The following is a 72,089-nucleotide window of genomic DNA, read 5'->3' on the forward strand; positions in this document are numbered from 1 at the left end:
TATATGATAGTGTCGCTAGTATCCATATGACAGAGAACCCGGGCCGACATGGCTAGTCGTGAACCCAAAGCGGCACAGACCTATGGAGACAGGCATACATGAATCACATCGAACATGTCGGTCATCAGCGGGTGATTCCGGGCTGTAGCACTAGGCTAACAGGACTCCGGGGAACCCGGGCTGTAGCAGGCTAGTCAGGACTCCGGAAGTCACCGCGTGACATTTCCCCGAAGGGACAGACATAGGAACGAAGTGAAACACATGCCGGCAAGTCAAGTGTCCTGAACAGTAGTGCTGGGCTAGCAGGACTCCGGTGAACCGGGCTGTAGCGGACTACTATGGCTCGAGGAACACTAGACTACATTTCCCCATAAGAAAGGCTGCCAAGGATAAACAACTAGATTGTTGGATCCCACTCATACCAAGCATTTCAATCATACACACAATATGCCCGATATGAGTACATACAACATGGCATCACAACAAAACTCTACAACTCAAGTACTTTATTTAAAGGCTCCAGAGAGCCATACATAACATGTTCATACAGATAGGGGTCACATGACCCGACACTCAAGTCATACAAACATACAAGCACATGCGGAAGCAACTAGTCTGAGTACAGACTCTAGAAAGAAGGAAGGCTTCTCGAAGCCTGTCTATCTACATAAGGCCCTCCATGGCCAGGATCACCACCTGGGTGGCTAGTCACTCGTCGACGTCAAGGTCTATGTAGAACCCATCGGAGTGGGCGGTGTCGTCTGAAAACAGTAATTAAGCAAACATGAGTACAAAGGTACTCAACAAGTCTTACATCAGATCCTACTATACATGCTTATCCTCAAGAAGGTGGTGGGGTTAATGCAGCAAGCCAGCTTTGACTCTTGGCTAAGCTATCCTACGGAACTCCACCAGTAAAATAGTTTTCGCACATGAGTCAACTACTCACCATCACAATACTCCACCGGGGATCCTCTCTCGTCATCCTACGAGAGGGCCATCCTCGGTACTCACGCTTACCTTGAGTCTTTTATTAGTATCCATTGACTTGTCTATGAACTGTATAGGCAACCAAGTAGTCCTTTACCGCGGACGCGACTATTCGAATAGTTTTATACCCTGCAGGGGTGTACTTCGTCATACACGCTTTCATCACTTACCGCCGTTTACACGACATGTACTCGGCAACCTTCAAGCGGAAGCCCACCGAGGGTGTCGGCCATGGCCTACCTAAACACTTAAGTCTCTAGTCCAGGTTTATCGCCTATCCAGGTTCCATCCGCAGGGAGCCCGGCCGAGGTTTCCACAAAAGGCCCCGAACGATGTGAACAGGGTTCCCGAGACACCAAACGGGTGACTCGGTACACCGTGCCACGGTGTATCTACCGCAACATAGCTCACCCCTAGGGTCAGCGCTACGCACGGCCGCCAACACATAACTTACAAACACCAGAAACTATTTGCAACTCCTGGACAGAGTACTAGGGTGATTAAGAAGCCGAGAGGGTCAATTAAGGATCCCAATGCATGGTAGTAGCTGAATCTTAAAATCACACATACAGATCTCAGTTCTTAGGGACGGCCTCAATGAAACAACCCACCATGTACTCCTACATGGCCTCTCATCGATACCTTTACCAAAACATGTTCGACACATCCCTCACATTACCGGCATAAGCATTTCACTCTAGCCCATCACCCAGATGAACCAGACCTGACACAACACTAGGCATAGCAGGCATAGCAAGGTAGGAATCACATACATGGCTCAATCAACTCCTACACATGCTAGTGGGTTTCATCTAGTTACTGTGACAATTACAGGTCATGCAGAGGATAAGGGTCAACTACCGTAGCACACAACAGTTTGAATCGCGTTGTCTTAATGCAGTAAACAAGAGCAGAAGCGAGAACATGGGTTTGTATCGGAATGATCAATGGTTGCTTGCCTGATGGAGTGGTAGTGGGATACTGCCCTTCAGTTGGATACTCGTGAATATCCTCGGAGGCAGAACCTACCGCGAAAAACACATCGGAACACAATCAACATATGACGATATGCAACAATATGATGCATGCTATGACATGGCAATATGAATGTGTCTTGGCCTAATGCAAGTTATAATAGAAAGGAATGAACTCATTTGAATCTAAGATTCAAATATTAGCTCATTAAACATGGCCTTAATAGTGCATTTCCTTATTCTGCTTAAACAGCAAGGTAAACTTGTTTTGTCATGCATGAAACCATTACAGATGGATAGATTGAATTTTTCTGATCGTTTTTCATATATAAATCTTTGCATTTGGATCTATGGTTGATTTTCTATGATTTTTAGAAGTTTTAAACATTTTCTGGAATTTCCTGAATAAAAATAAATCTAGTAAATCAATTACTGCGTCAGCAATGCGTCAGGGTGACGTCAGTGGTCAACGGGGACGTCCAGGTCAAACCTGACTGGTGGGTCCCGCGTGTCAGTAGTTAATTAAGCTAATTTTCTTTAATTAAAACTAATCTGATTTAGTTAACAGAGGGGGCCCACTTGTCATTGACTCAGGGAAGTCAACTGGGCCCACCCAGTCCATGTTAGTGGTCAAACCCACCGGTCAACAGGGCTAATCCCGCAGGCGTTGAGTCGCCGGCGAGGCCGAGACGGCGGAGGGCTTCGGAAAACGCCCTCAGGCGACCAAAACGACGGCGGAGAAGTGCTACGCGTAGCTGGGGAGCTGCCGCATCCAGTGGTGCAAGTTGTTGGACACGGGGACGCTGGAAACGACGCCGGCGAGCTCGATAGCGGCGGCCGGAGTTTGGCCAATGGCGGTTTAGGCGATGCAGGGCGCTAGGGGAGGCGCTGGTGTGTGCTACGTGCTCCTGGTGAGGTGTGGAGCACGGTGGTGTGCCCGGCTTCAAGCCACTGTGGCTCTGGCCACGACGGCGACGAGGCACGGCACCAGCGAGCTTCGGCCATGGTGGAAGATGGAGCTAGGGGACGGAAACGGAGGGGGCGAGCACGGGGAAAGAAGCAGGAGCTCACAGGGAGTCGTGTGGCGGTCTCAGCGGGCTCGGGGACGGGCTAGAGAAGAGGTGCGGTCGCCGGCGATCTCGGATGCCCGAGGTAGAAGACGACGGCGATGGCGGTGCTGCAGGGCCTCCGGCGAAGCGTGACTCGGTGGGAGGGCGAGGGAGTCGAGGCGGAGCTGATGGGCTCGTCGGATGGGCGAGGGGATGTCTCTGGCGGCGACTACGGCGATCGGCGGCGAGGGACGCGCTCGGCCGTCGCGGGAGAGAGTGAGGGAGACGAGGGAGGGAGTGCGAGAGGATGAGAGGGGACGTGGGGGTCGCGTGGCACCTCTAGGCATCTCCCGGGCGTCGGCAGAAGCAGGAGGTGGCCGGCGCGTGGCCGGCGCGTGGCCGGCGCGTGGCGAGCACGCGCCCCTGCCTCCTGGCGCGAGGTAGGGGGTGACTGGCGCTGGCCAGTCGGCTGGGCCGAGCCAGGTAAGGCCCAGGTGGCTTCCTTCTCTTTTTTTTATTTTGTTTCTGTTTTCTATTTAACTACAACTGTTTAGCTTTATTAAAAATACTAAAACATTTCCAAAAATCCTAAAAATAAATGTAAGCTCTGTTTAGAATATTTCCAACAGGAAACATTTATTCCCAGAATTATTTGAGCATTTAAATTATTTTATAGCATTTAAATGCCCAAATTCAAATACTTATGATTTAATTCAATGACCTTCTGTTGACCTAGAAAATTGTGCACCAATTTTGCCAGAGGTTCTAACCTAAGACAAAGAGGGTGAACTTTTTAGAAGGGCATTTCAGGTTCATTGAAAATAATTTTAGTAAACCCTAGTTGTTTCCAGGGGGGTGTTGGGGGTTTCTGCCTTCCCCATTTCAACTTAAAAGAAATTTAAACATGATGCACACTCTAATGCTTGAACTAGCTAGGGTGTGACAGATTTAAACATTTTTTGAAATTACAAATTTTATTTTAATTCAAAAACAAAAGGGTATTTGTTATGGGTACGCAAAAGTGTACCCAGAGAGTTTTCTACTATGACTGACCATGGGCCCTGTTTACTGAGTCATCTGACCAGTAAGCACAGGCTGACTGGTGAGCCCCTGCTGACTTAGTAGGGTGACTGGGCCTGCCCAATCCACTGGAAGCGGCTCGGTCGAGGGAACAAGGGTGAGGAGGTCCGGGGGAGTGTGGGGGCTAGGCTAGCTTGTTGGGCTAGGACCCAGTGGGGGCAGGGGGTTTTCTATTTTTAATTTTAGTTTTTTAACACTATTCTGTTTTCTATTTCTTTTAAAACAAAACAGTTTTATAAAATATAAAACTCGCAACTAATTTAGCATAACAAAATAGGCCACTGCCACATTTAGTTTAGCACTTCAGTAAAATACTTTGCAACTTTTATTAATTAAAAAGCATTTAAATAATTGTTTTCACCACTGTTTTAAATAGTTTAGGCCATTAAAACATTTTACAAAAATGTTGGTTCACCTCCATAATTAGTTATTGATTATTTGCAACGTTATGAGCATTTTAGTTTTCATGTTTGAAGAAATAATTTATTTGACTTGCATTTTAAATTTGAGTTTGGTTTGAAACAAGTAAGGATTAGCAACTTAATTATGATGGCATAGCATCATTAGGCATGAGGTTACTGTAGCATGATTCTCGGGGTGTTACACCTTTCATAATAATGGAGCTAAAGGAAACGATCTCTATACACTTAATTGTAGTAAGCATAACACACTCAGTCTTCCCTGGATAAAGTATAACTCATGAGCACCTTGGTGTCAAACCAGGCAATTGGATTGTACTTCTAACGCGCTTCAGCATTTTCAACTTCACTCAATACATGAGCGTGAGCCATGGATATAGCACTATGGGTGGAATAGAATGCGGTGGTAGGGTTCAATAGGAGAAGGAAAAAAGTCTCACATCAACTAAGCGGATCAATGGGCTATGGAGATGTTCATCAATTGATATCAATGCGAGGAGTAGGGATTGCCATGCAAGGGATGCACTAGAGCTATAAGTGTCAGAAAGCTCACAAATGAAACTAAGTAGGTGTGCATCCAACTTGCTTGCTCATGAAGACCTCAGGCATTTGAGGAAGCCCATCACCGGAATATACAAGCCAAGTTCTATAATGAAAAACTCCCACTAGTATATGAAAGTAATAACTCAAGAGACTCTCTATATGAAGAACATGGTGCTACTCTGAAGCACAAGTGTGGTAAAAGTATAGAAACATTGCCCCTTCTCTCTTTTTCTCTCATTTCTCTTTTTTTATTTTTTTATTTTTTTATTTTTTTGTTGGGATCTTTTTGTCCTCTTATTATTATTATTATTTTCGTCCGGAGTCTCATCCCGACTTGTGGGGGAATCACAGTCTCCATTGTCCTTTCCTCACCGGGGCGATGCTCTAACAATGATGATCATCACACTCTTATTTACTTACAACTCGATACAACTAATACTTGATGACTCTATATGAATGCCTATGGCAGTGTACCTAGATGTGCAATGATCTAGCATAGCAAAGATATCAAAAAACAGACAAGCCATTAAAATATCATGCTAGCTATATTACGATCATGCAAAGCAATACGACAATGAACACTCAAGTCATGTATATGATGATGATGATGGAAATTGCATGGCAATATATCTCGGAATGGCTATGGAAATGCCTTGATAGGTAGGTGGTGATTTTGAGGAAGATATACGGAGGGTTTATGCACCGTTGATAGTTGCGTGGTACGAGAGAGGCTAGCAATGGTGGAAGGGTGAGAATGCGTATAATCCATGGACTCAACATTAGTCATAAAGAATGCATATACTTATCATGAAATTTTTATTAGCCTTCGAAGCAAAGTACTACTCGCATGCCCCTAGGGGGTAGGTTGGTATGAGTTAACCATCGCGCACCCCCGATTCAAACATAACAGAAGGATTTCAATCAAGGAAAAGTTATGCTCCGACCTCACCGGTAATGTCAGCGGCCACCACTTTACATGTGAGGATTAACACCATTATTAATACTTAACTTTAATTCTTTTACTAGCATGCCCCATATTACCACCTCAATATCGCAAAACTATTGCAAGGAATCAAACATATCATACTTAGTGATCTGCAAGTTTTATGTAGGATTTTGTGACTAACCATGTGAATGACCAATTCCTGTTAACTCTCTAAATAGATATAAGTGAAGCAAGAGAGTTTAATTCTTTTCTACAAAAGACTTTCCCAAGCTCTAACAAATACTCCCTTCGTCCGGTGAAGAGTGTATGTTTGGCTTTAAAATTTGTCCATAAAAGAGTGTACATCTATCTTCCTAATTCACATTTAATTAGAAAAAAAATGCTTCTCTCTCATCACACGGTAATCAAGACCAATGGCATTCTACACATGGTCTTCTTAATTTTTACATGCACTTAGGTCATTGGGGGTTGGATAATTAAAGAGGAGAGAGATGGTGGTTGCACCTTTCCAATGCATTTTTTACTCCACTCCATAATTTGTCCTAAAATTTCTATATGTACACTTTTCACTGGACGGAGGGAGTATAAGTGAAGCAAACGAGCATTCTACAAATAACAATTTTCTATGTGTAGAGAAAAAGGCATCCAAACTTCAAATGATATAAGTGAAGCACATGAAGCATTCTACAAAGCCATACTCAAAAGATATAGGTGAAGTGCAAAGAGCATTCTATAAATCAACCAAGGACTATCTCATACCAGCATGATGCATAAAATAAAAGGGAAAAATAAACAAAAAATACACTCCAAGAATTTACGCATATCATGTGAACAGAACAAAAACCAAAACATACTGGTAGTTGTTGAAGAAAGATAAATGCTAGAGTATCCTTGAATATTTAATTGGGTTTCCCTGGGCATCCCCAAGATTGAACTCTTGCCTCTTCTTATTCTCCTCGTATCGATACCTCCTCGATCTTCCAACACTTCATCTACACAAAACTTAACCGGACTTTTTTATTAGCGGGGTTAATACACATAACATCATATCCCATCATATACTGTTGCAACATTATTGTATAATTATAATAAATCATTACCCACTGTATGCTATCACAAGGGATCAACAATATTTAAAACATACGCAAATAGTGAAACTAAAACATCACTCAATGAAAACAAGACAATCTATAAAGATGCAGATGGTAAATATACTTCTGTAACTCAAAGAATTATGAAACATTACGAAAAAATAAACAATTTGCATAGTAGTACTATGTAAAAATTTCAGAATTTTTGCACATTCCAGTAAAAAAATGTAAATTCACGCACTACAGCAAAAGTTTCTATTTTTGCACCGCACATACCAAACAAGCAATCTAATCATCCTAAAGGAAAATCTTGGCACATTATTTTTATAATACAATGAATTTGTACAAGGGGATAATTAGTTTTATTGAAAAGTTTCTGTAATTAAAGATTTACAAAGTTTACATGGGCATGATCAAAGTTCAAGGAGCCCCCACTTCAACGGTGCTCGTCTTTCTTACTTTCACTTTCCTTTTTGAATTTTTTTTGGTTCCTGTCGTGGAATTGTCACGGCAGATGTCCTTGCGAAAGGACTTAGTCGTAGGGCCATCCCAACTAGGAAGTTTAAAGGGGTTAATCGGGACAAAGGACACGAGAGGTTTTATACTAGTTCGGCCCCTTACAATGAAGGTAAAAGCATACGTCTAGTTGTGTTGGTATTGCTGGGGTTTCGATCACCAAGAGGCTTAACTCGCCGGCTTGGTTATCGATCTCTTCTTTCTTGCCCTAAGCCGCCACCGACTCGTCCCCTTATATACACGGGTTGACACCTGGTGGCCTACAGAGTCCCGGCCGGCTCATAATCGTGTCCGGCTCGGTGACTTCCTTTACATGCCTTTCTTTACAAGTCTTTCCTTACATACGGCGGTTTGTAATATTGGGCCTTAAGCCGCCTCTAGGCCCTTGGGCCTTCTATAAGATTTAATAAACTATCATCTTAAATTCTTAATGTTTACTAGGCTTCTTGTGTAACCCGCCATTGGGGCTGACCTGGCCCCTCCTGGGCGGGTCATAATGATAGCTATATCCCCAACATTAGGCCTCAGGTTGACTTTCAACTTCATTCTTTGTCAATCTTCAGCACTTAGACAAAATCCATCTTCTTATCCACGCAGAAGTTTTTGTAACCCGCCATGATGTCATCTCTTGAAAACACAAAAAACTTTTATGACGTCATCTCCCAACGGATCTTCATCTTTAATGTCTTCCGAGAATCGAGGCGTCTGTGTAGTTGGATAACCATTATTTTGCTCCTCCTCGATTTTCGCGCCCGTCTGTTCACATTTTTCCTTATAAATAGGCACGCCTCGGCCTTCCTCATTCTTCTCTCTCTCTCTCTCTGTCTTCTTCCTCTCGCAACCCTCCCGCTGCTCGAGCCTCACCGCCGTCGCGCTTCTCCTCCATCTCCGTCGACCTTGGCCGCTGCATCAACCCGACTCGGTCCAGAGAACGGCGGCGACCTCCACAGAAGATCCGTGGTTGTATGTGTTCTCCTTTTCACTTCTCAGATCCGCATTAGGGTTTCCAGACTTCTTCGTGTTCTTCATAGTTCATCGCAGTTCTTCATAGTTCTTCCACCGCAGGCCTCTTCTTGATCCAAAAAGATATATATGATTGTGCGGTAGTGTTTTTGTGCCTACTCTTGATGCCCGCAGGCCTCACTAGAACTCGCAGACTTATCTGCGCTAAACTTTTTAGGTCTAGAATTTTTCCCATTTTTGAATAGCCATTTGATCTGGAATAATACCAAGCAGTTTAGGAAATTTGTTTGTCTCAACACTTAGCTGAATTTGCTTTTCTCAAATATCTGTAGTCATGGTGGCTTACTATGCCGGCTTACTTTTCCTTGTATGGCATTAGCCCTTAACTAAGCCGCCATTACTTCCCTATATTATCATCATTGAACTATTAATTTTACCATTGAATTGAACCGGCATGTTGCCTTTCTTTTCAGTTCATTTTTGAACATCATGCCATCCAAAGCACTAACCATCTGTAACTGGGTTCCCTCAACCGTAATTGAGGAACGTTTGAAGGAGTTCTTCACCATAGGATATTTGCCAGGAAAAGACGTCATGTCTTACCATGCCCCTAACCCGGATGAAGAACGACCCAATCCAAGGGTTGGCGAACTGATTGTTTTTACTGACCATATGAACCGTAGCTTCTCACCTCCCAGCTCAAAGTTCTTCAGAGAGGTCCTCCACTTTTTCAAACTCCACCCTCAAGATATCGGGCCCAATTCCATTTCTAACATCTGTAACTTCCAAGTGCTCTGTGAAGTGTATCTTCAAGAAGAGCAGACCGTGGAGCTATTTAGAGAATATTTTTATCTGAACCGGCAGAACGAGTGCACCAACGGCCTTAGCTTGGAGCTTGGAGGCATCTCAATTCAGCGTCGGTAGGGCGCTGTCTTCCCCCTCATAGTCTTGCCGAGTCATCCAAAAGACTGGAATCAGACTTCTTCTACTGTTGAGACATTTCACCGGCAAACGAGAAGCCACTGCCGGGTTATCGCCCCGAACGTCTTGACTCCAAGTTCGCGCTCCCTGATAAGCTCACTATTGCTGAACGCAAGAAGCTGATACCATCCATCAAAAGGATTAATGCTTTGTTAGGGAACGGGTTAACTGGAGTTGATCTGACCCGCTGCTGGATCTCATGGCTGGTCATCCCTCTAAGTCGTCGGTCAAAACTGATGTACGAGTATGGTGGAGGCCTGGATGACTCTCTTCGTCACAGCTCCGTTCAATAAACGGAAGAAGATATTGTTTCAATGTCAACCCTTCTGGTGAACGGAAAATACGAAGATTGTAGTATCGTCGGGTTAAACCCCTTCTGCAAGCTTAACCCGGTATTTTTCCCAGCCATATTGTTTAATACTTGTCTGACCTTTCATCTTGTTTTTACCAGTCTGCAGGCCAGATCTGATTTCTGGAAAGTTAAATATGACCATGAAGCTGCCAAGAAAGCAAGAGCCGCTGCCATAAACGCCAAGAAAATGACTGGGAGGTCGAAAAAGAAGAAGAAGAGCACTGCTGAAGATTGGATGAAGCTTGGCGATTCTTGTGAGTCGGAGGTAGCCCTTGACTCCCTTGGCCAATTTTTTAACAATCTTATTAACACTGATCATTACCAGGATGACACTGGGGCCAGTCAAGTCGTGGAAGAAGAGGTAACTATTTCCTCCGACTCAGCCCATTTGCCAAGACAGAAACTTCGAGTCGTAACCCGGAAAGTAAGGTTTTCACACCCTTTGGCTTATCTGGACCCTCACTTTCTTTTTGAAAAACAGCAACATGAGAGCCACCGTCAAGCCCGGACCGAAGATGAACCGGTTGTTGTTCTTTAACAAACTCCTCAAAACGCCAGAATGAGATTTATTTCTTTGTCTTCAACTTTCTGTTAATGGATGCCCTTCCTTGTATTACTTACTTTGCATGCTTTATCTTTGCAGGAGGTATCTCGCTCTTCTGGCAATTCGTCTCAAACCCAGTTTCTGGCCTTCAAGACTGCCCCTGGGTAAGGAAAAAAATCCTTTGTCTTTCGTGTTTTTCAAATGGTCTCTTTATACTGACAGTCCTATAATCTTTCACTTAGTGGCCAAGCTAAGTCTAAGAAGGCCAAGGTGACTAAACCGGCGGAAGACCCGCCAGTCCTTGCTCCTGAACCGGCAAGGCCACCTTCTCCTCCATCAATTGAAACTCCAGAAGACCCGCCTGTCAATGCAGAAGCAAATCCTCCTGAACCATCATTTGATGACACCACCGTGAACCCTTCCGCAACTGGACCATCAAGCTCAGCCAACCCGCCATCACCGTCTGCACAAGACGTTTTGATCACCGGGAGCCGTTTTGTTGAACCAGGGAATCCAACTGTGCTGGCTCGCCACACGGTGAAACAAGAGGCATTGGAGAGGCAGAAAGTGCGCTTTGACGTTGCACATTATGACCATCTAAATGCCAACGATATTTTATCCGACTATCTCAGTCATGTGCACTCCAGTCGCGACTCAGAGATCGAAATGGTCAAACAGTTACAGCTGAAATACAAGGTATGTTCTTCCGGCTTATCTATATTCCGCCAGCCCCCAAGTCTTCAGATTATGAGAAAATCGGAATGAGCTGCAGACTTTATAATATAGGCTAAATCTTTTACCTTTGAAACTTTTCTTGAGTTCAATAGAACAAAGCTTCACCTGTAGTCTCCAAGGGCCAGTTCCTTTTGATCATAAATGAGCCGGTACTTTCAATTATCTTGTACCGTATTCAAAGAACTTCATAATCCGGCTTAACCTTGAGAAAATTGCTAAATAGCATACATTAGCCCCCAAGTGCCAAGTGATGTTACTTTGTAAAGTACTTGGGACTTAAAGTATGTCTTTAGAGTCATAAGAAATTGTTTTGGCATACATTAGCCCCCAAGTGTCAAGTGGTTTTTGTAAAGTACTTGAGACTTGAATCTTGTTTTTTGAACCATAAGTGAAATCTTGACTCATCTAGGTACGCTTTTTGCAGAATGCCTTATCTGAACTGAGCTCGCAATTGACTGATGCGAAGACCCGGCTAGCGGGTCAGGAGGCAGAAATCAAGTCTGCTAACTCCAAATTGCAAATAAGTCTCTCTGAGATGGAAAATTTAAAGACTAGCTTCACCGCCAAGAAGAAAACCTGGGCAGAGGAAAAAACGCTTCTGACACAACGCGCCGAGAAGGCCGAAGCAGCCCTTGAAAAGGTTTCAACAGAGCTGAACTGTTTAAAGGGCCGGGTGTCTCAAATGGTGGCCTCCATCTTTGGTAAGCCGTCTGTCTTTAATCTTGTGTACTTTTTGCTGATCCGGAATATAAGCCGCCAGCTGACTTTGTTTATAAAATATGTGCAGGCCCACGAAGCAAGAATCTGAGCCAAGATCATGTGATTAAGCTGAAGGCAGTGTATACCTTAGTGGAGCAACTGTATATTGGCGCACAACGGGCACTTGCTGCCATCTCTCCGGCCAATCGAGGACCTAATCGGCTCAGTGACATCTTGAAGAAACTGTCAATCCCACCCGCCAGGTTTCAAGAAGTGAAGCGCTCATGTGCGAGAGCCGGAGCTTTGACTGCCCTGAGCCGCTCCAAGGCTTGGGTGCCAGACCTAGACCTGGCGGACGTGGTCAGAGGATATCCCACCGTGAAGGAAGACGGATCTCCCTTTGAGTAGGATGACTTCATGGCTTGCGTGCGCGGAGTCCGACCTCAGGCGACTATTCTTGGAGATGAAACCAACATCGATAAGTATCAGCTGGGTTTTGTTGTTGAAAATAAGAAGATGGCAACTCCCTCGTACAAGGTGACAGATTTAATCCCACCTGTTCGTGAAAATACATTTGCCCCGGAAGTTGACCCGGCCGGCCAGATTGATGGAGAAGTAGAATTTGTCGCCGTGAATGGTTTTGACTGGTTAAAACCCAGCTTCCAGTCAACAGAGGGCGGTGAACCGGTGAGGGAGGAGAAATAACCATCTTCATGGGCTTATAAAAGCCTTGTAATAGTTTAGCTATGAAAACACTGAATGCCTTGCCTACGCCATCGTGCATAAAACACTGTGTGTGATTCTATATTTCCTGATGGCAATATATGCATCATATTTTATGATTGCTTCTGCAATACTTCAGCTCTGTTCCTGTAGACACAAAAGGAAAAAACTAGCTTGGCAGCTTAGTATCGAACGGGTTAGACCACCCGGCTTATAGCCAATATGTTTACCATAGTAGACAACAAAAACAGACATAAAAAGAGAACAAGGTCATAGTTCTTTGTAAACAATAGAAACAGACAGAAACAGACTATAACCCTTTGATTAATACAACAGGTAATTGCTTGTAAACAATAGTCATAGTTGTACCTTTGATCTTTAGACCACCGGTTTAAATAACCCGGGTAATGAAGTTGATAACTCCAGCTTTTTGAGAAGTCAATACTTCTGAATACTTAATGATCATCATACCTTGGTGGCTTTGTTGTCAAATAGTCCAGCCGGCGAAGAAGACCATGCTAATTATTTGTGAAATTGAGACAACAAAGAACTAAAAAGCAAATAACATGTAATAAGTACAATTTAACCTTGTATTTAAAGATTGGGGGTTTCTGATTCGAATACGAGAAGTAAACCGTACCAAAGGGGTTAAGCTAAGGTTTGAATACGACCATATAGCCCCAAGTGGCTTTGGCGTTGCGCCGATCAAGAGGTTACCGACAGCTATGTTCTCTTTGGTTTGAATATGACCTATGTTTGAACAGGAGGCCCCCAAATGACCTTGATAGGTTTTTAACGACCCTAATTCGAATACGATCCAAGTCGGACCCAAAAAGGGGTCAAGCTATGATTCAGATACAATCAAGAAGCCCCCTAGTGAGTTTGGCTTTGAGCCAATCAAGAGGGTTACGACAGCTATGTTCTCTTTGGTTCGAATACGACCTATGTTTGAACAGGAAGCCCCCAAGTGACCATGATAGTTGCAGCTAGATTCGAATACGATCATAAGCCGGACCAAAAAAGGTTAGACTTGATCCAAATATGATCAGCTCCTTAATAGTCACTTGAAAATAAGAAATAACAAAGATGTGTCATCTTTGTAAAGAAAAGAGACCGATGGTCCTGCTTTATTACTTATCATGGTATATACAATGTTAAAGTATGTACATGATGAGAGCCGGTGGCTCAGGTGTAGTATGGCCGAAGTTGAGCAATGTTCCACGGCCGGCGGGTCTCCTCCTTCGACTTACGTGAGTCTTTCTGCTCTCGAACGTCAATGAGGTAATATGACCCGTTGTTTAAGTTCTTGCTGACCACAAAGGGTCCTTCCCAAGGTGGGGATAACTTGTGTGCATCTGACAGATCCTGGATGAGCCGGAGCACCAGGTCGCCTTCCTGAAAAGTCATGTACTTAACCCGGCGACTGTGATAACGGAGCAGGTCCTGTTGATAATTGCTGATCGAGCCGCTGCTAAGTCTCTTTCTTCATCTAACAAGTCGAGTGCATCCTGTCTGCCTTGCTCATTATTGGCTTCAACATAAGCTGCCACACGGGGCGAGTCATGACGGATGTCACTAGGCAACATTGCTTCTGCTCCATACACCATGAAGAAAGGTGTGTAACCCGTAGACCTGTTAGGTGTGGTGTTGATACTCCACAGCACCGAGGGTAATTCCTCTACCCAACAACCCGGCATTTGCTGTAAAGGAACCATAAGCCGTGGTTTGAGACCTTTTAAAATTTCCTGATTTGCTCTCTCAGCATGACCATTGGATTGAGGATGAGCTACAGAAGAAACATCAAGCCGAATATGCTCACGTTGACAAAACTCCTCCATAGCCCCTTGGGACAGATTAGTGCCATTGTCGGTGATAATGCTGTGTGGAAAACCAAAATGGAAGATCACCTTTTTCATGAACTGAACCGCCGTGGCCGCATCACACTTACTCACCAGCTCTGCCTCAACCCACTTTGTGAATTTATCAACTGCCACTAGAAGATGTATCTTTTTATCCTTAGACCTTTTGAAAGGTCCCACCATGTCAAGCCCCCAGACCGCAAATGGCCAAGTGATTGGAATCATCCGAAGTTCTTGAGCCGGCACATGTGCTCGTCGTGTGAACTTTTGACATCCATCACATCTGCTGACCAGATCCTCTGCATCAGCATGAGCCGTCAACCAGTAATAACCGTGACGAAAAGCCTTGGCCACCAGACATTTTGACCCGACGTGATGACCACAATCACCTTGATGGATCTCACAAAGTATTTCTTGGCCTTCTTCAGGGGAAACACACCGCTGAAACGCTCCAGAGATGCTGTGGTGGTATAGTTCTCCATCAAAAATCGTCATTGACTTAGACCGCCGGGTTATCTGTCGAGCCAGGGTCTCATCCGCTGGCAACTCTCCCCGGGTCATGTAAGCCAAGAACAGCACTGTCCAATCTGGGATGACATGAAGAGCCACCACCAACTGCGCCTCCGGGTCAGGAACGGCTAGATCTTCTTCTGTGGGTAACTTGACAGACGGGTTATGCAAAACATCCAAAAAGGTGTTAGGTGGCACCGGATTACACTGAGATCCCAACCGGCTTAGAGCATCAGCCGCTTTGTTCTTCCTACGGTCGATGTGCTCCACCTGATATCCTTTAAAATGTCCTGCAACAACATCAACTTCGTGGCAATAAGCCACCATGAGAGGGTCTTTGGACTCCCACTTGCCTGATACCTGTTGAGCCACTAAATCTGAGTCGCCAAGACATCTGACCCGGCTCAGACTCATCTCTTTGGCCACTCGAAGACCATGGAGCAAGGCTTCGTACTCTGCTGCGTTGTTAGTGCAAGGAAACATCAGCCGTGACACATAACAAAATTTGTCACCTCAAGGGGAGGTTAAAACAACTCCAGCCCACGAGCCTTCCAACTGTCTGGACCCATCAAAATGAATAGTCCAATATGTGTTGTCTGGTTTCTCTTCTGGCATCTGCATCTCTGTCCAGTCATTAATAAAGTCAACCAGTGCTTGAGATTTGATTGCAGTACGTGGTACATACTTTAACCCATGAGACCCAAGCTCAATGGCCCACTTGGCGACTCATCCAGTGGCTTCTCTGTTTTTAATGATGTCTCCCAAAGGAGCAGAGCTAACCACAGTGATTGGTGACCCTGAAAATAATTTTTCAGCTTCCGGATCGCCATGAACACCCCATATACGAGCTTCTGCCAATGTGGGTATTGTTGTTTGGATTCAATTAACACCTCACTGACATAGTAAATTGGTCGTTGAACCGGATGCTCCTTGCCAACCTCCTTGCGCTCCACCATAATTGCCACACTAACAGCTCGTGAGTTGGCGGCTACGTATAACAACAACATCTCTTTCTCAATTGGAGCAGCAAGGACCGGCGGCTCAGCAAGCTGTGTCTTCAGATCTTCAAAAGCAGAGTTTGCAGCATCGCTCCAAACAAAATCATCTGTTTTCTTCATCATCTGATACAAAGGCATCGCTTTCTCCCCTAACCGGCTTATGAACCGGCTCAAAGCAGCAACACGACCCGCCAACCGTTGAACGTTATTGATGCATGTTGGTTTGGCCAGGGATGTAATTGCCTTGATTTTCTCCGGGTTAGCTTCAGTACCTCGGTTGGACACCAAAAAACCCAAGAGCTTGCCGGCTGGGACTCCAAAAACACACTTAGCCGGGTTAAGCATCATTTTGTAGACCCGAAGATTATCGAAGGTCTCTTTCAGATCTGCGACCAAGGCTTCCTCTTTCCTGGATTTTACCACTATATCATCCACATAAGTGTGAACATTACGCCCAATCTGATCATGAAGACAATTCTGCACACACCGTTGGTAAGTCGCCTGGGCACTCTTAAGCCCAAAAGGCATAGACACATAGCAGAAAGCTCCAAAAGGAGTGAGAAAAGCCGTCTTCTCCTGATCTTTGACTGCCATCTTGATCTGATGATAACCTGAATAAGCATCCAAGAAACTCAAACGTGCGCAACCCGTCGTACATCGATGATTTGATCAATACAGGGGAGGGCAAAAGGGTTAGTCGGACAAGCTTTGTTTAAATCGGTGTAATCCACACACATACGCCAGGTGTCGTTCTTTTTTAGTACAAGCACCGGGTTGGCTAACCACTCTGGGTGAAAGACTTCTACAATGAACCCGGCCGCCAAGAGCCGGGCCACCTCTTCTCCAATGGCCTTGCACCTTTCTTCATTGAACCGTCGGAGAAACTGTCTAACAGGTTTAAACTTTGGATCAATATTGAGAGTGTGCTCAGCGAGTTCCCTCGGGACACCCGACATGTCGGAAGGTTTCCATGCAAAGATGTCCCGGTTCTCGCGGATGAACTCGATGAGAGCGCTTTCCTTTTTTGGATCCAAGTTTGCACTGATGATGAACTGCTTGGATGAGTCGCGAGGCACAAAGTCAACCATCTTGGTGTCATTAGCTAATTTGAACTTCAACACCGGCTCATGCTCTGTTGTTGGTTTCTTTAATGACGTCATGTCTGCTGGGTCAACATGATCCTTGTAAAACTTTAACTCCTCTGTTGCACAAACAAACTCAGCATAGGCAGCATCACCTTCTTCACACTCCAAAGCTATTTTCCGGCTCCCATGTACTATAATGGTGCCCTTATAACCCGGCATCTTGAGCTGCAAATATACATAACACGACCGAGCCATGAACTTGGCAGAAGCCGGCCATCCAAACAGATCATGATATGGGCTTTCGATCTTAACCACCTCAAAGGTTATTTTTTCTGCTCTAGAGTCATACTCATCTCCAAAGGCTACTTTCAGTTCAATCTTACCAACTGGGTATTCCGACTTGCCAGGTAGCACACCGTGAAAAACAGTGTTGGATTGTTTAAGACTCTTATCAGTCAACCCCATCCGGCGGAACGTCTCATAGTAGAGGATGTTTATGCCGCTGCCTCCATCCATGAGTACCTTAGTGAATTTATATCCACCAACTTGAGGCACCACTACCAAGGCCAAGTGACCCGGATTATCAACCCGGGGTGGGTGATCCTCTCTGCTCCACACAATAGGCTGCTCTGACCAACGTAAGTACCGCGGAATCGCCGGCTCAACGGCACTGACAGCCCTCTTGTGAAGCTTCTGGTCCCTCTTACATAAACTAGTGGTGAACACATGGTATTGCACACTATTCAGCTGTTTTGGGTTGCTCTGATACCTGGACTGTTGCTGCTGATTACCTTGGCCGGGTTGTGGATTATATCCTCCTTGGTTACCAGGATGGCCCTGACCGTGAAATCCTCCTCCACCTGAACCAGCGCCCGGGCCATGGAAACCGCCTCCACCTGAACAGCCACCTGGGCCATGACCTCCATCAAACGTGTTTGAATTTTTAAACGCCTTCATGATTGTACAATCTTTCCACAGGTGGGTGGCTGGCTTCTCCCGGGTGTCGTGCCTTGGACAAGGCTCATTCAATAGTTTCTCAAGGGTGGGACCTACCCGCCTGGCCGAGGGGGTAGCCTGCCCTTGTGTCGTTGATTTCCGCCCTGCGCATTGTTGTTAGCGACAAACTCATCAGCCTTACGTTTATTACCTCCTTGATTTGTCGGGTTATGCTGGTGAACCGTGTCATTGCCGTTCTTATTTCCCTTCGCTGTCTTTTCTTCGTGAGACACCGGGTCTTTTGTACTATCAGAATCAGCGTACTTGACGAGAGCCGCCATCAACTGGCCCATGTCATTGCATTCACACTTGAGCCGCCCCAACTTCTGCTTCAGAGGTTCAAAACGGCAATTTTTCTCCAACATCAAGACTGCCGAGCCGGCATCCATCTTATCAGACGAATGTATTATCTCCTTGACCCGGCGCACCCAATGGGTTGTAGACTCACCGTCCTCTTGCTTACAATTAGTCAGGTCCATAATCGACATAGGCTGCTTACACGTGTCTTTGAAGTTCTGGATGAACCGGGCCTTCAACTCCGCCCATGAGCCGATAGAATTGGGTGGCAACCCCTTCAACCAAGTACGAGTTGTTCCATCCAACATCATAGTGAAATACTTGGCCATTGCCGTGTTGCTGACCTCCAACAACTCCATAGCCATCTCATAACTCTCAATCCAAGCCCCAGGCTATAAGTCGGCCGTGTAATTAGGCACCTTACGGGGCCCCTTGAAGTCTTTTGGCAAATTCTCATTACGTATGGCCGGCACCAGGCAAGGGACACCTCCGATTCTTGTGGCCACCCCTGCCTCTACTGAGGTTGCTGGATAAGCCGAAAATGTCTGATGAGCCGCTTGCTCTGCTGCCAGTTGAACTGCTCGCTCCGCCTCTTGCCGGATCCTCTCCTGATCCGCCAAGTTAATGGCTCCAGCCTGCACCGGCTCATACCTGTGCGGCCGGTTGCGGCGTTGAGCATTGCTTGACATGTCAGCTGACTCCATATGCTTACTGTAGCTTGGGCTCCGGCTCGGGTGAGTAGTTGAATGGATCATGTCTCGACTGTAGGAGTATGCATCCTGCTGTGCTAGAGTTGTTTGAAGAAGTTCTCTCACCCTTCGCGTTTCGGCTGCCGCCGGTGAGTCACCTTCCATCGGGAGAGCCACCAAACGAGCCGACGCTGCAATGAGGTTTTCCAAGGGATTGGAGAAGTGACCCGGCGGCGTTGGTACGTAATGAGGTGGAGTGGCAATTACACGAGGTGGTTCCATGGCACGCGGTTGGACCGGCGCGCCGGGTGTCGTGATTCGGTTTGCCTCCGGCGGGTTGCTTCCTCCGGCTCCGGGCGTATGAAAAAGGTTCCTAGGATCGAGCATCGGAGGTAGACGTGACTGAGTTTTCTGATGCCTTCTCCTCATGACCTCGTTTGACGTGTTCAAATCCACCGAGAGCCAGAAGGTCTCCGCTTGAAGCTGTTGAGCACGAACATCCAAAGCCGCCCGCTCCGCTGCCATCTTGACTTCCTCAGCGGCTAGATTTTCTTTAGCTTGCACTATATCTTCACGTACGCGTGCACCTCTGCGTCATGCTGGGCTTTATCCGCCGGCTCTACCACGACAGTCAATAGAGTCGTCAGTTTATCCATGAGGTCCATTAGAATCTGAGCTGGGGGGCGCGCGGGGTCTCCTGACCCGGCTGCGGCCGACCTGGTAGCTGTTGCCGCTGTTGCTGTGGAGTTCTGCCCGGGCTGTGTCCCTGCCATGAAGACTCCAGCTCAATTCGGCGGCTCAAGGGGGTCCGGAATACTGCTGCCATTGGAACAGCCCCCGAGCATGCCATCCTGCAGCTGGTACAAAGAGTCCGTCTCGCCCGTTGATGATGCAGTGTCAGAACAGACGGCCGTCTCACCGCCCTCCACCGATCCTTCAGAGTATTCACCGCTTTGGACGCAGCCTACAAAGGAATGCTTCACGACAGATTGAACATGGGCGGTCCTCGCGCGCTGAGCCGTTTCGACGAGGTTGGTGTGGACGTCCGGCTCAGGGCCTAACTCGCCGATCCGACCGATGAAGATGTGAATTCCGCCAAAGGGGACCCGGTATCCGTACTCAATTGAGCCGGCCTCGGGGCCCTAGCCTTCGTCACAGCGTATCCCTTGAGCCCTTCGAAGTTGCCCTTCAAGAACTCAAATCCACCGTGTGCTGGCCCCACGGTGGGTACCAACTGTTGTGGAATTGTCACGCAGATGTCCTAGTGAAAGGATTTAGTCGTAGGGCCATCGCAACTAGGAAGCTTAAAGGGGTTAATCGGGACAAAGGACACGAGAGGTTTTATACTAGTTCGACCCCTTACGATGAAAATAAAAGCCTACGTCTAATTGTGTTGGTATTGCTGGGGTTTCGATCACCAAGAGGCTTAACTAGCTGGCTTGGTTATCGATCTCTTGTTTCTTGCCCTAAGCCGCCACCGGGTCGTCCCCTTATATACACGGGTTGACGCCTGGTGGCCTATAGAGTCCCGGCCGGCTCATAATCATGTCCGGCTCGGTGACTTCCTTTACATACCTTTCTTTACAAGTCTTTCCTTACATACGGAACATAGCCAAACAACAAGTTCATGTTTAACATAAGGAACTATAGCAAGTTCATCCCCATAAGCATAATTCATATTGGCATCATGGCCACATGCATAGCAAGCATCAGTTTCATCAAAAAGGGATATTTCAAACGAATCCAAGGGATCATAGCAATTATCATGGCATTCATCCTTCGGTAAGAATGAAGGGAAATTAAACAATGTACGGGATAAAGAGTTACTCACATCAGAAGGTGGGCATGGGTGATCAATCCGCTCTTCCTCCTTTTGTTCTTCGCTCTCCTCCTCGTCTTTTTCATCCAATGCGCTCACAGTCATCAATTTCGTCTTCCATAGATTCTTGCAAAATATTAATCTCTTGTTGGACAGCAGAGACTTTCTCAATAAATGCATCAATATCGGGATTGTATTCATAATTCTCATAGCAATATTTAAGTATAGCATAATTTTCAGGCCTGTAAACAGCATCATCATAATTTTCACACTTTTCAAACAAAGATTCAATTGTATAAGCACCCTTAAAAGCGACAAATTCTTCTATTTGTTCCACATCATAGTAATCATATATACAATTAGCATAAGAAGCCAAGGTTTCATTATCATGAAATTCACATGAAAAGGGAAGGTCTGGAGCCTTCATCCTACAGCAGTAAGTATAATCATATCTCAAGCATAGATTGCAAGCATACCAATGCATTATTTCAATTTGATCCCATAAGAGTTTTCTTTTTTGAGTCAAGCGATAATCCCTAAAGTATTCACATTGATCCAATGTATCTCCCATTATCAAGTTGAATGGGGTTTTCTCAGGATTATCGAAGTAGTGTTTAATATTTTCCACATAACGAGCATCAAGGGTTTTAGGAGGATCCCCATCTCCATGAGTAGCAAGTACAACTATTTTTTGGTAGTTCGTGTTCCATATCCATAACTGAAGATAGAGAACAACTTAAAACAGAAAATAAAAACTACTTAGTGATAAAGCAAACAAGCACACACGAGAATATTCACCCCAAATTATTGTCCCAGGCAACGGTGCCAGAAAAAGGTCTTGATAACCCACAAGTATAGGGGACCAATTGTAGATTTTTTGATAAATAAGAGTGTTGAACCCAACAAGGAGATAAAGGTAGGATTTATATTCCCTTCAAGTTCTATCAACCACCCATACAACTGTACACACACTTAACGTTCACTTTACCTAGAACAAGTATGAAACTATTTTGTAGGTGATAGGATAGGTTTGCAAGGATAAAACTAGGAGTACTTAGCAGAAATAAAACTATGAGTGATAATTAGTTTTTTAGTAGAGAGCTTTTTGTAACACAAGAGAATGATTTGTCTATAGGCAATCGATAACTAGACCGATAATCATTATTGCATTTTTATATGAGGGAGAGGCATGAGCTATCATACTTTCCGTACTTGGATCATATTAACTTATGATTGGAACTCTAGCAAGTATCCGCAACTACCAAAGATCATTAAGGTAAAACCCAACCACAACATTAAGTATCAAGTCCTCTTTACTCCCATACGCAACAACCCCCTTACTCGGGTATAAGCTTATGTCACTCTTGCCACCCACTATAAGCGAATTATGAACGTATTCCAACACCCTACAACGGTAATCCCACATGCTTGCGCGACATGGAGGTCACAACACCAAAATAAAACATACAACTCAAACCAATCACGATCATCAATCAACCCATAGGACAAAACGAATCTACTCAAATATCATAGGATGGTCATACATCATTGGATAATAATATATAGCAATAAGCACCATGTTTAAGTAGAGATTATAGTGGGGAGAAGAGGTGTTACACCGTTGCATAGAGGGGGAGAGAGTTAGTGCTGACGGCGGCGAAGTTGTTGGTGTAGATCATCGTCACGATAATTGCCCCTGCGACATTCTGGCGCCAACGGGAGAGAGGTGGGGAGAGCCCCCACATTCTTCTTCTCCCTTGGCCTCCCCCTAGATGGGTGGAGAATTCCCCCTCTGGTCCATGGCCGCCATGGCGGCGGAGGGGTGGGAGTCCCTCCGAGATTAGATCTCTCTTTGTTCTCTTCTGTTTCGTGTTCCTATTTTCTGGCCGAAAACTGTTTCTTAAATTCCTGGAGATCCATAACTCTGATTGGGCTGAAATTTTAACTCCGATTGGGCCAAAATAAAGACAACCCCAAATGCATAAGATCCCCGATCACCCCAACTGGGCTCCACTACTGATCGTCTGGAAAGGAAACATAGTAACATCCTGAATCCTCGTCGAACTCCCACTTGAGTTCGGTTGCATCCCCAGGAATGGCATCATCGGCACCTGCATCTGGTTTTGGAAGTAATCTGTGAGTCACGGGGACTCAGCAATCTCACACCCTCGCGATCAAGACTATTTAAGCTTATGGGTAGGAAAAGGTAGTGAGGTGGAGCTGTAGCAAGCACTAGCATATATGGTGGCTAACTTACGCAAATGAGAGCGAGAAGAGAAGCAAGGCACGGTCGAGAAACTATAATGATCAAGAAGTGATCCTGAAACTACTTACGTTGAAGCATAACACAAGACCGTGTTCTCTTCCCGGACTCCGCCGAAAAGAGACCATCACGGTTACACACGCTGTTGATTTACTTTAATTAAGTTAAGTGTCAAGTTCTCTACAACCGGATATTAACAAATTCCCATCTGCCCATAACCACGGGCACGACTTTCGAAAGTTCAAATCCCTGCAGGGGTGTCCCAAATTAGCCCATCACAAGCTCTCACGGTCAACGAAGGATATTCCTTCTCCCAGGACGACCCGATCAGACTCGGAATCCCGATTACAAGACATTTCGACAATGGTAAAACAAGACCAGCAAAGCCACTCAAATGTGTTGACAAATCCCGATAGGAGCTGCACGTAGGGCACACCGGATGGGCAAGATGTCGGGTTGGCATAGACCCTGGTTGCCCAGGGGGTGCCGGACATCGCCCAGTTTGGACCAACACTTAGAGAAGCACTGGCCTGGGGGGGTTAAAATAAAGATGACCCTTGAGTCCGTGAAACCCAAGGGAAAAAGGCTAGGTGGCAAATGGTAAAACCAAGGTTGGGCCTTGTTGGAGGAGTTTTATTCAAGGCGAACTGTCAAGGGGCTCCCATTATAACCCAACCATGTAAGGAACGCAAAATCAAGGAACATAACACCGGTATGACGGAAACTAGGGCGGCAAGAGTGGAACAAAACACCAGGCATAAGGCCGAGCCTTCCATCCTTTACCAAGTATATAGATGCATTAAAGTAAACAAGATATAATAATGATATCCCAACAATAATCATGTTCCAACAAGGAACAAACTCCAATCTTCACCTGCAACTAGCAACGCTATAAGAGGGGCTGAGCAAAGCGGTAACATAGCCAAACAACGATTTGCTAGGACAAGGTGGGTTAGAGGCTTGACATGGCAATATGGGAGGCATGATAAAGCAAGTGGTAGGTATCGCGGCATAACAATAGAGCGAGCAACTAGCAAGCAAAGATAGAAGTGATTTCGAGGGTATGGTCATCTTGCCTGCAAAGTTCTCCGAGTTGACGTAAGCTTGATCCTCGTAAGCGTACTCAACGGGTTCCTCGATCACGTACTCGTCTCCCAGCTCTACCCAAAGCAAGAACACACGCAAAGGAAACAACAATCAACCACGGTGCAATGCGCAAGCAACATGATGCAAAACATGGCATGATATGCGGGATATGATATGCAATGCATATGCGTGCTCCGGAAGGAAAAGATTGAACCAGGCCTCAACTTGGCAAACCAAGAGTGCCGCTGGAAAGATGAGTTGATTTCGGTCGAAATCGATATAAAGATCGTCGGAAATGGATGCACGGTTTGCAAATGGCAAGCAAAACAAGAATGGCAAAATTCTACGATTAACAGCACGACGCCATCTAAAATGCAACAAGAAACTAAGCTATAGCACTCTAACATAGCAACAAAGCACATGGCAGTGATCTACTCAAGATGCTTGACAAAATTTGAACACCGAGCTATGGCTAAATCACCCAATAACCGGTTCAAACAAGCATGGCAAAAGTGCAAAAGATATCAGCTTCACAGACTTGGTGAAAATACTAACATGTCAGGAATTAACATCAGGAAGCAATGTTTAGAGCAAGATAACAACATGCTACAGGAATAGGACATAGCAAAACAAGGCATGGCATGAATCTACTCAAATCATATAACAAAAGTCCCTCACTGACCATAAGCCAAAATAGCACAGCAAATATGATGGCACCCATGTAAACATAGCAAATTTCGTTAACAGATTCAGACTTAGCAGAAAACTGGACATGGCAAAAACAGAGTTATGAAGGCATGTTTGTGAGCTCGATACACACAACACAAGGCATTGCATGACAAACTAAGCATACTAACAGCAAGAAGACATGATCAAGAAGCTAAACATGTAAAGAACAATCTCATAGCATGCATGGATCAACTACAACAACCTTGGAAAAATTGAATAACACGTAAAGAATCTGCCAGGAACATTTTATAGCAAAAGTAGAGCAAGATTGAGTCATGCTAGGTTACGCCATAAATGCAAACAAGTACATGGATGGATATAGCACAACCATATGCCCAAAACATCCTTACTAAACATACTCAAAAGAAGCATGTATCACTCTATAGCAACATAAACACATGGCATAAAAATAACACCAGGGAAATGACTTAGTGAAATTCTAAGTCCCTGAAATCAGCAACATCACGAGATCTACTTTGCATGCTTGTGCTAGTCACCACATTGATCACAAAAATACATGGCATACACCCCTTTAAAGATGGCATGGCATATCCCAAAACACATGTAGAACTCATGACCATATGCAGCACACAATAATCATGGCAAAAATGACAAATGCTCAAGATCTGCTAAGTAACAGGAACTAACATTATGAAGCATTCTTGCAACAGTCATTTGGGCATCAAGATGGACTCAAACAAGCATGGTGCAATGGAACAAAATGAAGAGCACATCCTAACGGACATTTTGATATATGGCACGCCCAAAACGGAGCTACGGATGCGGAGTTATGGCATGATGAACAGGGGTAGAAAATATGAGCAGGAAAAAGACTTAGACGAAATCAACCTCCGAATCAGATCTGGATCTAGGGTTCGTCCCCGAGCGCACGAATCGAGGACGAACTGAGCTCTCGCCGGAGTTGGACGGGGTGACGCCGGAGAAGAGGAGACGGCGGCGACCGGATCTGCAGAGGGGGAGGAGGCGTCGCCGGAGTCCTCAAGCGCGGATCCGGCGCGGGCGGAGGACGCAGCGGCGTCGGCGACGGTCGGCCGCGGGTTCTCCGGTGGGCGGAGGCGGCGCCCAGGCGGCGGCGCGGTGGGGGCGAACGGTGGCGCCCAGGCGGCGGCGCGGTGGGGGTGAAAGGCGGCGGCGCGGCGAGGGAGGCGGCGGCCGGCGTGGAGGCGTGGCGAGGGAGGCGCGGCTGCACGGGCGGAGGAGCGGGGCGGCGGCGACCGGGCCGTGGGGGCCGGCTTCGGGCCCGAGCGAGCCAGCGGCGGCGGGTGGTGGCCGGGCCATGTGGCGGTCTACGGTTGGACGGGCGTGGCGGCGGACGCATCCGGCTCCGTCCGGACGTGCCGGCACGGAGAGGGACTAGGTCTAGGGTTTCAGGACCGCGAATTTCAGATGGGGAGGCCTATTTATAGATTCTGGGAGCTAGGAGAGTCCAAATGGAGTGCGGTTTTTGGCCACGCGGTCGTGATCGAATGGCCGAGAGGATGGAGAGGGTTTGGATGGGGTTTGGGCCACTTTGGAGGGGTGTTGGGCTGCAACACACACGAGGCCTTTACGGTTCCCCAGTTAACCGTTGGAGTATCAAACGGACTCCAAATGGCACGAAACTTGACAGGCGGTCTACCGGTGGCGTACCAAGACCACTTGGCAAAACTCGGTCCAATCCGAGAACGTTTAACACCCGCACACGAAAAGAGACAAAAGGGGGCGCCGGAGGACATAGGAGTGCCAGAATGCAAAACGGACAACGGAAAAAATGCTCGGATGTATGAGACGAACACGTATGCAAATGCGATGCACATGATGACATGATAATAGATGCATGGCATGGACAAAATGCACAACGAAGAAAAAACCCAACCACGAGGGAATATCATAACTTAGAGCCGAAAAAGGCAAGAGTTGGTGTACAATTGTGGTAGGTTACATCCGGGGCGTTACAACACTCCACCACTACGAAAGGATCTCGTCCTGAGATCTAGGACTGAAAAAACTCTGGATATTCAGAACGGAGGTGGTCCTCACATTCCCAGGTGGCTTCTCGGTCGGAATGATGTGACCACATCACTTTCAGGAATTTGATAGACTTGTTGCGAGTCTTGCGCTCAGTTTCTTCAAGAATAGCAACGGGATGCTCATGACAATACATGTCTTCTTGGAGATCAATCTCTTCGAAGTTGATGGTGCGGTTAGGAGTCTTGAAACACTTGCGAAGCTGTGACACGTGAAACACGTCGTGCACATTTGCAAAGTTGGATGGAAGCTCAAGTTGATAGGCGAGATCGCCTCTTTTGCCAATGATCTTGAAAGGACCCACGTATCTAGGGGCAAGCTTCCCTTTGATACCGAAGCGACGAGTACCTTTCATTGGAGAGACGCGGAGGTAGACATGGTCTCCTATCTCGAAAGCCAAGTCACGATGCTTGCTATCATAGTAACTCTTCTTGCGCGATTGCGCGGCTTTGAGATTTTCACGAATGACTTTGCACATTTCTTCAGCCTCTGTGATCAAGTCATTGCCAAGAAGTTGGTGTTCACCAGTCTCTGACCAATTAAGAGGAGTACGGCACTTTCTGCCATAGAGAATCTCGAATGGGGCCTGGCCCAAACTCGATTGGAAGCTGTTGTTGTAGTAGAACTCGACATATGGAAGATAATCTTCCCACTTCATACCAAAAGAAATGACACAAGCCCTGAGCATATCTTCAAGAATTTGATTTACTCGCTCGACTTGTCCACTAGTTTGAGGATGGAAGGCTGTGCTGAAGCGAATGTTGGTCCCCCTGGCCCTCTGAAAGGAGTCCCAGAATTTAGAAGTAAAGATGCTTCCACAATCTGAAGATATCAACTGCGGAATGCCGTGCAAGGAGACAATCCTGGAGGTATATAGCTCTGCCAACTAAGCTGCTGTGATAGATTCTTTGATAGGAAGAAAATGAGCCACTTTAGTAAGCTTGTCGATGACAACAAAGATAGCATCATTGCCACGCTTGGACTTGGAAAAACCAGTCATGAAGTCCATCTCAATATGATCAAACTTCCATTCTGGAATAGCAAGGGTTGGAGGAGACCAGCTGGCCGTTGGTGTTCTACTTTCACTCTTCTGCAGACATCACATTCATTCACGAACTAAGCAATCTCGCGCTTCATTCGAGTCCACCAATACGACTGCTTGAGGTCATGGTACATCTTTGTACTTCCAGGATGAATAGAAAGGAGTGAATTGTGAGCCTCATTCATAATGACTTTACGAAGGTCACCCTTTGGAACCACAATTCGATCCTCAAAGAAAAGAGTATCTTTGTCACCAAGATGATAGCACTTGTACTTGGGTTGGCTCTTGGCAATCCTAATCTTCACCTTCTTCACCATGGCATCAAGAAGTTGTGCCTCACGAATCTGATCTTCCAAAGTAGGAGAGACTTGGACGTTGGAAATAAATCCTTGAGGAACAGCTTGGAGATTAAGTTTGCGGAAAGCTTCACAAAGGTTCGTTTGGAAGGGCTTGAGAATCAAACTGTTGCAGTAAGCCTTCCTGCTCAAAGCGTCAGCAATGACATTGGCCTTGCCTGGAGTATATTCAATACTCGGATTATACTCTTGAGTCATTTCAACCCAACGAGTCTGCCTGAGGTTCAGGTTGGGTTGAGCGAAAATGTACTTGAGACTCTTACGATCAGTAAAGATGTCCACTTTCCTTCCCAACAAGAGATGTCGCCATGTTAAAAGAGCATGGAGAACTGCCGCCAACTCGAGGTCGTGAGTGGGGTAGTTCTTTTCGTTGGGCTTCAACTGGCGAGAGGTATAGGCTAAAACTTTCTTCTCTTGCATTAACACAACACCGAGACCTTGAAGGGAAGCATCACAATAAACCTCGAGTGGTTAGGATTCATTAGGAGGAGTCAGAACTGGAGCAGTGACTAACTTCTCTTTGAGGGTGTTGAAAGCGATGTCACATTCAGGCGTCCAGACATACTTCACATGCTTCTGGAGGAGGTTGGAAAGAGGCTTCGCGATCTTAGAGAAATTCTCAACGAATCTTCGACAATTGCTTGCGAGCCCAAGAAAGCTGTGGAGCTGCTTGACATTCTGAGGCGGTTCCCAATTCACAATTGCAGACACCTTCTCGGGATTAACAGCTATGCCCTTGGCGGAGATGATATGCCCAAGGCAGAGAACCTCATCGATCCAAACTCGCACTTTGAAAACTTCGCATAGAACTGATGTTCTCTGAGTTTGTCCAGCACCAATCTCAAATGCTTGGCATGATCCTCTTTGTTCTTGGAAAAGACCAAAATATTATCGAGATACACCAAGACGAAGTCATTTGTGTAAGGGTTGAAGATGAAGTTCATCATGCGAGAGAACGTTGGAGGAGCATTGACAAGGCCAAAAGACATGGCAGTGTATTCATAGGAACCATAGCTTGTTCTGAATGTTGTCTTGGGGATATCTTGTTCACGAATGCAAATCTGATGATAGCCCATATGGAGGTCAAGCTTGGAAAATACTTGAGCACCTTTGAGTTGTTCGAAAAGTTCGTTGATGTTGGGAAGTGGGTACTTGTTCTTTATGGTCTTCTTGTTCAATGGACGGTAGTCGACGCAGAGTCGGTCTGTGCCATCCTTCTTCTTAACAAAAAGAACACCACAACCCCATGGAGAAGAACTCGGTTGGATTAGACCCATACGCTCTTGTATATCGAGTTGTTTCTTCAGCTCCTTCAACTGTTCTGGTCGAAGCTTGTAAGGACGTTTGCAAACAGGTTCTGTGCCAGGCTCAAGATCGATGACAAATTCAACTGGCCTGTGAGGAGGCATTCCTGGAAGCTCTTCTGGAAAGACGTCTTGATATTCGCAAACAACTGGAATCTGAGAGATGGCATTCAACTCGCCCTTATCATTGAGAGAAAACGATCGAATGGTATCGTCACGAGCTGCATAGATGATCACATCCTCAGACGAGTGTGTCAATTGAATCTGCCTGGCAGCACAATCAAGCTGAGCCTTGTGCTTAGAAAGCCAGTCCATGCCAAGAATTAGATCAATATCCGAGTTACCAAGGACCATTGGAGAAGATAGAAACTTATAATCTCCCATCTTGATAGAAACATCCGGAACCATCATTTTGGTGTTCATGAACAAACCCGGAGAGGAAACCGCTATCGGCTTAGGCAAATCGACAGTATGCAAATCGTGCATGGATGCAAAAGGCTTCGATATGAATGACAAAGATGCACCAGTATCAAAAAAACTCTTACAGGAGTATCATTAACAGGAAGATTACCCATGATCACTTCTGAAGAGTCCTCTGCCTGAGCTGCATTCATGATGTTGACCTTTGCAGACTTGGGATTATGCTTGATCACTGCATTGCTGGCAGATCTCACAGGAGGAGGAGGCGGAAGGCGCCTCTAGTTGAAGCATTTGTTCGCATAGTGCCCCTTCTGCTGACACTTGTTGCACGTAACCTCTGAGAGCGGACGGTGATACGGAGCACTTGACCTTGGAGCATGAGACGAAGCTTTGTTCTGAAAGCCTGGGTTGGGTGGGTGGGAAGATCCATTGCCACCTTTACTGTTCTGCTGATAAGGCTGACGGAACGGCGGAGGAGGAGGCAACCAGAACTTTTGCTTCTTAGCTACCACTTGAGTTGAAGAAGAAGAAGGAGTTGCATCCCTGACTCTCTTCTTAGATGCACCGCACTTGAGCTGAGCGGCCTCTTGCTTTAGTGCCTTGTTGTAGAACTCATCATACTTTTTCGTCTCAAAAAGCACAAGAGCTAGTTGCAGATCTTCTCTGAGGCCACCTCTGAATTGATAAATCATGCTCTTCTTGTCAGGGATGTCTTGTTTAGCGAAGCGAGCCAGCCTCTGGAACAAGATGTTGTATTGGTAAACAGACAAGCTGCCTTGCTTAAGATTGCAGAACTCCTCACGCTTACTCTCAACAACGCTTTGAGCAATGTGGTGAGCTTTGAAGTCTCGGCGGAAATCATCCCAGGTAATCACACGACCTCCTCTGGAATCTTTGTATTGTTGATACCACTCAGCAGCTTGGTCTTTGAGTTGGAACGAAGAAAACTTGACAAAGTCCTCAGGCCTGACATTGCTACACTCAAAATGTTTGCAGATATCCATGAGCCAATCGTCAGCGTCTATGGCCTCAACATAGTTACTGAAGGACTTCGGCTGGTTTGCGAGGAACTGGTCGAGGGTAGCAAACTGAACTTGATTGTTGCCATGGCCTTGATTTCCTTGGTTGCGCTCTTGCAAGAGTTGCATAAGCATCTGCGTGTTGGCGTTGGTGGTGGCCATGACAGCTTGCCATGCCTCCAGAGGTGGAGGTGGTGACGGAGGTTCCGGATTCTGACGCCTTGGAGGAGCCATCCTGAAGAGGTTGACATCCGTTAGCATCTTGACAGACGTATATTCAAGCTAAATCAATGGATCGAAATTGCAACGTATAGCCTTAACATTCGAACAAGAATGAACGAATGAATTCCAATGTAAATGATCACACTTCCATAAATTGAGAAGCCACTTAGATAGAGGTAGATGAATAAAACAACAAGGTACGGATATGAACAAATAATTGTTAAGGATTACCCAATCACAAACCAACTATCTGCGGAAAGAAATACTAGAGCTACAAGAATTCCCACCTAAGAAACTCCCGAAACTTTCTGGTTATGCAATCAGGTGTTGGGGATACAGGGGAAGCATAATATCGCACCCAAAACTAGCAAATCCTACATCCAGTTGTATCCATCCTTCAACACATAACCAAGAAACCTTCGGAAATCATTTACCTCAACCTTCGAAAAGCATCTGTAATATGAGTTATGGCAATACTCCCGAACTCCCGCCCCAGTACTGGGTGGCGTCGAGGTTATCTCACCAACAACTGCATAAAGGAGATTTTTGATGTCGGCGAACTCAGGTATTCCAGAACTGCAACGATAAAATTGTGACGATAACACCTCGGAGCTCAATTCCCCGGGACACTTTGATACGTCTCCAACATATCTATAATTTTTGATTGCTCCATGCTATATTATCTACTGTTTTGGACATTATTGAGCTTTATTATCCACTTTTATATTATTTTTCGGACTAACCTATTAACTGGAGGCCCAGCCCAGAATTGCTATTTTTTTGCCTATTTTAGGGTTTCGAAGAAAAGGAATATCAAACGGAGTCCAAACGGAATGAAACCTTCGGGAACGTGATTTTCTCAACGAACAAGACCCGGGAGACTTGGACCCTACGTCAAGACACAAAAGAGGAGGCCACGAGGTAGGGGGCGCGCCTACCCCCCAGGCGCACCCTCCACCCTCGTGGGCCCCTGTTGCTCCACCGACGTACTCCTTCCTCCTATATATACCTACGTACCCCCAAATGATCAGATACGGAGCCAAAACCCTAATTCCACCGCCGCAACTTTCTGTATCCACGAGATCCCATCTTCGGGCCTGTTCCGGAGCTCCGCCGGAGGGGGCATCGATCACGGAGGGCTTCTACATCAACACCATAGCCCCTCCGATGAAGTGTGAGTAGTTTACCTCAGACCTACGGGTCCATAGTTAGTAGCTAGATGGCTTCTTCTCTCTTTTTGTATCTCAATACAATGTTCTCCCCCTCTCTTGTGGAGAACTATTCGATGTAATCTTCTTTTTGCGGTGTGTTTGTTGAGACTGATGAATTGTGGGTTTATGATCAAGTCTATCTATGAATAATATTTGAATCTTCTCTGAATTCTTTTATGTATGATTGGTTATCTTTGCAAGTCTCTTCGAATTATCAGTTTGGTCTGGCCTACTAGATTGATCTTTCTTGCAATGGGAGAACTGCTTAGCTTTGGGTTCAATCTTGCGGTGTCCTTTCCCAGTGACAGTAGGGGCAGCAAGGCACGTATTGTATTGTTGCCATCGAGGATAACAAGATGGGGTTTTCTTCATATTGCATGAGTCTATCCCTCTACATCATGTCATCTTGCTTAAGGCGTTACTCTATTTTTAACTTAATAATCTATTTGCATGCTGGATAACGGTCGATGAGTGGAGTAATAGTAGTAGATGCAGGCAGGAGTCGGTCTACTTGTCTCGGACGTGATGCCTATATACATGATCATACCTAGATATTCTCATAACTATGCTCAATTCTGTCAATTGCTCAACAGTAATTTGTTCACCCACCGTAGAATACTTATGCTCTCGAGAGAAGCCACTAGTGAAACCTATGGCCCCCGGGTCTATCTTCATCATATTAATCTCATACTACTTAGTTATTTCCTTTGCTATTTACTTTGCCTTTATTTTACTTTGCATCTTTATCATAAAAATACCAAAAATATTATCTTATCATATCTATCATATCTCACTCTCGTAAGTGGCCTTATAGGGATTGACAACCCTTACTTGCGTTGGTTACGAGGATTTATTTGTTTTGTGTAGGTACGAGGGACTCGCGCGTAGCCTCCTACTGGATTGATACCTTGGTTCTAAAAAACTGAGGGAAATACTTACGCTACTTTGCTGCATCATCCCTTCCTCTTCGGGGAAAACCAACACAGTGCTCAAGAGGTAGCAAGAAGGATTTCTGGCGCCGTTGCCTGGGAGGTCTACGCAAAAGTCAACATACCAAGTACCCATCACATACCCTTATCTCCTGCATTACATTATTTGCCATTTGCCTCTTGTTTTCCTCTCCCCCACTTCACCCTTGCCGTTTTATTCACCCTTTCTCTCTCTATCCTCCCTCTCTTTCTCTATTTTCCTCTTTTTGCCCGCTTGCTTTTTGTTTGATTGTGTGTTAGTTTGCTTGCTTGTCACGATGGCTCAAGATAATACTAAATTGTGTGACTTCACCAATACCAACAATAATGATTTTATTAGCACTCCGATTTCTCCTCTTACTGATGCTGAATCTTGTGAAATTAATACTGCTTTGCTGAATCTTGTCATGGAAGATCCTTTTTCCGGCCATCCTAGTGAAGATGCCACTACCCATCTAAATAGCTTAATTGATTTGTGTGACATGCAAAAGAAGAAAGATGTGGATAATGATATTGTTAAATTGAAGCTATTTCCTTTTTCGCTTAGAGATCATGCTAAAGCCTGGTTTTCGTCTTTGCTTAAAAATAGTATTGATTCATGGAACAAGTGCAAAGATGCTTTTATCTCTAAGTATTTTCCTCCCACTAAGATCATCTCTCTTAGAAATGATATTATGAATTTTAAGCAACTTGATCATGAACATGTTGCACAAGCTTGGGAGAGAATGAAATTAATGATACGTAATTGCCCTACTCATGGTTTAAATTTGTGGATGATTGTCAAAAAAAATTATGCCGGATTGAATTTTGCTTCTAGAAATCTTTTAGATTCGGCCGCGGGAGGCACTTTTATGGAAATCACTTTAGGAGAAGCTACTAAACTCCTAGATAATATTATGGTTAATTACTTTCAATGGCATACTGAAAGATCTAATAAAAAGGTGCATGCGATCGAAGAAATTAATGTTTTGAGTGGAAAGATGGATGAACTTATGAAATTATTTGATAATAAGAGTGTTTATTCTGATCCTAATGATATTCCCTTGTCTACTTTGATTGAGAATAATAATTAATCTATGGATGTGAATTTTTTTGGTAGGAACAATTTTGGTAACAACGCATATAGAGGAAATTTCAACCCTAGGCCTTATCCTAGTAATCCCTCTAATAATTATGGTAATTCCTACAACAATTCTTATGGAAATCATAATAAGATGCCCTCTGATTTTGAATCTAATATTAAATAATTTATTACTTCGCAAAAGAATTTTAATGCTTTGATTGAAGAAAAATTGCTTAAGATTGATGATTTGGCTAGGAACGTTGATAGAATTTCTCTTGGTGTTGATTCTTTGAAACTTAGATCTATTCCACCTAAGCATGATATCAATGAGTCTCTCAAAGCCATGAGAATTTCCATTGATGAGTGCAAAGAAAGAACCGCTAGGATGCGTGCTAAGAAAGATGCCTTTATAAGAGCGTGTTCTTCTAGTTCCTATGAAAATAAAGATGAAGATCTAAAAGTTATTGATGTGTCCCCTATTAAATCTTTGTTTTGCAATATGAATCTTGATAATGATGGGACTGAATATGATCCACCTTTACCTACAAGGCGTTCCAAGAATTCGGAATTTGTTGATCTTGATGCTAAAATTGATAAAAGTGGGATTGAAGAAATTAAAACCCTAGATGTTGCTAAACCCACTATTATGGATGTCAAGGAATTTAATTATGAAAATTGCTCTTTGATTGATTGTATTTCCTTGTTGCAATCCGTGCTAAATTCTCCTCACGCTTATAGTCAAAATAAAGCATTTACTAAACATATTGTTGATGCCTTGATGCAATCTTATGAAGAAAAACTTGAATTGGAAGTTTCTATCGCTAGAAAACTTTATGATGAGTGGGAACCAACTATTAAAATTAAAATTAAATATCATGAATGCTATGCTTTATGTGATTTGGGTGCTAGTGTTTCCTCGATTCCAAAGACTGTGTGATTTGTTAGGTTTCCGTGATTTTGATGATTGCTCTCTAAACTTGCACCTTGCGGATTCCACTATTAAGAAACCTATGGAAAAATTAATGATGTTCTTATTGTTGAAAATAGGAATTATGTTCCCATAGATTATATTGTTCTTGACATAGATTGCAATCCTTCATGTCCTATTATTCTTGGTAGGCCTTTCCTTAGAACGATTGGTGCAATTATCGATATGAAGGAAGGAAATATTAGATTCCAATTTCCATTAAGGATAGGCATGGAACACTTTCCTAGAAATAAAATTAAATTAACATACGAATCTATTATGAGAGCCACTTATGGATTGCCTACCAAAGATGGCAATACTTAGATCTATTCTTGCTTGTTATGCCTAGCTAGGGGCGTTAAACGATAGCGCTTGTTGGGAGGCAACCTAATTTTATTTTTATTCCTTGATTTTTTGATCCTATTTAGTAATAAATAATTTATATAGCCTCGGTTTTGGTTGTGTTTTTTGTGTTTAATTAGTGTTTGTGCCAAGTAGAACCGTTGGGAAGACTTGGGGAAAGTCTTGTTGAACTTGCGGTAAAAAACAGAAACTTTAGCGCTCACGAGAACTGCTGTCATTTTTATTTGGAAAGTGCTATTTAGTTAATTATTTTTTCAGATGATTAATAGGTAAATTCCTCGCGTCCAGCAATTTATTTTAGAATTTTTGGGGTTCCATATCTTTCGCTAGCTACAGATTACTACAGACTGTTCTGTTTTTGACAGATTATGTTTTTCGTGTGTTGTTTGCTTATTTTGATGAATCCATGGCTAGTAAAATAGTTTATAAACCATAGAGAATTTAGAATAAAGTAGGTATAACACAAATATAAATAAAGAATGTGTTCATTACAGTACCTTTAACTGGTCTTTTATTTTCTTTCGCTAACGGAGCTCACGAGATTTTCTACTTTAAGTTTTGTGTTGTGAAGTTTTCAAGTTTTGGGTAAAGATTTGATGGATTATGGAACAAGGAGTGGCAAGAGCCTAAGTTTGGGAATTCCCATGGCACCCCCAAGATAATCTAAGGACACCTAAAAGCCAAAGCTTGGGGATGCCCCGGAAGGCATCCCCTCTTTCGTCTACTTCTATCGGTAACTTTACTTGGAGCTATATTTTTATTCGCCAAATGATATGTGTTTTGCTTGGAGCGTCTTGTATTATTTGAGTATTTTATTTTTAGTTTACCACAATCATCGTTGATGTACACACCTTTTGAGAGATCCATACATGATTTGGAATTTGTTAGGATACTCTATGTGCTTCGCTTATATCTTTTGAGTTATATAGTTCTGCTCTAGTACTTCACTTATATCTTTTAGAGCACGGTGGTGGATTTGTTTTATAGAAACTATTGATCTCTCATGCTTCACTTAGATTATTTTGAGAGTCTTAATAGCATGGTAGTTTGCTTAATATCCTAATATGCTAGGTATTCAAAGTTAGTAAAATTTTCTTAAGAGTGTTCTGAATACTAAGAGAAGTTTGATGCTTGATGATTGTTTTGAGATATGGAGGTAATAATATCAAAGTCGTGCTAGTTGAGTAGTTTTGAAATTGATAAATACTTGTGTTGAAGTTTGCAAGTCCTGTAGCATGCACGTATGGTAAACGTTATGCAACAAATTTGAAACATGAGGTGTTATTTGATTGTCTTCCTTATGAGTGGTGGTCGGGGACGAACGATGGTCTTTTCCTAACAATCTATCCCCCTAGGAGCATGCGCGTAGTACCGAGGTTTTTGATGACTTATAGATTTTTGCAATAAGTATGTGAGTTCTTTATGACTAATGTTGAGTCCATGGATTATACACACTCTCACCCTTCCATCCTTGCTAGCCTCTTCGGTACCGTGCATTGCCCTTTCTCACATTGAGAGTTGGCGCAAACTTCGTCGGTGCATCCAAACCCCGCGATATGATATGCTCTTTCACACATAGACCTACTTATATCTTCCTCAAAACAGCCACCATACCTACCTATTATGGCATTTCCATAGCCATTCCGAGATATATTTCCATGCAACTTTCCATCATTCCGTTCATCATGACACATTCATTATTGTCATATTGCTTAGCATGATCATGTAGTTGACATAGTATTTGTGGCAAAGCCACCGTTCATAATTTTTTTCATACATGTCACTCTTGGTTCATTGCATATCCCGGTACACCGCCAGAGGCATTCATATAGAGTCATCTTTTGTTCTAGTATCGAGTTGTAATCATTGAGTTGTAAATAAATAGAAGTGTGATGACCATCATTTTCTAGAGCATTGTCCCAAGTGAGGAATTATATAAAAAAGAAAGAGAAAGGCCATATAAAAAAGAGAAGGCCCAAAAAAAGAGAAAGGCCATAAAAAAAGAGAATGCCCAAAAAATGAGAGAAAAAGAGAGAAGGGACAATGTTACTATCCTTTGCCACACTTGTGCTTCAAAGTAGCACCTTAATCTTCATGATAGAGAGTCTCTTGTTTTTTCACTTTCATATACTAGTGGGAATTTTTCATTATAGAACTTGGCTTGTATATTCGAAGAATGGGCCTCCTCAAGTGCCCTAGGTCTTCGTGAGCAAGCAAGTTGGATGCACACCCACTAGTTTCTTTTGATGAGCTTTCATACATTTGTAGCTCTAGTGCATCCGTTGCATGGCAACCCCTACTCCTTGCATTAACATCAATCGGTGAAAATCTCCGTAGCCCATTGATTAGCCTCGTTGATGTGAGACTTTTTTTGTCTTCTGCACATAACCCCCCTCATTATATTCTATTCCACCCATAGTGCTATGTCCATGGCTCACGCTCATATATTGCGTGAAAGTTTATAGGTTTGAGATTACTAAAGTATGAAACAATTGCTTGGCTTGTCATCGGGGTTTTGCATGATGAGAGCATTCTTGTGTGACGAAAATGAAACATGACTAAACTATATGATTTTGTAGGGATGAACTTTCTTTGGCCATGTTATTTTGAGAAGACATAATTACTTAGTTAGTATGCGTGAAGTATTATTACTTTTATGTCAATATGAACTTTTGACTTGAATCTTTCGGATCTGAATATTCATACCACAATGGAGAAGAATTACATTGGAATTATGCCAAGTAGCACTCCGCATCAAAAATTCTATTTTTATCATTTACCTACTCGAGGATGAGCAGGAATTAAGCTTGGGGATGCTTGACACGTCTCCAACGTATTAATAATTTTTAATTGCTCCATGCTATATTATCTACTGTTTTGGACATTATTGGGCTTTATCATCCACTTTTATATTATTTTTGGGACTAACCTATTAACCGGAGGCCCAGCCCAGAATTGCTTTTTTTTGCCTATTTTAGGGTTTCGAAGAAAAGAAATATCAAATGGAGTCCAAACGGAATGAAACCTTCGAGAACGTGACTTTCTCAACGAACAAGACCCGGGAGACTTGGACCCTATGTCAAGACCCAAAAGAGGAGGCCACGAGGTAGGGGGCGCGCCTACCACCACCCAAGCGCGCCCTCCACCCTCGTGGGCCCCCTGTTGCTCCACCGACGTACTCCTTGCTCCTATATATACCTACGTACCCCCAAACAATCAGATACGGAGCCAAAACCCTAATTCCACCGCCGCAACTTTTTGTATCCATGAGATCCCATCTTGGGGCCTGTTCCGGAGCTCCGCCGGAGGGGGCATCGATCATGGAGGGCTTCTACATCAACACCATAGCCCCTCCAATGAAGTGTGAGTAGTTTACCTCAGACCTACAGGTCCATAGTTAGTAGCTAGATGGCTTCTTCTCTCTTTTTGGATCTCAATACAATGTTCTCCCCCTCTCTTGTGGAGAACTATTCGATGTAATCTTTTTTTTGCGGTGTGTTTGTTGAGACCAATGAATTGTGGGTTTATGATCAAGTCTATCTATGAATAATATTTGAATCTTCTCTAAATTCTTTTATCTATGATTGGTTATCTTTGCAAGTCTCTTCGAATTATCAGTTTGGTTTGGCCTACTAGATTGATCTTTCTTGCAATGGGAGAACTGCTTAGCTTTGGGTTCAATCTTGCGGTGTCCTTTCCCAGTGACAGTAGGGGCAGCAAGGCACGTATTGTATTGTTGCCATCGAGGATAACAAGATGGGGTTTTCTTCATATTGCATGAGTCTATCCCTCTACATCATGTCATCTTGCTTAAGGCGTTACTCTGTTTTTAATTTAATACTCTAGATGCATGCTGGATAGCGGTCGATGAGTGGAGTAATAGTAGTAGATGCATGCCGGAGTCGGTCTACTTGTCTCGGACGTGATGCCTATATACATGATCATACCTAGATATTCTCATAACTATGCTCAATTCTATCATTTGCTCAACAATAATTTGTCCACCCACCATAAAATACTTATGCTCTCGAGAGAAGCCACTAGTGAAACCTCTGGTCCCCGGGTCTATCTTCATCATATTAATCTCATACTAATTAGTTATTTCCTTTGCTATTTACTTTGCCTTTATTTTACTTTGCATCTTTAGCATAAAAATACCAAAAATATTATCTTATCATATCTATCAGATCTCACTCTCGTAAGTGGCCATATAGGGATTGACAACCCATATTTGCGTTGGTTGCGAGGATTTATTTGTTTTGTGTAGGTACGGGGGACTCGCGCGTAGCCTCCTATTGGATTGATACCTTGGTTCTCAAAAACTGAGGGAAATACTTACGCTACTTTGCTGCATCATCCTTCCTCTTCGGGGAAAACCAACGCAGTGCTCAAGAGGTAGCACACTGCCACAACCCCTAAATGTCAGGAGGCACCAAGAACAATGTTCTCGTCACAAAACCATCGGAACGATTCCAAGATACCCGCGTGATCCTAAATATTTTTTGTGAAATTTGAGAAGAGAATAGTCAAAACTCTATGTCAGGAGGCCTCACCAGAGCAACGAAGGGACTGAGGAGTAAAAAAGAATCCTACTCTCCGATATATATATATAATCCTAAAAGACTCAAAACATTTTTCTAGACTCAACAACGCCAGCGATTCCATCAAGCAGGGGGCTCCTAAGTCGTGGAAGGCTCTGATTACCAACTTGTAACACCCACGATGCGGCTATATCTCCCACGTGTCAGAGCACGACTTAGATGCATAACCGCATTGTAGGCATGTCGCAAGAGGGGTAATCTTTACACATCCCAAGTACTGAATAAGAAAGAGATACAGAGTTGGCTTACAATCGCCACTTCACACAATACATAAATATAGCATTACATCATCCAGATACAATCAAGGTCCGACTACGGAACCAAAATAAAGACAACCCCAAATGCATAAGATCCCCGATCGCCCCAACTGGGCTCCACTGTTGATCGTCTGGAAAGGAAACATAGTAAAGTCATCAATCCTCGTCGAACTCCCACTTGAGTTCGGTCGCATCCCCTGGAATGGCATCATCGGCACCTGCATCTGGTTTTGGAAGTAATCTGTGAGTCACGGGGACTCAGCAATCTCACACCCTCGCGATCAAGACTATTTAAGCTTATGGGTAGGAAAAGGTAGTGGGGTGGAGCTGCAGCAAGCACTAGCATATATGGTGGCTAACTTACGCAAATGAGAGCGAGAAGAGAAGCAAGGCACGGTTGAGAAACTATAATGATCAAGAAGTGATCCTGAAACTACTTACGTTCAAGCATAACACGATACCGTCTTATCTTCCCGGACTCCACCGAAAAGAGACCATCACGGTTACACACGCTGTTGATTTATTCTGGTAAGTTAAGTGTCAAGTTCTCTACAACCGGATATTAACAAATTCCCATCTGCCCATAACCACGGGCACGGCTTTCGAAAGTTCAAATCCCTATAGGGGAGTCCCAACTTAGCCCATCACAAGCTCTCACGGTCAACGAAGGATATTCCTTCTCCCAGGACGACCCAATCAGACTCAGAATACCGGTTACAAGACATTTCGACAATGGTAAAACAAGACCAGCAAGCCACCCGAATGTGCCGACAAATCCCGATAGGAGCTGCACATATCTCGTTCTCAGGGCACACCGGATGGGCAAGATGTCGGGTTGGCATAGACCCTGGTTGCCCAGGGGGCGCCGGACATCGCCCAGTTTGGACCAACACTTAGATAAGCACTAGCCCGGGGGGGTTAAAATAAAGATGCCCTTGAGTCCATGAAACCCAAGGGAAAATGGCTAGGTGGGAAATGGTAAAACCAAGGTTGAGCCTTGCTGGAGGAGTTTTATTCAAGGCGAACTGTCAAGGGGTTCCGATTATAACCCAACCGCGTAAGGAACGCAAAATGAAGGAACATAACAGCGATATGATGGAAACTAGGGCAGCAAGAGTGGAACAAAACACCAGGCATAAGGACGAGCCTTCCACCCTTTACCAAGTATATAGATGAATTAAAGTAAACAAGATATAATAATATCCCAACAATAATCATGTTCCAACAAGGAACAAACTCCAATCTTCACCTGCAACTAGCAACGCTATAAGAGGGGCTCAGCAAATCGGTAACATAGCCAAACAACAAGTTCATGTTTAAAATAAGGAACTATAGCAAGTTCATCCCCATAAGCATAATTCATATTGGCATCATGGCCACATGCATAGCAAGCATCAGTTTCATCAAAAAGGGATATTTCAAACGAATCCAAGGGATCATAGCAATTATCATAGCATTCATCCTTCGGTAAGAACGAAGGGAAATTAAACAATGTATGGGATAAAGAGTTACTCACAACAGAAGGTGGGCATGGGTGATCAATCCGCTCTTCCTCCTTTTGTTCTTCGCTCTCCTCCTCGTCTTTTTCATCCAATGAGCTCACAGTCGTCAATTTCGTCTTCCATAGATTCTTGCAAAATATTAATCTCTTATTGGAAAGCAGAGACTTTCTCAATAAATGCATCAATATCGGGATTGTATTCATAATTCTCATAGCAATATTTAAGTATAGCATAATTTTTAGGCCTGTAAACAGCATCATCATAATTTTCACACTTTTCAAACAAAGATTCAATTGTATAAGCACCCTTAAAAGCGACAAATTCTTCTATTCGTTCCACATCATAGTAATCATATATACAATTAGCATAAGAAGCAAAGGTTTCATTATCATTAAATTCACATGAAAAGGGAAGGTCTGGAGCCTTCATCCTACAGCAGCAAGTATAATCATATCTCAAGCATAGATTGCAAGCATACCAATGCAACATTTCAATTTGATCCCATAAGAGTTTTCCTTTTTGAGTCAAGCGATAATCCCTAAAGTATTCACGTTGATCCAACGCATCTCCCATTATCAAGTTGAATGGGATTTTCTCAGGATTATCAAAGTAGTGTTTAATATTTTCCACATAACGAGCATCAAGGGTTTTAGGAGGATCCCCATATCCATGAGTAGCAAGTACAACTATTTTTTTGGTAGTTCGTGTTCCATATCCATAACTGAAGATAGAGAACAACTTAAAACAGAAAATAAAAACTACTTAGTGATAAAGCAAACAAGCACACACGAGAATATTCACCCCACACTATTGTCCCAGGCAACGGTGCCAGAAAAAGGTCATGATAACCCACAAGTATAGGGGACCAATTGTAGATTTTTTGATAAATAAGAGTGTTGAACCCAACGAGGAGATAAAGGTAGGATTTATATTCCCTTCAAGTTCTATCGACCACCCATACAACTGTACACACACTTAATGTTCACTTTACCTAGAACAAGTATGAAACTATTTTGTAGGTGATAGGATAGGTTTGCAAGGATAAAACTAGGAGTACTTAGTAGAAATAAAACTATGAGTAATAATTAGTTGTTTAGTAGAGAGCTTTTTGTAACACAAGAGAATGATTTGTCTATAGGCAATCGATAACTAGACCGATAATCATTATTGCATTTTTATATGAGGGAGAGGCATGAGCTATCATACTTTCCGTACTTGGATCATATTAACTTATGATTGGAACTCTAGAAAGCATCCGCAACTACCAAAGATCATTAAGGTAAAACCCAACCACAACATTAAGTATCAAGTCCTCTTTACTCCCATACGCAACAACCCCATTACTCGGGTATAAGCTTATGTCACTCTTGCCACCCACTATAAGCGAATTATGAACGTATTCCAACACCCTACAACGGTAATCCCACATGCTTGCGTGACATGGAGGGAACAACACCAAAATAAAACATACAACTCAAACCAATCACGATCATCAATCAACCCATAGGACAAAATGAATCTACTCAAATATCATAGGATGGTCATACATCATTGGATAATAATATATAGCATTAAGCACCATGTTTAAGTAGAGATTATAGTGGGGAGAAGAGGTGTTACACCGTTGCATAGAGGGGGAGAGAGTTAGTGTTGACGGCGGCGAAGTTGTTGGTGTAGATCTCTGCCACGATAATTGCCCCTGCGGCATTCTGGCGCCAGCGGGAGAGAGGTGGGGAGAGCCCCCACATTCTTCTTCTTCCTTGGCCTCCCCCTAGATGGAAGGAGAATTCCCCCTCTGGTCCATGGCCGCCATGGCGGCGGAGGGGTGGGAGTCCCTTCGAGATTAGATCTCTCTTTGTTCTCTTCTGTTTCGCGTTCCTATTTTCTGGCCGAAAACTGTTTCTTAAATTCCCGGAGATCCATAACTCCGATTGAGCTGAAATTTTAACATGATTTTTTTTCGGATATTATCTTTCTTGTGGCAAAAGAAAGGTTGCAACCACCTTATGAGGGGCTCACAAGCGACCACAGCATGCCCTACCTCCCTGGGCACGCCCTAGTGGCTTGTGGGCCCCTCGAGCACCATCCTGTGTTGATTCTTCTTCCCAAAAATCACATATTTTCCAAAATAAATCTCTGTAGATTTTTATCGCGTTTGGACTTCATTTGATATGGATATTCCACGAGACAAAAAACATGCAACAAATAGGAACTGGCACTGGATCAATATGTTAGTCCCAAAAATAATATAAAATGTTGCCAAAAGTATATGAAAGTTGTAGAATATTGGCAGGAAAAAATCAAAAATTATAGATACGATGAAGACGTATCAGTTACAAATGATATTTGAGCAACCACAAAGTCCATCATTCAGAAGAAGTGATTATGATACTCTCATGGTCTAAGGAACTAAAGCATACATTAACTCTTCATGTTATATCAATAGACTTGTGACGACTACATCTCAAAGTATAACAAACAAGTTAGGTCTATTCGATATGATCGTTCTTCGAACATCATACCCACAATGTTGTTTTTGGATTATCGTTACACTTAACAATATCCCAATATCTGGAAAAACATGATCAACATACAACACTTGAGCTGGTCCTAGAGGCAATACTAGGAATTAGGTTGTACCATTTATCATTCCTCACATGCTTATGAGTTTCCCTCTAAATCATGTATTCCAGAATTATATGTAACACCCACGATGCGGCTATATCTCCCACGTGTCGGAGCACGACTTAGAGGCATAACCACATTGTAGGCATGTCGCAAGAGGGGTAATCTTTACACATCCGATGTACTGAATAAGAAAGAGATATACAGAGTTGGCTTACAATCTCCACTTCATACAATACATAAATATAGCGTTACATCATCCAGATACAATCAAGGTCCGACTATGGAACCAAAATAAAGACAACCCCAAATGCATAAGATCCCCGATCACCCCAACTGGGCTCCACTACTGATCGTGTGGAAAGGAAACATAGTAACGTCCTGAATCCTCGTCGAACTCCCACTTGACTTTGGTTGCATCCCCTAGAATGGCATCATCGACACCTGCATCTGGTTTTGGAAGTAATCTGTGAGTCACGGGGACTCAGCAATCTCACACCCTCGCGATCAAGACTATTTAAGCTTATGGGTAGGAAAAGGGAGTGAGGTGGAGCTGTAGCAAGCACTAGCATATATGGTGGCTAACTTATGCAAATGAGAGCGAGAAGAGAAGCAAGGCACGGTCGAGAAACTATAATGATCAAGAAGTGATCCTGAAACTACTTACGTTCAAGCATAACACAAGACCGTGTTCTCTCCCCGGACTCCGCCGGAAAGAGACCATCACGGTTACACACGCTGTTGATTTACTTTAATTAAGTTAAGTGTCAAGTTCTCTACAACCGGATATTAACAAATTCCCATCTGCCCATAACAGCGGGCACGGCTTTCGAAAGTTCAAATCCCTGCAGGGATGTCCCAACTTAGCCCATCACAAGCTCTCACGGTCAACGAAGGATATTCCTTCTCCCAGGACGACCCGATCAGACTCGGAATCTCGGTTACAAGACATTTTGACAATGGTAAAACAAGACCAGCAAAGCCACCCGAATGTGCTGACAAATCCTGATAGGAGCTGCACGTAGGGCACACCGGATGGGCAAGATGTCGGGTTGGCATAGACCCTGGTTGCCCAGGGGGCGCCGGACATCGCCCAGTTTGGACCAACACTTAGAGAAGCACTGGCCCGGGGGGGTTAAAATAAAGATGACCCTTCAGTCCGTGAAACCCAAGGGAAAAAGGCTAGGTGGCAAATGGTAAAACCAAGGTTGGGCCTTGTTGGAGGAGTTTTATTCAAGGCGAACTGTCAAGGGGTTCCCATTATAACCCAACCACATAGGGAACGCAAAATCAAGGAACATAACATCGGTATGACGGAAACTAGGGCGGCAAGAGTGGAACAAAACACCAGGCATAAGGCCGAGCCTTCTATCCTTTACCAAGTATATAGATGCATTAAAGTAAACAAGATATAATAATAATATCCCAACAATAATCATGTTCCAACAAGGAACAAACTCCAATCTTCACCAGCAACTAGCAACACTATAAGAGGGGCTGAGCAAAGCGGTAACATAGCCAAACAACGATTTTCTAGGACAAGGTGGGTTAGAGGCTTGACATGGCAATATGGGAGGCATGATAAAGCAAGTGGTAGGTATCGCGGCATAGCAATAGAGCGAGCAACTAGCAAGCAAAGATAGAAGTGATTTCGAGGGTATGGTCATCTTTCCTGCAAAGTTCTCCGAGTTGACATAAGCTTGATCCTCGTAAGCGTACTCAACGGGTTCCTTGATCACGTACTCGTCTCCCGGCTCTACCCAAAGCAAGAACACACCAAAGGAAACAACAATCAACCACGGTGCAATGCGCAAGCAACATGATGCAAAACATGGCATGATATGCGGGATGTGATATGCAATGCATATGCGTGCTCCAAAAGGAAAAGATTGAACTAGGCATCAACTTGGCAAACCAAGAGTGTCGCTGGAAAGATGAGTTGATTTTGGTCAAAATTGATATAAAGATCGCCGGAAACGGATGCACGGTTTGCAAATGGCAAGCAAAACAAGAATGGTACAATTCTGCGATTAACAACACGATGCCATCTAAAATGCAACAAGAAACTAAGCTACTGCACTCTAACATAGCAAAAAAGCACATGGCAGTGATCTACTCAAGATGCTTGACAAAAGATGAACACTAAGCTACGGCTAAATCGCCCAATAACCAGTTCAAAAAAGCATGGCAAAAGTGCGGAAGATATCAGCTTCACAGACTTGGTGAAAATACTAACATGTCAGGAATTAACATCAGGAAGCAATGTTTAGAGCAAGATAACAAGATGCTACAGGAACATCACATAGCAAAGCAAGGCATGGCTTGAATCTACTCAAATCATATAACAAAAGTCTCTTACTGACCATAAGCCAAAATGGCACAGAAAATATGATGGCACCCATGTAAACATAGCAAGTTTCGTTAACAGATTCAGACTTAGTAGAAAACTGGACATGGCAAAAACAGAGTTATGAAGGCATGTTTGCGAGCTCGATACACTCAACACAAGGCATTGCATGACAAACTAAGCATACTACCAGCAAGAAGACATGATCAAGAAGCTAAACATGGCAAGAACAATCTCATAGCATGCATGGATCAACTACAACAACCTTGGCAAAATTGAATAACACGCAAACAATCTGCCAGGAACATTTTATAGCAAAAGTAGAGCAAGATTGAGTCATGCTAGGTTACTCCATAAATGCAAACAAGGACACGGATGCATAGAGCACAACCATATGCCCAAATCATCCTTATACTCAAAAGAAGCATGGATCACTCTATAGCAACATGAACACATGGCATAAAAATAACAGCAGGGAAATGACTTAGTGAAACTCTAAGTCCCTGAAATCAGCAACACCATGAGAGCTGCTTTGCATGCTTGTGCTAGTAATCACATTGATCAACAAAATACATGGCATACACCCCTTTAAAGATGGCATGGCATATCCCAAAACACATGTAGAACTCATGACCATATGCAGCACACAATAATCATGGCAAAAATGACAAATGCTCAAGATCTGCTAAGTAACAGGAACTAACATTATGAAGCACTCTTGCAACAGTCATTTGGGCATCAAGATGGACTCAAACAAGCATGGTGCAATGGAACAAAATGAAGAGCACATCCTAACGAACATTTTGATATATGGCAGGCCCAAAATGGAGCTATGGATGCGGAGTTATGGCATGATGAACAGGGGTAGAAAATATGAACAGGAAAAAGACTTCGACGAAATCAACCTCCGAATTAGATCTGGATCTAGGGTCCGTCCCCGAGCGCGCAAACCGAGGATGAACTGAGCTCTCGCCGAATTTGGACGGGGTGACGCCGGAGAAAAGGAGACGACGGCGACCGGATCTGGAGAGGGAGAGGAGGCGTCGCCGGAGTCCTCGGGCGTGGATCTGGCGCGGGCTAAGGACGCAGCGGCGTCGGCGGCAGTCGGCCGCGGGTTCTCCGACGGGCGGAGGCGGCGCCCAGGCAGTGGCGCGGTGGGGGCGAATAGCGGCGGCGCGACGAGAGAGGCTGCGGGCGGCGGGTGGTGGCCGGGCCACGTGGCGGTCTGCGGTAGGACGAGTGCGGCGGCGGACGCGTCCAGCTCCGTCCGGACGTGTCCGGCGCGGAGAGGGACTAGGTCTAGGGTTTCGGGACCGCGAATTTCGGAGGCGGAGGCCTATTTATAGATTCTGGGAGCTAGGAGAGTCCAAATTCAGTGCGGTTTTTGGCCACACGATCGTGATCGAATGGCCGAGAGTATGGAGAGGGTTTGGATGAGTTTTGTGCCACTTTGGAGGGGTGTTGGGCTGCAAGACACACGAGGCCTTTACAGTTCCCCGGTTAACCGTTGGAGTATCAAACGGACTCCAAATGGCACGAAACTTGACAGGCGGTCTACCGGTGGCGTACCAAGGCCGCTTGGAAAAACTCGGTCCAATCCAAGAACGTTTAACACCCGCACACGAAAATGATACAAAAGGGGGCGCTGGAGGACATAGGAGTGCCGGAATGCAAAACAGACAACGGGAAAAATGCTCGGATATATGAGACGAACACGTATGCAAATGTGATGCACATGATAACATGATAATAGATGCATGACATGGACAAAATGCACAACGAAGACAAAACCCAACCACGAGGGAAAATCATAACTTAGAGCCAAAAAAGGCAAGAGTTGGAGTACAATTATGGTAGGTTACATCCGGGGCATTACATCATAGCACTTATAACATGGAATATAAACTCTTAATTATATGGAAATAAATAATACACTATTATTTCCACTAGGTCATATTTCCAACATTTGGGTCAACGCCTTGGACCGTTACTTGGCTTAGTACCCGACGAGTGGGGACGCGTAAAATGTTGATAAGTGGGTGATATGTTTCCGCCGTATCTATAATTTTTGATTATTTCATGCCAATATTCTACAACTTTCATATACATTTTATAATATTTTGGGACTAACATATTGATCCAGTGTCTAGTGCCAGTTCCTGTTTGTTGCATGTTTTTTGTTTCACGTAATATCCATATCAAACGAAGTCCAAACGTAATAACAATTTATGGATATTTAATTTGGAATATATGTGAATTTTTTGGAAGAAGAATCAACGCAAAACAGTGCTTGTGGGCCCCATGAGGCACCAAGGCGTGCTCAGGGGGTAGGGCGTGCCATGGTGCCTCGTGAGCCCCTTTGTAAGGTGGTTATAGCCATTCTTTCACCGCAATAAAGATAATATTCAAGAAAATCGTCTAAAAAATTCAGCCCAATCGGATTTACGGATCTCCGGGAATTTAGGAAACGTTTTTCGGCCAGAAAACGGGAACGAGAAACATAAGAGAACAGAGAGAGATATCCAATCTCGGAGGAGATCCTGCCCTCCAAGAGCCATGGAGACCATGGACCAAAGGGGAAACTCTCCTCCCATCTAGAGGGGAGGCCAAGGAATAAGAAGGGGGCTCTCTCCCCCTCTCTCCCAGTGGCGCCGGAACACCACCGGGGCAATCATCGTGACATCGATCTACACCAACAACTTCGCCGCCATCATCACCAACTCTCTCCCCCTCTATGCAGAAATGTAACACCTCTTCTCCTTGTTGTATATCTACTTAAACTTGGTGCTCCATGGTATATGTTATTATCCAATGATATGTGGCTATACTATGATGTTTGAGTAGATTCGTTTTGTCCTATGGGTTGATTGATGACCGTGGTTGGTTTGAGTTGTGTTGGGGATATAGCTATCAGTTATGACCCGCCCAGGAGGGGCCGGGTCAGCCCCAATGGCGGGTCACGAAGGAAGCCCAATAAACATTCAAGATGATAGTTTATTAAAGCTTATAGAAGGCCTAAGGCCTAGAGGCGGCTTAAGGCCAAATATTATAAACCGCAGTATATAAGGAAAGACTTGTAAAGAGAGGCATGTAAAAGAAGTCACCGAGCCGGATACGATTTATGAGCCGGCCGGGACTCTGTAGGCCACCAGGCGTCAACCCGTGTATATAAGGGGACGACCCGGTGGCGGCTTAGGGCAAGAAACGAGAGATCGATAACCAAGCCGGCGGATTAGCCTCTTGGTAATCGAAACCCCGGCAATTCCAACACAACTAGACGTATGATTTTACCTTCATCGTAAGGGGCCGAACTAGTATAAAAACCCCTCGTGTCCTTTGTCCCGATTAACCCCTTTAAGCTTCCTTGTTGCGATGGCCCTACGACTAAGTCCTTTTTCTAGGACATCTGCCGTGACAATTCCATGACAGTTGGCGCCCACCGTGGGGCCAGCGCACGGTGGATTTGAGTTCTTGAAGGGCAACTTCGAAGGGCTCAAGGGATACGCTGTGGGCCGGATGACCAAGAGTCGTCGCAGCAAGCTCTACATCGACGACGAAGGCTGGGGCCCCGAGGTCGGCTCAATCGAGTACGGGTACCTGGTCCCCTTCGGCGGAATTCATGTCTTCATCGGCCGGATCGGCGACGTGGGCCCTGAGCCGGACGTCCTCACCAACCTCATCGAAACGGCTCAGCATGCAAGGACAGCCCGTGTTCAATCTGTCATGAAGCATGCTTTCGTAGGTTGCGTCCACGGTGGCGAATACTCTGAAGGATTGGTGGATGGCACTAAGACGGCCGTCTGTTCTAACGCTACATCATCAACGGGTGAGACAGACTCTTTGTATCAGCTGCAGGATGGCATGCTCGGGGGCTATTCCGATGGCAGCAGTATTCCGGACCCCCTTGAGCCGCCGAATTGGGCCGGAGTCTTCATGGCAGGAACACAGCTCGGGCAGAACTCCACAGCAACAGTAGCAACAACTACCGGGTCAGCCGTAGCCGGGTCAGGACACCCTGCGTGCCCCCCGTCTCAAATTCTAATGGACCTCATGGATAAACTAACGACTCTGTTGACTGCCGTGGTAGAGCCGGCAGATAAAGCCCAGCATGACGCAGAGGTGGCACGCGTACGTGAAGAGATGGTACGAGCTAAAGAAAATTTAGCAGCAGAGGAGGTCAATATGGCAGCTAAGCGGGCGGCTTTGGACGTTCGTGCTCAACAGCTTCAAGCGGAGACTTTCCGGCTCTCGGTGGATCTGAACGCGTCAAACAAGGTCATGAGAAGAAGGCATCAGAAAACTCAGTCACGTCTATCTCTGATGCTCGATCCTAGGAACCTTTTTCATACACTCGGGGCTGGGGCAAGCAACCCGCCGGAGTGTAACACCCCGGATATAACTTTCCCTATTTGTACTCCAACTCTTGCCGTTTCCGGCGTTAAGTTAATTTATTTCCTCGGGTTTGGGTTTTGTCTCCGTGTGTTGTTATCGTTTTCATGCATCTCATATCATGTCATCATGTGCATTGCATTTGCATACGTGTTTGTCTCAGGCATTCGAGCATTTTCCCGTTGTCCGTTTTGCATTCCGGCGCTTCGTTCTCCTCCGGTGGTCATTTCTAGCTTTCTTTCGTGTGTGGGTATTAAACATTTCCGGATTGGACCGAGACTTTCCAAGCGGCCTTGGTTTACTACCGGTAGACCGCCTGTCAAGTTTCGTACCATTTGGACTTCGTTTGATACTCCAACGGTTAACCGAGGGACCGAAAAGGCCTCTTGTGTATTGCAGCCCAATACCCCTCCAATTTGGCCCAAAACCCACCTAACTCTGCTCCATCATCTAGAGCGTTCGATCACGATCGCGTGGCCGAAAACCGCACCTCATTTGGACTCTCCTAGCTCCCTCTATGCCTATTTAAAGGCCCCCTGATTTTCGGATCTCCTCCTACCTCCGAAACCCTAAAAATCCCCTCGCGCGCACCAGACATGTCCGTTCCGGCCGGACGCCCCGCCGCTGCCGCCCCGGACCAATAGGAAAGTGCCATGTGGCCTCCTGCCGCCGTCCACCGCGCCGGCCCGCCCAGGCCCATCGCGGGCCCTCTCCGCTGCCACCCGGGCCGCGCGCCCCGCGCCTCTCCCTCCACCGCCGCCCGCGCCAAGCCGCCGCCTCCGGCTCCGCGCCGCCGCGGTCCGCCCCACCGCCGCCGTCGCCACCTCGTCGCCCGGGCCGCCGCACCCGCCGCCGGCCCCGGCCGCCTCGCCCCGCGGAGCGCTCGCCGTCCCGGCCGCCGCCTCCGGCCTCGCCCCTCGCCTCGGCCTCTCCCTCCGGCGCCGGTGAGCAGGAGCTCCAGCGAGAGCTTCGGTGGACCTCGATCCGCGTGCCGCGCCCAGATCTGATTCGGATGAACAGTAAACTCTAGAGGTTGATTTTTTTGTCTAAGTCCCGAAATTGCAGATCCAAGTGCTCATGTTCGCGGCTCCGTAACTTTGCATCCGTAGCTTCGATTCATGCATATAGCATTTCAAAATGTTCATCTCAGAGAGTACATCATTTCATTCCATTGCATCATTTTCATTTGAGCTCATCTTGATGCCCGAAATGCTGTTAGAAGAGGGCTACTTAAGTTAATTGTCAGATGTGCTACTCCGTTTAGCACTTTTGTCATTTTTGCCATGATTATTGTGTGCATGATATGCCCGTGAGTTCTACATATGCTTTGTTAAGGGTTTTGTCATCTCTCCAGAGGTGCAACCCATGTATTTTTAGGATGTGTGTGGTGACTAGTGCAAGCATGCAAAGTGGTGCACTTGCTAATCCTGTTTTTAGGGACTCAGTAATTTCACTAAGTCCTGGAGCGGTTTATCTCATGATGCCATATGTTCGTGTTGTTTTCTAATGATCCGTGCCTCTTTTGAGGATGATCAGTAAGGATGTTTTGTTAACCTTGTAGTGCTCTATCCATCCAGGTCTTTGTTTGCAATAATGGAGCACCCTAGCTTGAGTCAATCGAGCTCTACTTTTGCTACTTTGTGAATCTGGGCAGATTATCAACTTGTTTGCCATTTTGCCGGTGATGTTGTAGTTGATCCGTGCATGCTATGCTATTGTTCTTGCCATGTCTAGCTTTAATTTTGTGCCTTCTTGATGGATATATGCTTGTCTTGCCATGACTTCCTCTATAGTGAGTGGATCGAGCTCGTAAACATGCCTACTTGAGTTATATTTCAGCATGTGTCAGTTTTTCACTAAGTCTGAAAACTGATTATGTTTTTGCTATGTTCACATGCTTGCAATTGTATTTTCTGATCCCTTTTGGCTCAAGGTCACTAAGGGACTTTTGTTAAGCTCTTTGAGTCGCTCCATGCCATGCTTTACTTTGCCATGTTCAGGTCCTGTAGCATGTAGTTTTGTTGCTCCGAAGAGGGCTACCTGATCTGAAATTCCAAGCGAGTGTTAATTTCACTAAGTCTGAGATCTGTTCTTCATATGCATTTTTGCCATGCTTGTTTGAACCTGTTAATGGATGATTTGGCCGTAGCTCAGTGCTAGACTTTTGTTAAGCATCTTGTGTGCATCCCTGCCATGTATTTTGTTGTCATATTTGGTGGCTGTAGCATGTTCATTGCATTGCATTAAATGCCTACTTGCTGTAAATCGCAGACCGGTGTCATTTTTGAATCGCTTGCTATTTCCAAATCGTAACTCCGATTCCGGCGTTCTTTATATCGTTTTCAAGCGATTTCATCTCATCTTTCCAGTGGCACACTTGTATTTCCAAGTTGAGGCCAGGTTCATGCATTTCCTGTCATATCTTGCATTTTGCATCCCGCATCGCATTCCGCATAGCATATCATCATTTCATCATATTGCTTGGTCTTGCACGTGGTTGATTGTATCCTTGTTGCTTGTTTGTCTTATTTGGGTAGAGCCGGGAGACAAGTTCGCTAATGAGGATCCCGTTGAGTTTGCTTTCGAGGATCCAGTCAACTCTGACAACTGTGCAGGCAAGATGATCCTACCCTCGAAATCACTACTATCTTTGCTATGCTAGTTTGCTCGCTCTTTTGCTATGCCATTGCTATGATGCCTACCATTTGCTTTCAAGCCTCCCAAATTGCCATGTCAAACCTCTAACCCACCATTGTCCTAGCAAACTGTTGTTTGGCTATGTTACCGCTTTGCTCAGCCCCTCTTATAGCGTTGCTAGTTGCAGGTGAAGATTGAAGGCCGTTCCTAGTTGGAACATTTATTTACTTGTTGGGATATCATTATATTATCTTGTTATCTTAATGCATCTATATACTTGGTAAAGGGTGGAAGGCTCGGCCTCTCGCCTAGTGTTTTGTTCCACTCTTGCCGCCCTAGTTTCCATCATATCGGTGTTATGTTCCCGGATTTTGCGTTCCTTACGCGGTTGGGTTATAATGGGAACCCCTTGATAGTTCGCCTTGATTTAAGCTTTTCCAGCAATACCCAACCTTGGTTTTACCATTCGCCACATAGCCTCTTTTTCCCTTGGGTTAACGAAGCCCAAGGGTCATTTTATTTTTAACCCCCCCCCCCCCGGGCCAGTGCTCCCTCTGAGTGTTGGTCCGAACTGAGATGCCTGCGGGGCCACCTCGGGGAAACTTGAGGGTTGGTTTTACTCGTAGCTAGTCTCATCTGAGTGTGCCCTGAGAACGAGATATGTGCATCTCCTATCGGGATTTGTCGGCACATTCGGGCGGTGTTGCTGGTCTTGTTTTAACCTGTCGAAGTGTCTTGAGTAACCGAGATACCGAGTCTGATCGGAACGTCTTGGGAGGAGGTCTATTCCTTCGTTGACCGTGTGAGCTTGTCATGGGCTAAGTTGGGACTCCCCTGCAGGGATTTGAACTTTCGAAAGCCGTGCCCGCGGTTATGGGCAGATGGGAATTTGTTAATGTCCGGTTCTAGATAACTTGAACCTTAACTTAATTAAAATGAATCAACTAAGTGTGTTACCGTGATGGCCTCTTCTCGGCGGAGTCCGGGAAGTGGACACGGTGTTGGAGTAATGTTTGCGCAGGTTGCTCTCTAGTTTTTCGCTCGCGCTTTGCCTTCTCTCCTCGCTCTCTTTTGCGAATAAGTTAGCCACCATACTTGTTAGTCGCTTGCTGCAGCTCCACTCATATTTTACCTTGCCTTGCCTATAAGCTTAAATAGTCTTGATCGTGAGGGTGCGAGATTGCTGAGTCCCTGTGGCTCACAGATTACTATTACACCAGATGCAGGGCCTGATGTTTCCGCTCCAGGAGACGCGTATGAGCTCAAGTGGGAGTTCGACGAAGACTCTCAACGTTACTATGTTTCCTTTCCCGATGATCAGTAGTGGTGCCCAGTTGGGGGTGATTGGGACCATGTCGCATGTTGGGTTCTCTTTTATTTTGGCGCCGTAGTCGGGCCATGAGTGTTTGGATGATGTAATGTTATTTATGTACTTGATTGACGTGGCGAGTGTAAGCCAACTATGTTATCTCCCCTTTATTATTCATATTACATGGGATGTTGTGAAGATTGCCTAACTTGCGACATATGCCTTCAATGCGATTATGCCTCTAAGTCGTGCCTCGACACGTGGGAGATATAGTCGCATCGAGGGTGTTATATGGAGGCAAATCGGATCACGACGCCCAGGGCACTGGTTCAACCGCGCGCCATGGAACCACCTTGTGTACATGCCGCTCCGCCTCATTATGTACCAACACCGCCGGGTCACTTCTCCAATTCCTTGGAAAACCTCATTGCAGCATCGGCTCGTTTGGCGGCTCTCCCGATGGAAGGAGACTCGCCAGTGGCAATCGAAACGCGAAGGGTGAGAGAACTTCTTCAAACAGCCTGGCACAGCAGGATGCGTACTCCTACAGTCGAGACAGGATCCATTCAACTCCTTGCCCGAGCCGGAGCCCGAGCTACAGTAGGCAGATGGACTCAGTCGACATGTCAAGCAATGCTCAACGCCGCAACCGGCCGCACAGGCACGAGCCGGTACAGGCTGGAGCCCTTAACTTGTCGGATCAGGAGAGGATCCGACAAGAGGCTGAGCGAGCGGTTCAACTGGCAGCGGAGCAGGAGGCTCATCAGACTTTTCCGGCTTATACAGCAACCTCGGTTGAGGCAGAGGTGGCCACAAGAACCGAAGGTGTCCTTTGCCTGGTGTCGTCCATACGTAATGAGCGGTTGCCAAAGGACTTCAAGGGGCCTCGTAAGGTGCCTAATTACACGGCCGACTTGCAGCCTGGGGCTTGGATTGAGAGTTATGAGATGGCTATGGAGTTGTTGGAGGTCAGCGACATGGCAATGGCCAAGTATTTCACTATGATGTTGGATGGAACAACTCGTACTTGGTTGAAGGGGTTGCCACCCAATTCTATCGGCTCATCGGCGGAGTTGAAGGCCCGGTTCATTCAGAACTTCAAAGACACATGTAAACAACCCATGTCAATTGTGGACCTGACTAATTGTAAACAAGAGGATGGTGAATCTACAACCCATTGGGGGCGCCGGGTCAAGGAGATAATACATTCATCTGATAAGATGGATGCCGGCTCAGCAGTCTTGATGTTGGAGAAAAACTGTCGTTTTGAACCTCTGAAGCAGAAGTTGGGGCGGCTCAAGAGTGACTGCAATGACATGGGCCAGTTGATGGCGGCTCTCGTCAAGTATGTTGATTATGATAGTACTAAGGACCCGGTGTCTGACGCAGAAAAGACAGCAAAGGGAAAGAAGAACGGCAACGGCAAGGGTCACCAGCATAACCCGGCAAATCAAGGAGGTAATAAACGTAAGGCTGATGAATTTGTCGCTAACACCAATGTGCAGGGCGGCAATCAACGGCGCAAGGGAAAGCAACCCCCTCGGTCGGGTGGGTCAGGTCCCACCCTTGAGCAACTATTGAATGAACCTTGTTCGAGACACGGCACCCGGGAGAAGCCAGCCACCCACCTATGGAAGGATTGTACAATCATGACGGCGTTTAAAAATTCAAATGCATTTGATGGAGGTCACGGCCCAGGCGGCGGTTCAGGTGGGGGTGGTTTCCATGGCCCGGGCGCCGGTTCAGGTGGAGGAGGATTTCACGATCAGGGCCATCTAGGTAACCAAGGAGGCTATAATCCACAACCCGGCCAAGGTAATCAGTAGCAACAGTCCGGATATCAGAGCAACCCAAAACAGTTGAATAGTGGGCAATACCATGTGTTCACCACTAGTTTATGTAAGAGGGACCAGAAGCTTCACAAGAGTGCCGTCAATGCCGTTGAGCCGGCGATTCCACGTTACTTACGGTGGTCAGAACAGCCTATTGTGTGGAGCATAAAGGATCATCCACCCCGGGTTGATAATCCGGGTCACTTGGCCTTGGTAGTAGTGCCTCAGGTTGGTGGATATAAATTCACTAAGGTGCTCATGGATAGAGGAAGCAGCATCAACATCCTCTACTATGAGACGTTCCGTCGGATGGGGTTGACTGATAAGAGTCTTAAGCAATCCAACACTGTTTTTCACGGTGTGGTACCTGGCAAGTCGGCATACCCAGTTGGTAAGATTGAACTGGAAGTAGCCTTTGGGGATGAGTATGACTCCATAGCAGAAAAAATAACCTTTGAGGTGGTTAAGATCAAAAGCCCATATCATGCTCTGTTTGGACGGCCAGCTTCTGCCAAGTTCATGGCTCAGCCGTGTTATGTGTATTTGCAGCTCAAGATGCCGGGTTATAAGGGCACCATTATAGTACATGGAAGCCGGAAAATAGCCCTGGAGTGTGAAGAAGGTGATGCTGCATATGCTGAGTCTGTTTGTGCAACCGAGGAGTTAAAGTTTTATAAGGATCATGTTGACCCGGCAGACATGACATCTTTAAAGAAACCAACAACAGAGCATGAGCCGGTGTTGAAATTCAAATCAGCTGATGACACCAAGATGGTTGACTTTGTGCCCGGCAACTCATCCAAGCAGTTCATCATTAGTGCAAACTTGGATCCAAAATAGGAAAGCGCGCTCATCAAGTTCATCCGTGAGAACCGGGACATCTTTGCATGGAAACCTTCCGACATGCCGGGTGTCCCGAGGGAACTCGCTGAGCACACTCTCAATATTGATCCAAACTTTAAACCGGTTAGGCAGTTTCTCCGACGGTTCAACGAGGAAAGGCGTAAGGCCATTGGAGAAGAGGTGGCTCGGCTCTTGGCGGGCGAGTTCATTGTGGAAGTCTTTCACATAGAGTGGTTAGCCAAACCGGTGCTTGTACTAAAAAATAATGGCACCTGGCATATGTGTGTGGATTACACTGATTTAAACAAGGCTTGTCCGGCTGACCCTTTTGCTCTCCCCCGTATTGATCAAATCATCGATGCTACAGCAGGTTGCGCACGTTTAAGTTTTTTGGATGCTTATTCAGGTTATCATCAGATCAAGATGGCAGTCAAAGATCAGGAGAAGACAGCTTTTATCACTCCATTTGGAGCTTTCTGCTATGTGTTTATGCCTTTTGGGCTTAAGAGTGCCCAGGCGACTTATCAACGGTGTGTGCAGAATTGTCTTCACAATCAGATTGGGCAGAATGTTCATGCTTATGTGGATGATATAGTGGTAAAATCCAGGAAAGAGGAAACCTTCGTCACAGATCTGAAAGAGACCTTTGAAACCTCCGGGTCTACAAAATGATGCTTAACCCGGCTAAGTGTGTTTTTGGAGTCCCAGCGGCAAGCTCTTGGGCTTTTTGGTGTCCAACCGAGGTATTGAAGCTAACCCGGAGAAAATTAAGGCAATCACATCCCTGGCCAAACCAACATGCATCAATGACGTTCAACGGCTAGCGGGTCATGTGGCTGCTTTAAGCCGGTTCATAAGCCCGTTAGGGGAGAAAGCAATGCCTTTGTATCAGATGATGAAGAAAACAGATGATTTTGTTTGGAGTGATGCTGCGAATTCTGCTTTTGAGGATCATAAGAAACAGCTTGCTGAGCCACTGGTTCTTGCTGCTCCAATTGAGAAAGAGCCATTATTGTTATACGTAGTCGCTAACTCACGGGCTGTTAGTGTGGCAATTGTGGTGGAGCGCAAAGAGGTTGGCAAAGAACATCCGGTTCAACGGCCGGTTTATTACGTCAGTGAGGTACTGATCGATTCTAAACAAAGATATCCACATTGGCAGAACCTCATGTACGGGGTGTTCATGGCAAGCCGGAAGCTCAAGCATTACTTTCAGGGTCACCTGATCACTGTGGTTAGCTATGCGCCTTTGGGGGACATCATCCAAAATAGAGAGGCCACTGGACGAGTCGCCAAGTAGGCATTGAACTTGGATCTCATGGGTTGAAGTATGTGCCGCGCACTTCAATCAAGTCTCAGGCGATGATTGACTTTATTAATGACTGGACAGAGATGCAGATGCCAGAGGAGAAACCAGACAACACATATTGGAGTATTCACTTTGATGGGTCCAGACAGTTGGAAGGCTCAGGGGCTGGAGTTGTTTTAACCTTCCCTCGAGGTCACAAATTTTGTTATGTGTTGCGGCTAATGTTTCCTTGCACTAACAACGCAGCGGAATATGAAGCTTTGCTCCATGGTCTTCGAGTGGCCAAAGAGATGAGCCTGAGCCGGGTCCGGTGTCTTGGCAACTCAGATTTAGTGGCTCAACAGGTGTCAGGCAAGTGGGATTCCGAAGACCCTCTCATGGCGGCTTATCGTCGTGAAGTTGATGCTATTGCAGGACATTTTTAAGGATATCAGGTGGAACACATTGACTGTAGGAAGAATGAAGCGGCTGATGCTCTAAGCCGGTTGGGATCTCAGCGTAAGCCGGTGCCACCTAACACCTTTTTAGATGTTTTGCATAACCGGTCTGTTAAGTTACCCACAGAAGAAGATCTAGCCGTTCCTAACCCGGAGGCACAGTTGGTGGCGGTTGTTCATGTCATCCCAGATTGGACAGTGCCGTTATTGGCTTACATGACCCGAGGAGAGTTGCCAGCGGATGAGACCCTGGCTCGACACATAACCCGGCGGTCTAAGTCAATGACGATTTCTGACGGAGAACTATACCATCGCAGCGTCCCTGGAGCGTTTCAGTGGTGTGTTTCCCCTGAAGAAGGCCAAGAAATACTTCATGAGATCCATGAAGGCGATTGTGGTCATCATGCCGGGTCAAAATCTTTGGTGGCCAAGGCTTTTCGTCACGGTTTTTACTGGTTGACGGCTCATGCTGATGCAGAGGATCTGGTCAGCAGATGTGATGGATGTCAAAAGTTCACACGACAAGCACATGTGCCGGCTCAAGAACTTCGGATGATTCCAATCACTTGGCCGTTTGCGGTCTGGGGGCTTGACATGGTGGGACCTTTCAAAAGGTCTAAGGATAAAAAGACACATCTTCTAGTGGCAGTTGATAAATTCACAAAGTGGGTTGAGGCAGAGCTGGTGAGTAAGTGTGATGCGGCCACGGCGGTTCAGTTCATGAAAAAGGTGATCTTCCGTTTTGGTTTTCCACACAGCATTATCACCGACAATGGCACTAATCTGTCCCAAGGGGCTATGGAGGAGTTTTGTCAATGTGAGCATATTCGGCTTGATGTTTCTTCTGTAGCTCATCCTCAATCCAATGGTCAAGCTGAGAGAGCAAATAAGGAAATTTTAAAAGGTCTCAAACCCCGGCTTATGGTTCCTTTATAGCAAATGCTGGGTTGTTGGGTAGAGGAATTACCCTCGGTGCTGCGGAGTATCAACACCACACCTAACAGGTCTATGGGTTACACACCTTTCTTCATGGTGTATGGAGCAGAAGCAGTGTTTCCTAGTGACATCCGTCATGACTCGCCCCGTGTGGCGGTTTATGTTGAAGCTAACAATGAACAGGCCAGATAGGATGCACTTGACTTGTTAGATGAGGAAAGAGACTTAGCAGAGGCTCGGTCAGCAATTTATCAACAGGACATGCGCCGTTATCACAGCCGCCGGGTTAAATCCATGACTTTTCAAGAAGGTGACCTGGTGCTCCGGCTCATCCAGGATCTGTCAGATGCACACAAGCTATCCCCGCCTTGGGAAGGACCCTTTGTGGTCAGCAAGAACTTAAACAATGGGTCATATTACCTCATTGACGTTCGAGAGCACAAAGACTCACGTAAGTCGGAAGAGGAGACCTGCCGGCCGTGGAACATTGCTCAACTTCAGCCATACTACACCTGAGCCACCGGCTCTCATCATGTACATACGCTGATGTTATATATATCATGATAAGTAATAAAGCAGGACCATCGGTCTCTTTTTCTTTTCAGAAAGATTACACATCTTCATTTTTTTTTCAAATGACTATTAAGGAGCTGATCATATTTGAATCAGGTTTAACCTTTTTTGGTCCGGCTTATGATCGTATTCGAATCTAGCTACAACTCTCATGGTCACTTGGGGGCTTCCTGTTCAAACATAGGTCGTATTCGAACCAAAGAGAACATAGCTGTCGTAACCCTTCTGATCGGCTCAAAGCCAAACTCACTAGGGGGCATCTTGATCGTATCCGAATCATAGCTTAACCCCTTTTGGGTCCGAATTGGATCGTATTTGAATCAGGGTCGTTAAAAACCTCTCAAGGTCATTTGGGGGCTTCCTGTTCAAACATAGGTCGTATTCGAACCAAAGAGAACATAGTTGTCGGTACCCTCTTGATCGGCACAACACCAAAGCCACTGGGGCTATATGGTCGTATTCGAACCTTAGCTTAACCCCTTTGGTCCGGTTTACTGATCGTATTCGAATCAGAAACCCCCAATCTTTAGTTATAAGGCTAATGTTGTTTACCACCTGTTATTTGTCTTATTGGTTTTTTGATGTCTCAATTTCAAAATAATCAATCATAGTCTATTCACTGGCTTGACTATCTGACAACAAGCCGCCAGGCCATGATAATCATCAGGTATTCAGAAGCATCGACTTCTCGCAAAGACTTGATTATCAACCTCATCACCCGGGTCATATAAACCGGTGGTCCGGAGGTCAAAAGATACAGGTATCGCTATTTTTTATGAACAGTTTCCTTCTATATTAATCAAAGGTTATTTCAACCATTGTTTTCTTTTTACGCCTAGTTCTGTTTTCTAATATGATAAACATATTGGCTATAAACCGGGTGTTCTGACCCGTTCGGTACTAAGCCGCCAAGCAAGTTTTTTCCTTTTTTATCTACAGGACCAGAGTTCAAGTATTGCAGGGACAACCATAAATATGATGCATATATTAACATCAGAAAGCACAGAGTAACACACGGTGTCTTATGCACGATGGCATAGGCAGAATATGCAGTGTTTTCAAAACTAATCTATTACAAGGCTTTTACAAGCCCATGAAGATGGTCATCACTCCTCCCTCGCTGGTTCACCGCCCTCTGCTGATTGGAAGCTGGGTTTTGACCAATCAAAACTGTTCATGGCAATAAATTCTGCTTCTTCGTCAATTAGGCCGGCCGGATCAACTTCCGGAGCAAATGTATGTTCACGAACAAGCGGGATTAAATCAGTTACTTTGTAGGAGGGAGTCGCCATCTTCTACCTCTTGAGCACTGTGTTGGTTTTCCCCGAAGAGGAAGGGATGATGCAGCAAAGTAGTGTAAGTATTTCCCTCAGTTTTTGAGAACCAAGGTATCAATCCAGTAGGAGGCTACGCGCGAGTCCCTCGTACCTGCACAAAACAAATAAATCCTTGCAACCAATGCAAATAGGGGTTGCCAATCCCTATAAGGCCACTTACGAGAGTGAGATCTGATAGATATGATAAGATAATATTTTTGGTATTTTTATGATAAAAGATGCAAAGTAAAATAAAGGCAAAGTAAATAGCAAAGGAAATAACTAAGTAGTAGGAGATCAATATGATAAAGATAGACCCGAGGGCCATAGGTTTCACTAGTGGCTTCTCTCGAGAGCATAAGTATTCTACGGTGGGTGAACAAATTACTGTTGAGCAATTGACAGAATTGAGCATAGTTATGAGAATATCTAGGTATGATCATGTATATAGGCATCACGTCCGAGACAAGTAGACCAACTCCTGCCTGCATCTACTACTATTACTCCACTCATCGACCACTATCCAGCATGCATCTAGAGTATTAAGTTAAAAACAGAGTAACGCCTTAAGCAAGATGACATGATGTAGAGGGATAGACTCATGCAATATGAAGAAAACCCCATCTTGTTATCCTCGATGGCAACAATACAATGCGTGCCTTGCTGCCCCTACTGTCACTGGGAAAGGACACCGCAAGATTGAACCCAAAGTAAGCACTTCTCCCATTGCAACAAAGATCAATCTAGTAGGCCAAACCAAACTGATAATACGAAGAGACTTGCAAAGATAACCAATCATACACAAAAGAATTCAGAGAAGATTCAAATATTATTCATAGATAGACTTGATCATAAACCCACAATTCATCGGTCTCAACAAACACACCGCAAAAAGAAGATTACATCGAATAGTTCTCCACAAGAGAGGGGGAGAACGTTGTATTGAGATCCAAAAAGAGAGAAGAAGCCATTTAGCTACTAACTATGGACTCGTAGGTCTGAAGTAAACTACTCACACTTCATCGGAAAGGCTATGGTGTTGATGTAGAAGCCCTCCGTGATTGATGCCCCCTCCGGCGGAGCTCCGGAACAGGCCCCAAGATGGGATCTCGTGGATACAGAAAGTTACGGCAGTGGAATTAGGGTTTTGGCTCCGTATCTGATCGTTTAGGGTACGTGGATATATATAGGAGGAAGGAGTATGTCAGTGGAGCAACAGGGGGCCCACGAGGGTGGAGGGCGCGCCCCCCTACGTCTTGGCCTCCTGTTTCCTTTCTCTCGACGTAGGGTCCAAGTCTCCCGGGTCTTGTTTGTTGAGTAAATCACGTTCCCGAAGGTTTCATTCCGTTTGGACTCCGTTTGATATTCCTTTTCTTCGAAACCCTAAAACAGGCAAAAAATAGCAATTCTGGGCTGGGCCTCCGGTTAATAGGTTAGTCCCAAAAATAATATAAAAGTGGATAATAAAGCCCAATAATGTCCAAAACAATAGATAATATAGCATGGAGCAATCAAAAATTATAGATACGTTGGAGATGTATCAAGCATCCCCAAGCTTAATTCCTGCTCGTCCTCGAGTAGGTAAATGATAAAAACAGAATTTTTGATGTGGAGTGCTACTTGGCATAATTTTAATGTAATTATTCTTAATTTTGGTATGAATATTCAGATCCGAAAGATTCAATACAAAAGTTCATATTGCCATAAAAATAATAATACTTCAAGCATACTAACAAAGCAATTATGTCTTCTCAAAATAACATGGCTAAAGAAAGTTATCCCTACAAAATCATATAGTCTGGCTATGCTCTATCTTCACCACACAAAATATTTAAATCATGCACAACCCCGGTGACAAGCCAAGAAATTGTTTCATACTTTTGACATTCTCAAAACTTTTCAATCTTCACGCAATACATGAGCGTGAGCCATGGATATAGCACTATAGGTGTAATGGAGTGGTGGTTGTGGAGAAGACAAAAAGGGAGAAGATAGTCTCACATCAACTAGGCATATACACGGGCTATGGAGATGCCCATCAATAGAATCAATGTGAGTGAGTAGGGATTGCCATGCAACGGATGCACTAGAGCTATAAGTATATGAAAGCTCAAAAATAAACTAAGTGGGTGTGCATCCAACTTGCTTGCTCATGAAGACCTATGGAATTTTGAGGAAGCCCATCATTGGAATATACAAGCCAAGTTCTATAATGAAAGATTCCCACTAGTATATGAAAGTGATAACATGAGAGACTCTCTACTATGAATATCATGCTGCTACTTTGAAGCACAAGTGTGGTAAAAGGATAGTAACATTGTCCCTTCTCTCTTTTTCTCTCATTTTTTCCTTTTTTTATTTGGGTCTTTTCTCCTTTTTTACGGCCTCTTTTCTTTCTCTCTTTTTTTATTTTTCGTCCGGAGTCTCATCCCGACTTGTGGGGGAATCATAGTCTCCATCATCCTTTCCTCACTGGGACAATGCTCTAATAATGATGATCATCACACTTTAATTTTTCTTACAACTCGATACTTGGAACAAAATATGACTCTATATGAATGCCTCCGGTGGTGTACCGGGATATGCAATGAATCAAGAGTGACACGTATGAAAGAATTATGAATGGTGGCTTTGCCACAAATACGATGTCAACTACATGATCATGCTAAGCAATATGACAATGATGGAGTGTGTCATAATAAACGGAACGGTGTAAAGTTGCATGGCAATATATCTCGGAATGGCTATGGAAATGCCATAATAGGTAGGTATGATGGCTGTTTTGAGGAAGGTATATGGTGGGTGTATGATACCGGCGAAAGGTGCGCGGTATTAGAGAGGATAGCAAAGGTGGAAGGGTGAGAGTGCGTATAATCCATAGACTCAACATTAGTCATAAAGAACTCATATACTTATTGCAAAAATCTACAAGTTATCAAAGCAAAGTATTACGCGCATGCTCCTAGGGGGATAGATTGGTAGGAAACGACCATCACTCGTCCCCGACCGCCACTTATAAGGAAGGCAATCAAAAAATAAATCATGCTCCGACTTCATCACATAACGGTTAACCATACGTGCATGCTACGGGAATCACAAGCTTAAACACAAGTATTTCTCAAATTCACAACTACTCAACTAGCATGACTTTAATATCACCATCTTCATATCTCAATACAATTATCAAGTAACAAACTTATCATAATATTCAACACACTCATAAGAGAATTTTTTTTCTTCTTGAATACCTAGCATATTAGGATTTAAAGCAAATTACCATGCTATTAAGACTCTCAAAATAATATAAGTGAAGCATGAGAGATCAACAGTTTCTATAAAACAATCCACCACCGTGCTCTAAAAGATATAAGTGAAGTGCTAGAGCACAATTATATAACTCAAAAAATATAAGCGAAGCACATAGAGTATTCTAACAAATTCTAAATCATATATGGATCTCTCAAAAGGTGTGTACAGCAAGGATGATTGTGGTAAACTAACAAGCAAATACTCAAATAATACAAGACGCTCCAAGCAAAACACATATCATGTGGCGAATAAAAATATAGCTCCAAGTAAAGTTACCGATAGAAGTAGACGAAAGAGGGGATGCCTTCCGGGGCATCCCCAACCTTTGGCTTTTAGGTGTACTTAGATTATCTTGGGGGTGACATGGGAATCCCCAAGCTTAGGCTCTTTCCACTCCTTGTTCCATGATCCATCAAATCTTTACCCAAAACATGAAAACTTCACAACACAAAACTCAAAGTAGAAAATCTCGTGAGCTCCGTTAGCGAAAGAAAACAAAACACCACTTCAAGGTACTGTAATGAACTCATTATTTATTTATATTGGTGTTATACCTACTGTATTCCAACTTCTATATGGTTTATAAACTATTTTACTAGCCATAGATTCATTAAAATAAGCAAACAACACACGAAAAACAGAATCTGTCAAAAACAGAACAGTCTGTAGTAATCTGTAGCTACCGCAAGATCTGGAACCCCAAAAATTCTAAAATAAATTTCTGGACGTGAGGAATTTATCTATTAATCATATGCAAAAATAATTAACTAAATATCACTTTCAAAATAAAAACGGCAGTAGTTCTCGTGAGCGCTAAAGTTTCTATTTTTTACAGCAAGTTTAACAAGACTTTCCCCAAGTCTTCCCAACGGTTCTACTTGGCACAAACACTAATTAAACACAAAAAACACAACCAAAACAGAGGCTAGATAAATTATTTATTACTAAACAGGAGCAAAAAGCAAGGAATAAAAATAAAATTGGGTTGCCTCCCAACAAGCGCTATCGTTTAACGCCCCTAGCTAGGCATAACAAGCAAGAATAGATCTAGGTATTGTCATCTTTGGTAGGAAATCCATAAGTAGCTCTCATAATAGATTCATAAGGTAATTTAATTTTATTTCTAGGAAAGTGTTCCATGTCTTTCCTTAATGGAAATTGGAATCTAATATTTCCTACCTTCATATCAATAATTGCACCAATCGTACTAAGGAAAGGTCTACCAAGAATAATAGGACATGAAGGATTGCAATCTATGTCAAGAACAATAAAATATATGGGCACATAATTCCTATTTGCAACAATAAGAACATCATTAATTCTTCCCATAGGTTTCTTAATAGTGTAATCCGCAAGGTGCAAGTTTAGAGAGCAATCATTAAAATCACGGAAACCTAACAAATCACACAAAGTCTTTGGAATCGAGGAAACACTAGCACCCAAATCACATAAAGCATAGCATTCATGATATTTAATTTTAATTTTAATAGTTGGTTCCCACTCATCATAAAGTTTTCTAGGGATAGAAACTTCCAATTCAAGTTTTTCTTCATAAGATTGCATCAAGACATCAACGATATGTTTAGTAAACGCTTTATTTTGACTATAAGCATGAGGAGAATTTAGCACGGATTGCAACAAGGAAATACAATCAATCAAAGAGCAATTTTCATAGTTAAATTTCTTGAAATCCATAATGGTGGGTTTAGCGACATCTAGGGTTTTAATTTCTTCAATCCCACTTTTATCAAATTTAGCATCAAGATCAACATGTGACGCCCCGAGACCGTTGCGCCAGGTGTCTCCCAGTTATTCGCCGTCGTTGCCATGTCTTTTGCTTGTGTGTTGCATCTTGCCATGTCATCATCCGCATTGCATCATCATGTTTTTAAAACTTGCATCCGTTCGGGTTCCCTCAGTTCCATCCGTTGTCCGTTCTGAGCCCAGACACACTTGCACGCGCCCGCGACACCTCCGAAATATTATTTTATAAGTGGCCGAAAAATGTTCTCGGAATGGGGTGAAAGTTGGCGTGTGGTCTTATTGTAGTGTGGATAGACCGCCTGTCAAGTTTCATCGCATTTGGAGTTTGTTTGATGCCCCAACGGATTACTATAATGACAATAGTAGCCGGTCTATCGTCGGACGTTTCCGGGTTCCGGAAACATGTGCCGGGCTGCCCATCTTCCTCTCTTCCTAGCCCACTAGTCCACTGGCACAGTACTTATAGCCCTCCTACCTACCCCTTCGCTCCGGACCATCCGATTGAGATCGAACGGCTCCGAAACGGCCTAAAACCCCCTAACCCTAGCCCCTTACTATAAATAGACGCCTCCTGCCATTTTTGGCCTCCTACCTACCCTCCTCCTCATTTTTCGCAGCCAGCCACCACCTTCCTCATCGTTTTCAGCGCCGGCCACCCAACCACCGCCACTTGGCAGCTCCAGGCGAGCCAGCACCGCCGCCAGCCACCGCTTTGGCCATCCAGAGCCGGCCATGTCGCCCCCTAGCCTCCCCGCGCCGCCGCGAAGCCTGCGGGCCCGCCAGGACCGGATTGGGCCCTGGGATGCCCGCCTGAGCCCGAGTCGTCGCCTGCCCGCTCTCCGTGTACCTCCTCGATGGATCTGGATCGGGAGAGAGCCGCCGCTCGAGCTCCCGCAACCCCGCCAGCCACCGGAACCCACCTCATTGCCGGCGACCCCTTGCTCCGAACGCCGCCCAGGTCGCGTCCCCGGCCGCCCCTCTCATCCCTTCCTCTGTTTCCCTTCCTCCTTCTCATACAGCTCTCTCTCTCTCTCTCTCTGTGGCCTTGGACAGCAACGCCGCCCAGAGCTCCTCGCTGCCGCCCAGCTTCCGGTGTCGCCCAGATTCGCCGAATCCGGCATGCTGCCGTCCAGATCCGCCCGTCTTCGCCAGTCCCTGACCTCGCCGGAGCCGCTCCCCACCGCGTCGTCGTTCTCATCGCCGGCAACCGCCGCGCCCTGAACCTGTCTCTGCATCAAGCAGAGGAGAGGACGAGCGCGCCCCTGCCGGGCTGGCTCCCTCGTGCGCGCATGGTCCGGCCTCGGCCCGGTCCAGCGGCACCGGCCTGCCTCTACTCCATCAACCTAAGCCAAGCCCATGGTGAGGACCCCCCCCAAGCCCCTCCTGTGCATGTTGGGCTAGACTTTGTTTCGGCCCGTATAGTTTTTTTGGGTTCTGCGATTTTATCTATTTATTCAGAGAACCCTATTTTACAGCAAAGACCCTCATGTTCATACATATCATATCTCTCAAACTATGCATCATATGTACAAACTTTATATATGAAAAATGCTTAAAATTCTGCCTAGTTTCATAATATGTCACTTTCACACATGTTTAAAATGTTTAAAATGCTGTTTGTGTAATTTTTGTCCATATGCCATGCTAAAATGCTTTAATTCATAACTTAATAACCGTAGCTCCAAACCTAATAAACTTTATATGTAAATGGGGTAGAAAAATGCCTAGTTTAACATGGTGACCTTACTTTGCATCTTCAAAAACTCTAAAATTATGTTTAGGGCAGAACAGTACCAAATCTAATATATGAACATGAGGAGTTTCCGGACTTGTTGTTTTGTTGTTTCGGCCTCATTTAAACTTGCCTAGATAGGTAGTTTTCATTTGCTTCACCTCTTTCCATGTTAATAAACATTTAATATTGTTGGGTACATAAACGAGATCGAACTAAATAACTTGAATGTGGTGTTTCATCAATACTTGGTTGTGCATCATGCCATGTTTATGTGGTGGTTGTTTACTATGTTGTTTGCTTCTTTTCGGGTTACTTCTCGCATTAGCTTCGGTTCCGTTCTGGAGTTGTGAGGATCTGTTCATCTACGTCCGTTTGTCTTCTTCATGGACTCGTTCTTCTTCCTTGCGGGATCTCAGGCAAGATGACCATACCCTCAAAATCACTTCTATCTTTGCTTGCTAGTTGCTCACTCTTTTGCTATGCCGCGATACCTACCACTTGCTTTATCGTGCCTCCCATATTGCCATGTCAAGCCTCTAACCCACCTTTCCTAGCAAACCGTTGTTTGGCTATGTTACCGCTTGCTCAGCCCCTCTTATAGTGTTGCTAGTTGCAGGTGAAGTTGAAGTTTGTTCCATGTTTGGAACATGGATATGTTAGGATATCACAATATCTCTTATTTAATTTAATGCATCTATATACTTGGTAAAGGGTGGAAGGCTCGGCCTTATGCCTGGTGTTTTGTTCCACTCTTGCCTCCCTAGTTTCCGTCATACCGGTGTTATGTTCCTTGATTTTGCGTTCCTTACACGGTTGGGTGTTATGGGGACCCCTTGATAGTTCTCCTTGAATAAAACTCCTCCAGCAAGGCCCAACCTTGGTTTTACCATTTGCCTCACAATGACCTACCTTTTCCCTTGGGAGCTGCGCTCCCGAGGGTCATCTTTATTTTAGCCCCCCGGGCCAGTGCTTGTCTAAGAGTTGGTCTGAACTAGAGTCCTTTGCAGCACCACCTCAGGGAAACTTGAGGGCTGGTTTTAGTTGTACGGAGCGCTCATCCGATGTTGCCCTGAGAACGAGATATGTGCAGCTCCTATCAGGATGTCAGTGCATCGGGCGGTCTTGCTGGTCTTGTTTTACCATTGTCGAAATGTCTTGTAACCGGGATTCCGAGTCTGATCGGGTCTCACTGGGAGAAGGAATATCCTTCGTTGACCGTGAGAGCTTGTGATGGGCTAAGTTGGGACACCCCTGCAGGGTTATGAACTTTCGAATGCCGTGCCCGCGGTTATGGGCAGATGGGAATTTGTTAGTATCCGGTTGTAGAAAACCTGACACTTAACTTAATTAAAATGCATCAACCGCGTGTGTAGCCGTGATGGTCTCTTTCCGGCGGAGTCCGGGAAGTGAACATGGCTTTGGTGTTATGCTTGAACGTAAGTAGCTTCAGGATCACTTCTTGATCACTTCTAGTTCACGACCGTGCTTTGCTTCTCTTCTCGCTCTTATTTGAGTAAGTTAGCCACCATATATGCTAGTGCTTGCTGCAGCTCCACCTCACTACCTTTTTCCTACCCATAAGCTTAAATAGTCTTGATCGCGAGGGTGTGAGATTGCTGTGTCCCCCTGACTCGTAGACTACTTCCAAAACTAGTTGCAGGTGCCGTTGATACCAGTGCAGATGACGCAGCCGAGCTCAAGGAGGAGCTCGATGAACATCGTGTGTGTTGTGTTGTTTCGTTTCCAGTTGATCAGTAGTGGAGCCCAGTCGGGGTGATCGGGGATCTATTGCATTAGGGGTTGTCTTTCTTTATTTGGTTCCATAGTCAGACCTTGATTGTATTCTGGATGATGTAATGATATATTCTTGTATTGTGTGAAGTGGCGATTGTAAGCCACCTCTTTATCCCTTTCTTATTCAGTACATGGGATGTGTAAACATTACCCCTCTTGCGACATGCCTACAATGCGGTTATGCCTCTAAGTCGTGCTCCGACACCTGGGAGATATAGCCGCATCTTGGGTGTTACAAGTTGGTATCAGAGCCTTCCCCGACTTAGGAGCCCCCTTCTTGATCGAATCACTAGCGTTGTTGAGTCTAGAAAAATGTTTTGAGTCTTATAGGATTATATATATTGGAGAGTAGGATTCACTCCTCAGCCCCTTCGTCGCACTAGTGAGGCCTCCTGACGTAGAAGTTTTGAATCTTCTCTCCTCAAATTTCACGAAAAAAAATTAGGATCACGCGGGTATCTTGGAATCGTTCGAATGGTTTTGTGACGAGAACATTGTTCTTGGTGCCTCCTGACATTTAGGGGTTGTGGCAGTGTCCCGGGGAGTTGAGCTCCGAGGTGTTGTTGCCACAAATTTATCGTTGCAGTTCTGGAATACCTGAGTTCCATCGACATCGAAAATCTCTTTTATGCAGTTGTTGGTGAGATAACCTCGACGCCACCCAGTACTGGGGCG

Source organism: Triticum dicoccoides, chromosome 2A, assembly GCF_002162155.2.
Source record: "Triticum dicoccoides isolate Atlit2015 ecotype Zavitan chromosome 2A, WEW_v2.0, whole genome shotgun sequence".
NCBI lineage: Eukaryota > Viridiplantae > Streptophyta > Magnoliopsida > Poales > Poaceae > Triticum > Triticum dicoccoides.